Raw genomic sequence first — 54511 nt, forward strand, 5'->3', positions numbered from 1 at the left:
ACTAATCAACTAATCACGCTTTTGTATCCAAGAGAGTGTGGAGTTTTTGAAAGTATAATACTGTAGTACATATTAATTTTTATAAACCACAGATCTATTTCATATTGTTTATCTAGAAAATCTAGTTGATTTTATTAATCTAAAAAATATCCTATACTATTAAACGAGCAATTTTTGTTTAAATGTTAAGATGTTTATATGTTTATATATCTGTATGTGACCGGATCTCGAAAACGGCTCTAACGATTCTCACGAAATTTGGAACAAAGTAGGTTTATGATATGAAGATTCGATTGCACTAGGTCTCAACCCTGGGATAACTCGATGAAGGACATTAAAAGAATAAATACGTCATTGGAAAAACAGTTGGAAATTTTGTCGTCTATCAATACCGTGATGGAAGAGAGTGAACGAGTGAATGTGTGGGATCATCCAGCTGATCTCACGAGAAGAAAAATTCAGCAAGAATAACTTATTTTCGTTTATTTCTCTTTTTTTCAGAAAACATGTTTACTTCAGAAAGTCCAAAATAGTAACTAGATGCTGTTAGTGTAGAACAGTACATAGTATATTAACAAATATTGTAGCAAATATAGTATATCATTCTAAATAGAATTCATAGTATATCTATTTTTTGTAAATGATGATGTGTTTGTTTTTTGAAGTGTGAATAAATTGTTATTTTGATGAGTGATAGTAGCTTAACCTAGATTTTGATTTGGACTGTAGTATAAATTTGAAAAGGGACAGTTTTGGGCATAAGCCTGTTGTGCCTCTTCATATAACTGTAAAAATAATTGCACAACTGAGAAAATGAACTATAAATTCAATCTTTCGTTACAATTTTTCTATGCTTTTACACTCCAGAGAAAAGCTCGGTCCCCCGATATTAATAAAAAATAATCTGAAGAATATATATTTAATCGATATCAAATTATCAATCTTCATTGATATTATTAAAACTTGTTATGCAAATCTCTATTTCCAACAGCAAGAATTAAACATTATGATAATGGTAAAATATCAATCTAGAAGATCAGTTTTATATCTGCAAATTAATGATTCTCCGGTTGAAAATTCGTGACAATATTATGATTTATTGAAACTTATTTTTTTAAGAAAAATCGCTATGATGAACAAGTGGTATATGGCACTTGCCTTAAAAACCATAGAGTTATAAATAATTATTATTTTTACTGTAGGAGATATGAAATTAAAACTCCAATTCCTCATCTCTCACTCATTTATGATTTTTGTTCTGAAACAGGACGGCTGGTGGATGGCAATAAAGACAGAAACACAAACGAGAAAGTTTTGAAGAGGATTCACTTCTTGATCTTTGATGTTTTCAAGTGACAAAAGATGTGTTTAGTAGGAGAATCAATGAATCTGGATTCAGCCAATGAATCTCTATACAAAGATTAGAGTTGATCTTAATTGAGAATTGTGTCAGTGTGTGGACTATTATTTCAGAACTTATGTGGACTGCAAAGTAAATATATTATGAGTTGAAGAAGCCTTCTGGAAAAACTAGTGCCTCATGGGGAACATTGAATTTTGAAAATGTAATAGATGTGTACTTGAATGGAATATAATTATTTCGTTTGTAGAGCAATTCATTAATTCTGAAAAAATATCATAGATAGAATTCTTCCTACGAATTGTTGATCAATTCATTTTTAATAAATATTCCTATTGGGGGAATTATTATTAAAAAAAAGGTTTCACAAGCACTAAAGTTCTACTTCAATTTTGTAACAGTTCGAGATTCTGGGGTTCTTTCCACTAAAATATAATTTCAAGTTGGAGTTTTCCAAAGCATATAATTTAATTAAAAGAGATTTTAAAATGAAGTTTTTTGATAGAGATAATAAATCACTCAGTATACAAGAACATGTATGATTTTCAATTTAATAATTAAAAGTATTTGTGTTAATTTTCTTCAAGGAGCAATAACAATTCAGTCATGGACGACAGAATATTGGAAATAAATCGAAAACACAGGAGAAATGGAGTACAGGAGAATTCAGTACTGTACTTTAGAAAATCATCTTTATAAAAGAAGGCTAAAGAGTCAGTAGATTCTAAGGCCCGTATGCAAATACTCGGTTTAAACAGAGAAATGTTAGCTGTTCGTTTAAACCCCGTATGAAACTCATTGTGATCAAGACAACCATATCTACATGAAAACGTTGTTTAACATTAAACGTAGATGGTGCATATTGCCCTAAGGCCGGTTACAGAGCTCGACCGACCGTCAGTAGGTACGTCAGTCGCGCTTGTCTTTTCATAGATATTCCATGTATCCTTACAGAGCGACTGACGGTCAGGACTATGCGTTTTACACTGCGTACGAAGACCATCGTGCGCATCCGTTCCATCGGTTGACTATTAAAGTGCTATTGAAGCAAATAGAAGCTTTCAGAGCTGTACTGATCAGTAGCCCAATCGCAACATAACCAATGTGCTGACACCTCTGCCCGACGATGAGCTGATATTGAATTGAATAACATAATGGATGAAATCAATAATTAAATATATCATATTTGAAATCATAATTTTTCTACTCTTTTCTTCAATTATTTCTAACTTTCTTATTAGAAAAATCATATATAATTATTATTATTTACGGTACATTTATTTGGTCTGTAGCTTAAAGTGTCTGCAAGACTTTCCTATGGTGATACAGGAGCTCGAAATAGATTTTGACGTTTCAAGTTGTCTTGTAATTTAGCAGATAACTCATTAAAACTTCTGATGGATATTTTGAAGTAATTCCAAAATTCATCTTCCTCCCCAAGCAATGATGTATACATGGCACTGAATTCCCCTTGAAATGCTCTTTAGGCGACCATCAGGTGAACTTGATATCTATGTATTTTGTTCCTCCGTTTATGAAGATAATAAGCTGCATAATACTATCATAGCTTAAGATGTTTTATAAGAGTCAAGGTTGTATTGAAATTCGAAATCTGCAATTTAAAAATTTGTAAACGTGTCCATTTTGTGAGTCAGATCAGTTCGTTCGTCAGGAGAGCTCTGAATGTGGTCTATTTGAAAACGATTCTTGGGATAGTACCTAGCTAATTTTGCTTTGGTTGCCTGGCAACTAAGTAACAGAATCGCTCTTCTTAGTTGTTGTTGGTATTGGTTGCTAGGCAAAACCCAATTTGGCTTAGTTTCTTCATTACTAGCAGGTAACCTGTGCTCCGCAAGTGTCTATTTTAAAAATTGACATGATGAAATCTTGAAGAATTGAAAATAGGCCTATAACAATCCTCGATTAATTAAGAATTTATAAACAAAATTTCAAGTAAATCGGTCCAGTAGTTCAGACGTGATGAAGCGTTTGAAACATAAATTTCCTATGCCGTACGAGTACAAGCCAGTTCTTTCCTTTATTTATTATAGTATAGATAACCGTCCATGAGAACGGTCTTAAGTTAAGACAACAAAGTCAAACCATTATCGTTTAAATTGTGTTTTGATAGTCATTCGTTGATCGTATCAAATAAATCATGTTCAATCATGTATGATAATATGGTTGAAATTCTCAATCTAAATTAAGAGAAGGTAGCAGAATGAATGTAAACAATTTTAAAAACAATCAACATTATATTAATAAAAATACTAAAAATATAATATACCTTAGAGATTCTCTTGAAGTGATGAGCAATAATGTTTCAACAATAACAATAACAGCAGCTCCTGGAATGCTTAGTGTAGGTAGTAGGCTACTGAAAAACCAGTAGACCTATAGAGTGATGCCAAATTAGTACTCCAATCAGTTTTTCTTTTTATTCTTCTTTTGCTTCTTCGATGCAGTTTGCTGCTTATTTCCTGAAAACAAACAGTTAAATGTAATGAAATATCAAGGAAGTTGATTGATTGAGTACTTTATTTATGTACAATATATATACTGGCTTATAAACTTATATATAATAGCTTACAATACAGCAAAATTGTAGATGAGTTTACATAATATAGACTAAAACAAAAATAATTATTGAACTGTATATGATATGAAAAAAGCAATTTGGAATAACTTTAGATAATATTGTTATGCATCTACATAAATTGGCGGAGCTTTGGACATATCAATGTCCATTTTTCGGAAAGAATATTCAACATATCCTTCCCACTAACTCGTCAAAGAGATGAGACTGGTTTCATATCAAGCAATTTTCTTTTTCAACAATAAGGTTATTCCTCCAATGAAGATGAAGGCAGAAACCACTTACATAGACTAACGAAACCATTGTTCTCTTGATACTAGTTCTGAAATTCCTCAACTGGTATGACTTGTTGGTTACAGCCTTAGGAATAATATCCAAAGTTCAAAATGTCAACTTGAGGAATATTCAGAGTTATTTGTAAAACATATCCTAGGAAAACGTCTTGACCTTCGGGAATCATGAAACATAATTTTTAAATCCTGACGAATATTCGTAAGAACGAGACCGGCAAGTTGAAAGCTATACCAGTTGACGACTTCCAGGGCTGCTAGAAAAGGAACAGAGATTTCGCCAGTGTACAATAGCAAAACTAGGGAATTAGTTTGTTTTGATTTTTAAAACTTTGTTCAATATGGAATCAGCCTCATCACTCCATCACACATTCGGTTTAAAAACAACTCCATATTACTTGATATGTTCAATTCTCCCACCATAAAAGCATCTTCAATTAATTAATAAAATCTTTCCACATTATCGACCTCATCTGTATTTTATACTAGCAGTTACGTTTTACCTGATTTGCTTATTTATAAAACATAAAACATATTTATAATTCTATAAATAGAGCATGTTGAGTACGGTACCTGAAATGGAATACAACTTACCCCAAACTAAAGAGCAGGCGAACTTGTTCAGTAGGAATAGTCCAAGGCACACAACATATACAGTCAGGTACATCACTATTCTCAAATTCCAAGTCAAGTCCTTCAAAATTGGATAAAGCCAAAATCCGCTTTCGAAGTATGTTGCATTAAGGCTGAAATAGGATGAAAATATCTATCAAGTCTAACTAAAAAATAATAACATTGTTATTATTTACATTGCGTTACATTGTATTAATAACATTGTGTTACATTTATGTAGGTATCTATCGTATCATTTTCCCTTCAATAAAAGTGATGTTTTTTATAAAAAGATTATAATGTTTATTTTTTAAATCACATGCTCTGTATCTTGCTGTTTTTTCTTCTGTATTTTCTTTTTCTAAATTTATTTTAATTTCAAATAATTCAATTTTATTTCATTTAGTGCCGGTTGCACAAAAGCCGGTTTAGTTTTAATCGTAATTAATTCCACGAGATCCAATCAGAGAAGCAGTCTTTTCAAAAAGCCTTCTCTGATTGGTTCTCGAGAAATTAATCACGGTTAAAATTTAACCGGCTTTTGTGCAACCGGATCTTAAATTTTCACCTCTTGAAAAGAATCAGATATACTCAAAAAGGGTTTCGAGTTATGGTACCTACTTATACACAAAGAACTTTACAATACCTAATATACCTATATTTTCTTTACCTAAAATGATTTTGATTACATTAGCCTGGATTGACGCGAAAATAACTCAATAATAAACTATTCGATTCATAATCGTATTTGTATGAATAATTAATAATAATCCGTATAAAATCAAGATGCATGAATAAATTCTAAAGAATATTGAAAGAATCTCAAATAATCATCAAGATAGTTTTTATTCAACAGAGTGGTATCTGTCTTACAAAATAAAACTGAACTCTTCTGCAGCAAATGTTTCTTCTACAGTATTAATGGAGTTTCATTCACAATGTGCATTATGCCAATTGAGAAAGAACGCTCAATTTCCCAGTTCCATTAATAAATGAATCAATTTAATTTATTCAAATAGAGTACAAAGATAGAACTAGGATTCCGATCACAAGATGTTATTAAAAAAAAGCATACTAGTAATTACAGTAGTAACATACTAGTAATTACTATCACAATATTCATGTGATAGTAATGAATTAAATAATAAATTCGTTGTTAAAATACTACAGTACCATTAGTTTGTGAAGCTTAATGGAGATAATATTATGTTGGAACTTAGTTCAGCAGCTTACCAAATTCCGTATAATGTCAGGTAGATTGTTATGCCCTTCAATCCTTGTTTGAAACTTGGAAATTTATGCTGGCAAAGGAACATCTCAGCGATAGCAAAAAGAGTAGTGGTTGTATGCAGAGAATGGTTAGTCCAAACAGGTAGAACCGTGTCCATGTGTGAAGGATATATCAGCTCCCTATCAACTGCCCATAGTGACCAGAATACAAGCGAAACAATCTGCAATAAATAAGTAAAAATTAAGATAAAAAATTACTTTCAAAGTCCAACATTCCCAAAATTATGAGAATAGAACCATTCTTTTTCAACTTTTGTAGAATAAAAAAAATAGAGTGTATTTATTTATTTATTGTATGGCGCTACGACACATGTTATCTAACTCTAGTCACACATGTCAACAATGAATTCATCTTAGTCACAAGTTTTTTAAAAAAAGGTGGAACACAAATAAAAAGGAAATTTTAAAAATTTATAGGCATACATATAGTCTATTTAAATATGCCACTGCATTTGGCGTAGCTACCAGGAAGTCATCCAGCCTGCCCTCATAAACTGTTCTTGTGCACCCTTCTACAATGTGTCTTATGGTTTGAACAACGGTCACAAAAAGGCGTTGGAGTCTCTCCCCACTTGTGAAACGCATAGGCACATCTTCCATGTGCTAAATAGAAGATAGTTATCAATATCGAGGAATTGAAAGTGTTTTGCTATCTAGTTTAGCGAAATATGAATAGTCAGTCCTATCACCATCAGAATACTTTTTCTACAATAATAGGGATAGAACTATAATTGACAATTCAACACAGCAAACTAGAGATGTATGGCTATGGTTCCAATGATCGGGAAGTAATTTGATGCACATAATGAATAGCCTTGAACGACCATTAAGAACCTCCAAATATCCCTGAATGTGACATCTATTCTTGCTATCCATTTATTATGATTCATGATGAAAACTATGAATAATACAAATGAACCACAACTGAATACGGTAGTAAATGAAGAGCTAATACTTTTTAATATGAAACACAGTGTTTAATATCAAACTTTGAAATAGTATAAATAAAATATAAATTCAAGTACCCTTTTAAATGATTTTATAACAACATGTTTCGAAATGTAATAAATAATTTTATCACATTAATGTCTGAAAAATGTTGTGATAAAATAATTTAAAAGGGTACTGAAATTTATATTAAAAGTAGCCCTTTGAAATAGTAGGTTGGAATAGTGAAAGAAAATGTATTTAATTCTATGAAAAACTGTAACCTAATTTCTGAATCAGGAGATATAACTCACCATAGCAGAAGGAGCTGCTAACACAGTAAAAATATACGATTTGAAATTTGTAGTCCGCTCTCTCAGTCTTTCAGCTTTTATAAATAAACTGGTGAGATCAAATATTGCACTTGTGATGAAGAATACATTTTGTAGAACCTAAAAAATTAGAGAACAATTAAAAAAGTAGCTTATGAACATAAATGAATAAATCATTTGATTGATTGAGACAATAGTTAGAAACCCATTCTGCCTTAATCACACAATACAACAATACACTTTTTTAAAATTGAGACATTGATGAATATAATAGATCAAGTAATATGGATTCAGATCGATAGAAGTTGTAGATACCTACTGTAATAAAGTTTAAAGAACCAAAATTATTTAGGCATATCTAAACATATTTCCAAACTAAACACATACTTAAATGTTTAAAGTTACTATGTATTGGATAACCAAATATTGGATATTATTTTTCATCGATGAAAATGAAGTCTTTCTCTTTCACAATCGCATCTCGTATTTCATATTGATTCAAGTGTTCACTGAATGTTAAACTCGCCTGGTGACAGAACAATAACGCTGGAAACACACGAGGTCTGCTACTCTTCATAGTGAATGATTTAATAGAATCAACAGTTGCCAAAAGTTTGCAATTGAATAATAATGTTTTTCGAATTTCAAGCTTATTTTCAATTTTAGGTGGAAATGTTACAAGACATTGATTGTAGAGATTTTCATGCTCAATCTTTTCCACTTAAAATTTTTTGTTTAAATTGTAACTGAAGCCTGATAATTTGGAATCTAAAATCAAACTTGGACTTGTGACAGTTGATAGAGCTTATCAATGACTATTTGAAGTAAAATCGTTATCAAAATCGTTGGAGCCGTTTTTGTGAAAATCGCGAAAAACCCTGTTTTTGACAACATTTTTGCTATTTTAGCCGCCATCTTGAATTTCATTACAACAGAATTGTTCGTGTCGGATCTTTATACTGTAAGGACCTTAAGTTCCAAATTTCAAGTCATTCCGTTAATTGGGAAATGAGATAACGTGTACACAGACGCACATACACTCATACACACCCACACCCACACCCACGTGAGTGTAAAATGGATCCAGACCCAAGAAAAATAATGTTGCTCAAATTCTTGTAAATTCATCAATGAAATTTACATATGGCTCGTGCTTCTTAAAATTTTGGTGAATGTTTTTTTCAAATATTCAGTTGAATGTATCTTTTGAAAACAATAGATAAGGCTCAGCGGTTTAAGAAGTCATTCAACTGATTCTGTATTTGATTCATTGTAAGTAAAAATCATCAATTATTTTATGAGAAAATTAAAAATGATTAAATTAATACAAAAAATTAAAGAATTATCTGAAAATTTAAATCTAAAATTATCAAGTTACATATAACATCCTCATATGAATATTACTCAATATTTTCTTCATTTTTATGAGTTTTTTATTGTGGAAAAGATGCCAATTTTTTACAAGTTACAATTTGCCAAGTGTGAGCTACGGTACTTACAAAAGTCCAATTAGTCAAGTATCGCAATGTATATTGCTGCATAATTTTGACTTGCGGGTGCAAGTTAGGATGGTTGCCTCCTTTGACAACATTCTCAAACATCCAATGACTAACGAAAATGTAGAATGCAGCTACAGCTGTATGGAAAGCTCCTATCAGCATCTGAAATTGGACAAATAATATCATTGAAAAATAGTACGATAATAATGTGTGTGTGTGTGTGTGTGTGTGTGTGTGTGTGTGTGTGTGTGTGTGTGTGTGTGTGTGTGTGTGTGTGTGTGTGTGTATGAGTGTTTGTGCGGAGTGATCCGTGGTCTAGTGGATAGAGTGCTTGCGTAGCAGCATAGAGATCCCGGGTTCGAACCCCTCTCATTACCAAAAGTTTTTTAACCAGATCACTCCCGTGTTATCTGATGGGCACGTTAAACTGTCGGTCCCGGCTGAAGTATGACAGTCGTAAGGCCCATTGACGGCTTAAATTATATATTCAGGCGGTGGGACCTTCCCGAAAGGGACTCCCCACCAACAAAAGCTATACGAATTTACTTTACTAGTGTATGTGCGTCTGTGTACACGATATCTCATCTCCCAATCAACGGAATGACTTGAAATTTGGAACTTAATGTTCTAACCCCATAAGGATCCGACACGAACAATTTCGATCAAATGCAATTCAAGATGGCGGCTAAAATTTTGGAAAAAACAGGGTTTTTCGCGATTTTCTCGAAAACGGCTCCAACGATTTTAATCAAATTTACATCTAAAATAGTAATTGATAAGCTCTATCACCTGCTACGAGTCCCATATCTGTAAAAATCTCAGGAGCTCCGCCCCATCTATGCAAAGTTTGATTTTAGATTCCCAATTATCAGGCTTCAGATACAATTTACACAAAACAAATCAAGTGGAAAAGATTCAGCATGAAAATTTCTACAATTAATGTCTAGTAACATTTCCACCTAAAATTGAAAATAAGCTCGAAATTCGAGAAAATGTGATTATTCAATTGCAAACTGTTAATTCTATTAAATCACTAGCCGTCAGGCTCGCTTCGCTCGCCATATCCGTCTAGCCAGGGGGCTCCGCCCCTGGACCCCTGACTGGATAGTCCAAAAATGAGATCAGCAGGCTCGCTTCGCTCGCCTGCATTTTTCATTTGAGCATTTTTATCATATTTTAGGACAATCCAGTCGGGGGGCCAGACTAAACGTCTGGCTAAACGGATATGGCGAGCGAAGCGAGCCTGACGGCTAGTAATATAATATTCCCAGGATTGAAGTAGCAGTGCGCAGTCAATTTTTCCGCGATAAATGCATTTAAATCTTCAACTTGGTGCAAACCTAACAAAGTCAACTCAACTTAATGCCATTCTGACAAAATTATTAATTTAGTTGCCAGTTAACAACTGTTTCGAAGAGGTACTCTATCTAGATTATAGTTCTATAGTAACATATGATATGGAAATTCAATAATTATAATTAAGAGATTGGGAGAAGAAGAATATACATGCTAAAAGACGAACTTCAAACCCTTAAAAACAACCCTTAGAGTTAAAATATTGCCAAAAGATTTCTTAGTGCGCCTCTAAAGGGCCAACTGAACATACCTACCAAATTTGAACGTTTTTGGTCCGGTAGATTTTTAGTTATGCGAGTGAGTGAGTGAGTGAGTGAGTGAGTGAGTCAGTCAGTCAGTGAGTGAGTGCCATTTCGCTTTTATATATATAGATTTACTATGAAGAGATAGTGAGGTCCACGTTATAATGGCAGTGTGTGATTTGCAATGGTGTTGCTATCCTTGTCTATCATTGAACAAAGCAGATGGCGCTATCTCTTTCACGCTTTGCGATGTTGCCACATCGTTTATCAACAATGTAGAAATTCAACTAATTGACAAAATATTTAATCTTAATCATGAAAATTTATTATTACATCTTTAAAAAATATATTTTCTTGACAAATAATAATATATGATTAACTATTTTCAACAATAATGAACAGTTAAATTCATCAGATATACCAGTATCAGCTGTTTGGGTGGCAAGGCTGAGATGTGGCAACCCTTTTCTCCTATCTTACTACACTGCCATTATAACGTGGACCTCACTATAGCTCACATCGTATGTATCCAGCGTTATAATAGCGTTATATTGTCTTGTCACCAGCTGGCTCAGTTCTTTGAATAGTAGGCTCTTATGCGCGTGAACACTAGCGTCAGGTAATCAATTTTCATAACGGCAAGGAAAGTAGTGTGAGTGCGCCACACCAGATTATTTTAGTTAGCTACAGTCTACTAACGTTGAGCTACAGTAATAGATAGCTGAAAGTGGTGAAAATCTAGTATACAAGAGGTATAAGCGTAAGTCTAATCAGTGCTGACATCTGGTGTAAAATTTTCAAACAGCTGTTTGTTTGATTTACAGGACAACGGTTGCTCGTATCCATCAAATTAAATTTAACCTTGATTAAGCCATGTCACCAAGCAAAAGATACCTCAAGAACCAATTAGCGAATCAGATAATATTCCAATGAGGTCATTAATCATTGTTCAATTGCTGGTAAATTTGATAGATTTAGGTATGTGTAGCTAGACAATAGAATTTTGTTTGGTAAACAAGGAGTACAAGTGATACTTCTTATCACTATTTAGCTGATAATTGAGAAAGGAGAGCAATTTGAGACATGAAACTGTACGTTTATTTGGTAAAAGTATACTGAATGGTTATAGGAATAGGTGAATATCAATTCTATATTTATTTCATGAATGAAGAATTAATTAATGTAAGTAAACTTTAGGCTCAATTTTCTCAAAAATAACAATATGTCACTTGGACCCCTTGTATTAGAACCCCTTTAATTGAAATAGAGTATTACTAGGTAAGTATGTCTATTATCAAATAATCTGGTGATAGCATTTAATGTTGTTGTGAATTAATTTAATCCACTGCTGATTTCAAATTTTGCAATTAAAGTAAGGTTTCATAATTAGTGACAGGCCTACACTTATAGTTTTCATCAAATTCAGAGTAATTGTTTCAATTGCCGTACCGCCGGTATGCCGCCTATGGCTAATATAGAGAAAGCTACTAGATTACTTGCAGAACAGCTTCTACTCTCTTCTGATTGTATGAGTACCTATGACACAATGTTGTTACCGGTACTGAAAAGTCATTGCTAAACGCTCAGATTAGATAGATGTTGAGCTTTCGCTGCAAGTGCTACCGCTCGAGGCCAATCCTCAAAAGGGCAATATTAACAGCTTCAAAATAAATTATTGCCCGTAGTGAGGAGCTAACATAAAACGGTCCGTCAATCTATCAGGCATTTAACATCTTTACAACTTAGTAAGAGAGATTACCATGAGTTTGCATGTTTTTCAATTTGACATTTTTCTACATATTTTTCACACCTTCTGAAAATCCATTAGAGCGTCTAGGATGAATATTTCTTAAGTAATACGTTTCTCTACCGAATGAGCCCAATTTCCACGCAATTTCAGGCAACTATAATTAAAAACTGAAGAGACGAAAATTGCAGTAAAACAGTGAACTTTCCAAAAGTTATGAAAAATCTTTATGCTCAACAGAATAGGGTTCAAGTTCCTATAGTGAGGTCCACGTTATAATGACAGTAATTGATTAACTTTGATGTTGCTATCCTTGTCCATCATTCGACAAAGCAGGTAGTACTATCCTTTTCTAGCTCCGCAAAGATCTCAAATCTGTTTTTGACAATGTAGAAATATAATTAATTAAGGCAGAGAACAGGCAACGCTGTTCTTCTATCTTTATCCACTGCCATTATAAAGTAGACCTCACTATATCATCACTTTTTTTCTTGAATAGGTACCAAAAGACTTCTATCTCTTTGAAAGATATACCTTTGAAGGGTTTACCCCTTCAAAATATAATTATGCATTTGAAGAGTTTATCCCTTCAAAAGAATACCAAAACCTAAAAACCATGCTTTCAACTTTGATTCTATAGCAGGTTCTTCCACTACCGTTATAAATGAAAAACGTATAATACGGTAATTGTTTTAAAGAAGATGTACAGTAGTATTATAAAAACTATATAACTTAATTTTAAAATTTTAATTTACGGTATCGATATATAAAACATTAAAACCAGTCATCAAATATAAATACCTCATTGAATAGGAACTATTCTAAACTCATCTTCACACATACATATTATAAATAGTTTATTAAATTTTTATCACTTGGAACTCTGTGTGTAGGAAGCAGACCTACCCCAACCTCACAACAACCGGTATCACCAAAGATAAAAAAAATGAATCTTGAAGGTAGCAGCAGAGCAGCACAATATATCAATTTTGAATAATTTGCAATAACCATTTACAAACTTATGAACATAATTTTTATCAAAACAACAACAATGTAGGCTATATTATAAATTGGGCCAATGTAATACGATAATTGAATAAAACGATATAAGCTTTATATAAGCAATGAAGCTTTAGTCATCAAACTCTACTGGCGCATGATTTGAGCAAAATGGTACCGAACCGGTATCGCACAATCAGAAACATTCGATTCTTGAGAAAATAATAGTAGATAGGTTAGTTACAGTACTTCTGTATCATAGTTACCTTGTTTGTTCCGTCGACAAAAAACTTCTTTGAAAGGAAAAACAAATAGGCAACCTAAAACGGCTAAACGAAAAACAATGTAAGTATCAATTTGTTGGCTCAAACAGAAACATTAAACAATGAAACTTAGGTTAAACACATAGAAATTAGGTTCAGTGATAACCTAGATAAGCAGGAACAATACAAAAAATGTAATAAGAATGGGACGAATGAGTGAGTGAGCATGGCAATCGATTTCTCCTTCCAAACTAGTAAAGTGAGAAGACTTGTGAGAGTAGCAAGTCTCTGTCTACGGCTAGTGGTGGGGGATCATTAGTAGTGAATAGTGGAAAGGTCGGACTCATTTCCATTCGATTCTAGCATAGCGTGGCCGTGGCTGCATGTGATAGGCTAGTGTTGAGTAAGACCAGTGGGAGTTGAGAAGAAACTTTCATTCATAGACATCCAAGTTCATTACTGTCACTTTCGCTTATGTTCTTATTTTAGAATTAATTACTATTCTTACTTTTCCAACAAAATGTTTCACCTGAGGACTTCCTCAGAGAGCGCCTCTTTATTTGCACTCGAATAGCCCATGTTAATGTGTTGGAATTGACAGGATAATTTATACTGTTTCAATATTTTTGACAAAAAATAACAGGTTTACTTCTTAAAAAAGCGGTATTTCAAACAGTAAACGATGTATTCTAAAGACGTGAAGAATGCTAATTCGAATTCTTGAGCTATATTATAGAGGCTTCATGTGCCGGTGCAAATACCGGAGGAAGAAGCTCCAGTTACATATAAATTATAAAATCATTCAAAAATTTATTCATTATAGAATATGGTATTATTCAGCAATAGTAATGTGAAATTCCAAAGTTAAGTATTATACATAAAGTATGAGAGCACAAATAAGCCAAATAAATCATTATGCAAATCATTTTAAAGGAATATAAATAATTATACTGATTGAATTTATGATTTCTAGGCAAATACATCTAATTTTAAGTAAGTATGATTGAATACATTGAGAAATATATATATATATATATATATATATATATATATATATATATATATATATATATATATATATATATACAGGGTGTCCCAGATAAGGTGTAAATCCCGGCTACCATAGATTTTACATGCAATTTGCAACAAAAAATGTTTAGTAAAATTTTCTCCTATCGACCTTCGTTTTCGAGATATATCGATTTTTCGATATTTTTCAAGTAGGCGTACTTCCAGTCATTAAATCGTCAATATCTCAAGAATCATTGGTCTCAAGTGAATTTTAAGGACATCGTTGGAAAGAGGACAAAATTTCACATTGATTTGAGGTATAAAACATGCCAAAGTCAATTATTGAGTAGTATTTTTTAGCGGTCAAAGTTGAAAAAGAGTGATTTTTGAAGTTTTTTGAAAACTTCAGACACATTTTTCTCGATTTTTTTTCCAGGGTACGAAATAATTTTTATAGCGCAAAAACTTCCTTTTTTGATTATCTTTCGAATGAGACCAAATACAGGTGTCTAGCTCAAATCCTCGAATCAGAATTTCAGTTTGAATTCTATTTTTTAATTAAAAACGAGACTTATCTTGTTTGAGTGTGAATAATTGTCTACAATTTGATAGCTTTGTGTCGAGTGATTGAGGGCGTAAAAATACTTTTTCCATAGGAAATTTGGCTGAGAAATTCAATGAAACTGGTTAGAAGTTCGTATCTGCAATTGTTATTGAGATACAAGTTGAAAAAAGTTCAAAGTCGAGTTAAAATCTAAACTTTTCAAACAGTTTTTTCTTGATTTTTTTTTCACGGTAACAATATTTTTCCAATAATGAAAAAACTTTGTCATTTTATAAACTATCGAATGAGTATAAATTTTCCAGGAAAATTTCAAAACTAGAGTGTTAAAAAATGAAAATTTTCAAGTAGAGCACCCTAAAGCCATCTTTTCGTTGTTTTAAATTCATACCATTGAGATTCACTTGAGTGAGAAGAAAAAATCAATCTGTTCATTAATCAGCTGCTCTGATAGAATAAAAAGTTTTTCTAATGCTCACCCAACAAAAGAGACAATTCTCGCAGTCATTGTATGAAAAGTAACGTGCTTCCAGTCGGTCGATAATGATGTCTTTCCAGTCAATAGTCAAGTTTTCCCAGTTGGTTCGTAACATAATAATAAACATGAACACTTGATAACTTATTGAACTTGAGTAAAAAAAAGACTTATAATACTAATAAACTAAAAAAAAACTCAAACAAACTACACTCGAAAACAATACTCTAACTAAAATATAAACTTGGAAACAGAGAACAACAAAACTGAAATAGTGAATTGGAAAAATCAAACACTCATGAAAAAACTAGACTTAATAACTCAGGAACACGAACGAATACTTTTTCCTATAGAAAAAGTATTTTTACGCCCTCAATCACTCGACACAAAGATATCAAATTGTAGACAATTATTCACACTCAAACAAGATAAGTCTCGTTTTTAATTAAAAAATCGAATTTAAACTGAAATTCTGATTCGAGGATTTGAGCTAGACACCTGTATTTGGTCTCATTCGAAAGATAATCAAAAAAGGAAGTTTTTGCGCTATAAAAATTATCTCGTACCCTGGAAAAAAATCGAGAAAAATGTGTCTGAAGTTTTCAAAAAAACTTAAAAAATCACTCTTTTTCAACTTTGACCGCTAAAAAATACTACTCAATAATTGACTTTGGCATGTTTTATACCTCAAATCAATGTGAAATTTTGTCCTCTTTTCAACGATGTCCTTAAAATTCACTTAAGACCAATGGTTCTTGAGATATTGACGATTTAATGACTGGAAGTACGCCTACTTGAAAAATATCGAAAAATCGATATATCTCGAAAACGAAGGTCGATAGGAGAAAATTTTACTGAACATTTTTTGTTGCAAATTGCATGTAAAATCTATGGTAGCCGGGGTTTACACCTTATCTGGCTTATCTGGGACACCCTGTATATATATATATATATATATATGTCGGTATTAAGCCGTTTTTAATATTCATTTATTTAATCTATACAACTTATTTGACATACCGTAGCACAGCATAATTTTTTTAAACCCAGTATGAGCTGAATGATAATGATGATGATACTGGATATGTGTGAGTTTTTGTAGTACAATGATAATAATTTATAAAATATATTCAATATAATATGGATAATAGGAAGAGTTATGACTATTTTGTGAAGAATAATACAAAACAAACGAAGCTAAGTGCCCCCCTAAATTTTAAAGATTAATTTGTATAATTATGTCAATAGTCATTTTAAACACTGCTGACCTTTTCTGTGAGCCCCAGGATTTGATTGATTTTGAGCATTAATTTGTCAGTTTGATCCCCTCCCTCAAGAATTTCAAGCACGGACGCAGTCTGCGTCCAAACCCCCCCCCCCGTGCACCACTGGATCGCTATGCTAATAAAATTGCAAGTCAGCCTTGCCCTTGATCCAGAGGCAGAACTGATTTGAAATTTGGTAGTGTCATCAGCAAAGTGCTGGGTAGCTAGGTCATTGATGTATACAATGAAAAGAAAATGTCCCAAAATAGATCCTTGGGGCACACCTTTACCTTCTTCCAAGGGATCACAATCTGAATGCGGTGACTCAGGTGTGACTGTAGCAGTAATATTGATTGTTTATTCATAAAAACAATTCAAAAACCCTACTCATCAGAGTTCACATTATAATTTAACGATGAGCACAGATAACATAGCTCCATAAAAATATAAAAAAACACACGTGTTTTATTATCTAAACTACTACTTTATTAACTACCAAACATTGGCCTTGTAATGAATGATCGACTTTGATGCTTTTATTTCATCAACATTGGTCTGATTTTTTCTAATGGAATTTATAACTATCAATTTTGAGGGTTTCTGATCCAGCTTATTAACATTTTTCGTAAATTACAAATTTATATTAAAATATTTGAACAAGACTCCACTATATCAAAGAGAAAACTAATAAAATAATAATAATAATAATAATTGAATATTGTTTAATCTATTTTTCAGGTAGCTAGCAATAATTATTTAACGTGTAACAACCAATACGATATCATGTCGTTATTTTAATAAACAGGTAGGTACTAGTTGTGACAATCTAAATTCATTTAATTAAATAATATTCCACCTTATTAGCTACGGTACCTATGACAGTAATCGAGCATCAGAAGGCATGATTTGCACTGGATTTCTATTCCGCTGAGTAGAAACTTAGACACATAATGTGATAAACCTTTAATTTTTATCTGTTTTTGGGAGTGATTGCTTATGTTAAAGCTAATTCAAACTGCAGCTTCAAAGAAAAGCAGGTCTTAAACCATCAAAGTCTAAAGAATATCCGTTATTGATTCGAGAAAATTATTTGCATTTTATTGGTAACTCGATTAAATTATGGATTTTCATTTTAAATTGACAAGAAATTTATAAATTGCAATATATGATAATTCTATTATCAATCACAATAATATAGAAAAATGCTCAAGTAATTAGTAAGTTTTAAAACTTAAAAACCCGTTACCTGAAATCTGAAGCTTTCACATAATTCATCAATATCCTACAACTACTAGATTGCCTTGTTAAATAAGTACTTTAAATGTAGGTGTTGCATTTCAAATGATTCCCGTTAATTTCAAATATTTTAATATTTCAGTATTTCATGACATTTAACTGAGATCGTATCCTGGAATTAAGATTGGTATTTCTACAAATACGTGTGGAACTGGACTTTGAATATTTTTCTGAAATAAGTAGTAATTACATCTTACGTTGAAATCAGTGTTCGAGTCCTTCAAACTATTTTCTATATCAAACGGTCATTTAGCTTGAATTCTCATTTTTGTACAAAATACAATATTTTGTAGGCTATCTTAAGAAGGGCTTATATTACACCAGTGATAAAATTCCAAAAAAGTGCTTGGCAAATATTTCATCAGCTATGAATTTTATGATTTCAGAAATACTATAAAACAATCTACTCTAGTTGAATTCAAACTGAGGTCAATCACCTTACTTTTCACTTGATGTCAAGGTAGATGACTGGATGTGCCAGAAAGATCACGTCAGGTTTATGGTCTCAGGATAGCGAAAGCATAAAATCTACCCGCAGGTAAATGTGAGATATTTAAAACGCTCAAAAAAGCTTTTCCTGGGGGTTTCAACGTTTTTTGTTGTTCCGCCTTCATGTGGATGAGAAAAGAATATTGTTGAGCATTTATCCAGCTATCTGGAAGCTCTTCTGGTTTTGTCAATATGTTTCAAGGAGCTTCTAGGTTGTCTGCTGAACAGAAATGTTAGTGATGCGCCTCAACTCCCCTTTTCATGTGATCCTCCAACCTCTTGACGCCTAGGTAGCCTACTAGTGATCAAAAATACTTGATGAACAGTTGTTATTTGGAGCTTCACTTCTCATTTTTGATCCCTGCTCCTGCTCTATGACTGGTTCAAAATTTCAACCATATACATTATACTATAATCAAGAGAACCCGAGTTCGAATCTCGACCGGGGCAAAAGTTTTTGACCACAGCACAATCACATAGATACGGCCACCCTGTCTTTCGGAGGAGACGATAAGCTGTCGGTCCTGACTACCTACAAAGTAGGGTAGTCGTCATCTCTCATCATCATCCCTCTCACTCATAACTCACGCACAAGCCTAAGAGCTTATGTGGGCATCATCCTCAGTATTATAGTTACTATCTGGAGCTTCACTTTTGATCCCTGGACTTTACCTGGTTGAAATTTTCAACCATACACATTATTGTCATGTCATCGGCGGATAGTATTCAACCATTTCTAGATAACCAATTTTAGACATCAATGGAATAAACAAGTCTTAAATTATTTTATTTACACATTAAATAAGTCATCATCAGTCATTCAGTGGAAATAAATTTGCAATTGTACATTGAGAGCCGCTTCCCGACATTTTCCTAGTGTAAGCGAATGCCGAAATGTCTATCTCTATATAGAATAGTGAAAAATATGTTCAAAAACCTTTGTATTCAATCAATTTTAATATTTTTCACCATTTCAGCACAATATAAGCATTTGGTCAAATAGATATTGGTATAAATTTTCCACTGTATTTTCAATCTATCCGTTTTATTAAAAGGCTGGTTATGATGTATTCTTTAGAAGTTTTAATGGAAGAAGACACTTATGGAGATGGAGACTTGTACCACGCCACTCCGTCGACATTTGGGAACAAGTAGGTCCTTCTGTTATGAGTGATCATGAAAAAAGAGTTAGGTCGAAAGAAATGATTGAAATATATAAATACAAAACCCATGTATTGAATTACAATCTTCCAGACAATAGAAAGGTTCCATTTCACTTTGAGATTGGAACCTAGAATAATGAATTCTAGCAAATTCTATTACAGATATCACTAATACTCAACATTAGCTATTTAGAAAACTAAACAATAAAAAAAAATTGTTTACATAGACAGAGAACGTGATATTAGCAACCGATCTATGGTGAAAACACAACATTATTATGCATGTATACATTATATCACAGCCATCTCTAGAAATATGCCACGGCCTCTGAAAACGGTATCACTGCATATTAGGTCAATCCGAGTAAAAAGCAATGAGATTAGAATAGGAATAGAATAGAAAAACGTTTATTGAATCAAGTAAGCTACCTTGAGACAATTTTAATAAAAAGGCTGCTTGACAAGATGTTTCCGACAAACCAGAACACGAATAATGCAGTCCTTCATGATATGATTCAAGGAATGAGATGTATGGTGTACCATTTACTTCGAATAATTTAGCCAGAAGCACCTTAATATACATTGTACCAAAAACTTTAATGATTCACCCGATAATTGTGCTGAGTTTGTTAATATGCGCCTGTTGAAAAGAAATTTAGAAAATTTGGTTGACTAATATTACACTTTAGATGTAACATAATGTAATTCATTATTAATTTATTGTATAGTTGTAATTCATTCCGTTCTATTTTTTGTAAGTAAGTTCAGGTTGACTGTACATTATAACACTTCAGAGATTTTTGAGAGCTGAGCCAACAATTGATTAGTTAATATCATGATAATTCTAAATGTTAAGTAAATTCTTGTAAAAATGAAGTTTACTGATATATGTATATTTATATTTGAATTTACATGTTTTGTACCGTTCTTTGGAAAGAATACTTAGAATATCTTTCCCAGTAGCTCTCTACCAAAAGAGAGTGACCGAAGAGGCTGTAACTGGACTTAGTTTGCAACGGTGAAGACCGTTGCCAATGCTTAGGTCACAGCATGCTAGAGATGGCTGTGATTATATTAATTCAGAGTTGTTGAACGATGTATTCAAAGCTTTAATAGTTCTTGAAGATAGAAAATTGATGAAATCCAGTTTAATTTACAACTGAATTGAGACCATTTATACAAAAAATGGAATCCTACTTGACTATTTTTATTTTGGAAAAGTTCGTTTGACTGCATTTGCATGTTACAACGACTTTGATTGAAGATTACCCATCATTCGACTCAAAATTGGTTGATGACGAGACACTGGGGCCAATGGCTTGTGAACAGACGCAGCGGCATAATCACTCGTAAATGCTCTGTTTGCCGATTGAGTCAAGCGAGTTTGCGGAGGAATACCTGACGTAGGTCGATTATTAAAGGCTGGCTTGCCCTCCACTTGGTTCAGATGCTTCAAAGATATATAATGCTGAAACATAATTCCATGAATAATTTACACTTGGTTCTTGGAGAGCATCATTTTATAAAATATGGGCATTCTGGTCAGAATTTCAGATATCAACAATCAATATTATAGACTTTTGAATACTAATGATAACTTGTGAAATTGTTTAAATCAAATTTACAAGAGGTGTGGTCAAAAGATCAATGAGAATTCGATCATCTCATCAATCACCCAACCACTCATAGTCGCAAAGCTTGTGTGTGCTTCATCCGCAATTAGAAAAGAAAGATAAGCAGATTGAAATGTGAACGTTTCAGGGTTAAAAAAATTAAATTAGGTAAAAAATGAAAATAATATTTTGAGCCTTGTTACAGTTTGTAAAAAATAAATATGGGTTATTGATTGGATTTTCTATAATCAAATGACTCGATTGAATAGTAGTTACTTGATCATAAATATCGATATCCAAAAAAAAGTTACTCCAAAGCTCTCAAATTGGCCGATCATTCAATTTAGTATGGAGAAACAAGTTCATCCTGAAAGCATGGAGTAGATAAATGAAGAGCCAATTCCAAACGTTTGAAATTCAAATTTCAGTTGGGGAGAACATGTAAAATCATTAGTTGAAAGATTTTGTAGATACTGGATAAGCTCCATGAGTTCTCTACTATTCATCTGATTAAAATACATTCAATCAGAAAATAGAAGAACGGAGAAATCATAAGGTCGCATTACAAGTAATTTTCGAAAGCAAGCTGCACGTAAACTGATTAAAAAATTGGATATTATTGAGAGCAATTATTGAAGTATCTAACCATTTACAAACTAGATTGAAAGTGTGTTGATAAACTTCACATACCTGTTGAAGTTGAATCATGGAATTTGTATAGATGTTACAGGTGTCACATTTGAATGGTGTTACCCCACCCTTGTTGTGAGTGCCTAAAAATTGTTTACGAAGAGTTTAGTTAAAATTCAATTTATTTATTTATTCTTATGACTTTTAACAACAGAGAGATCCTTTCGGATGTTCTGCCTTGCCGTATTACCCAATGTCATTTCCTATCATCACTCAAGGTTAATAGGTTATGTATTCGGTTCTTCATGTTTTCTCACTAGAAATTTGCACTTAAACTTCATTAAAAAGCAATGAGTTACAATTATTTTTATTTTCACATTGGGATTAATCTTGTGTTTTTGGACATTATGAAATTAGATACAGTTGAAAACAATACAATATTAATAATTGAGATTTATAAATAAGATAGATAGTCAGAAAAAGTGATTACTGGTTATATCTAAAGTCAAAAAAATCTATTAGGTACACTTTAAAAACAATAATTAGTTATAAGTCTCATTTGAACATAGTAAATTCTACAACACATTAATTTTCTGGAAGATGGGAGAATCAGACATGATAAAAGTATAGCTCATAGAATTTACAAGAGAATGTCTTGATTTTAAGTAGATTAATTTCTTTCATGATTGCCTCGGTGATTTTATTACAGGTGAAAAATTCAAGAGATTAGATTTGTAAATTACACAACATTAATTTTGTGCTTGATTCTGAATGACAGAAATAACAAAATTGTTGAATTTATCTGCGATTAGCCTACTAAACGTTGAATATGCTAAATTCATTGAAGGAACACTATCCAAACAAGCTCTTACAGTATTACAATATCTAAGAACAAGCATTTTTAAATATTCTTGGAATTCATACTATGGCAATGGCAATGGCAATTGAGAGAGAAACTCGTATGTTTTATTTCAAATTTTATAATTGATTCTGCTAATTACAATAATTCGGATAGTTACCATTTGGTTTGTTTACTCGTTCAACAGGATAATTAGGACGCGCATAACTAGAAACCTGTTCAACGTGCTTTGGTGCTGCTTCATTCTGAAAAATATAAAAAGTATCAAATTTATGAATATGTAGAAAAGGGAATAGTCTCATAATTCAGAGGTTATGGAAGATAATTTAGAGATTAGGAACAAGTTTAATTAATATAGATTTTTGAGAATATATTCTACTGAAACGGCATTATACTGCATTAGCTTATTGTTGAGTCGTAGTTGGCTAGAACATGTCAATGACTATCGCTGCGACACTGCTTTGGACATGGATTTCATTCACATCCTGGTATCACTCTCCACCCCCTCCACCCCCACAAAAGCACACACCCACCAATAAACACTTATCATTCCACAATTCACGCAAGTTTTCAAACAATAGAAATTTACTTTGTTTGAAACAAAGTAAATGAAAAAACAAAACTTATACGAAAACCCAGGGGTATAAAAACTCAACTGTTCAAATTGACAAAAATACTACCTTGGGCACAGCGGCCGTTCATTTGAAAAAAGATTCAAAGAACACATCAACAACCCCGAATTAGCATTTGCTACCCACTTGATAGGAAACAATCACACCTACACAGACATAGCCACAAATTTAAAAATTCTACACATCAGAAACAAAGGGTCTGAACTAAACACCTTGGAACAATTTGAAATACAGTATATAAACATACTAAAAGAGACCCCCACAACATCCTTAATGAGCAAACCAACTTCAAATCACACAGCCTCTTCAACCTCCTACTCCAATAATCCACAAATTCAAACATTCCCCTCACCCCCGCCGCCAACAGTTCAAAAATTCCCGCCACTCCCACAACCCACGCTGCTTACTAACCATATGTATTCAACAACGGAAGTGACAGCCAGTGTTGATGAAGGAACTAGTATCCGAAAGCGCTACACTAATGTAAGTAGAAGCTAATAGCTTTTATTTATATAAATACCTGACTGCTATGTCGTAATTAATTGTTCAAAGTGATTATTTAACAAGCAGTTCGTAATGGAATCAAACATTGAAGAGAAATTTACTGTTGACAAACTTAAAAATATCTACTAAAAAATCTATTAATACTGATTAGCAAATATAGAATCGTATTATACTATCACCACTCATCAAAAAACACATTTCATTCCTTAATTCACGCAAGTTTTCAAACAATAGAAATTCACTGTTGACAAACTTTAAAATATTTACTAAGAAATCTATTAATACTGATTAACAAATATAGAATCGTATTATACTCTCCAATTGGTACCTATATAAAATATTTATCTAATGGAATATCAATTTCCCAAGACTAATATTCCAGTTAGTTGAATGAAATATTCAAAAGTTTGTGTACGTCACAAATAGAAAGCATAGAATTTTGTCCATAGAAAACTACCAGACTGAAGGGTGCAATCGTCTTGGCTATCCTGGCAAACATTATTAATTATTATGCTACAATGACAATTGATTCAATAAGAAATAAATGTTTTTCATCAAATTAAATACATCAATTGTAGTATGATATGATTTACCTGGTGGAGTTGGAAAGCAGAGTTGAACATTACTTTGGAGACTGAACAGGAGATATTGGCCACAGCCACACCAGCACTTGAACCTGAAACATAAACCATGACATCAATACAATTTCATTAATCACTTCATTTTTTTGGAGGCTTTGATAGATAGATTCGTATAATTATATTTATTATCAATATCAATCTTCAGTACCACATGGTTAATTGCAGGAAATATTCTAATATCATATTACTTATTTTACACGAAAATATATCTTTAGATTGAAAATAACTTTTGTAGATTAAATTAGTTATTATCATCGAACTAATAGAGCTCAACTAAAGCTGGATATTCCCACATATCATTGAAAGTGACCAGGACAGTGAAATAGTTATTTGTATATCTAGAGTGAAAAATACAGCTTTTTCTCCATGAGGGAGAAAAAGCATTTTTCACTCGGGATGTACACAACATTTTTCTTCCACCTACATTTATAGAAACTGCAAATATTATAATTTCAAAAACTCACGTGACTGGTGACAATGTTGTATTTTACAACATAACCTGAAAGGTAAAAAGTAAAGAACAATCCGGCTGGCTGGCTATCTATCAGCAAAAGTTGTAACAATGATCTGCTTGGAACAATGGCCGACTGCCCACTCCAGTTCGCGTTCCAGATTTGAATAGCTGATGAAAAATATTCGTTGGCTGGTATTTTGAATCACATAAAATATTTTAAAATATGTATTCATTTTTACTGTCAACTAATATTGAGTTTGTAATAGCAAGCAAAATATCTTTCATAAGTTAATTCAAATTCTGGTTCAGTTCTTGAATTTAGTTGGCGCAATGATAACTCCTTTATCAGAGCTCCGACCTTCCAACCTATTTCCAATAAAATTTTTTAAAATAGAGTTTGTTTATTTATTATTAATTTTACAAGAAAGCATTGGCCGTAACTGACCGTTGGTCGTAGTTGCTTCCCATGTTATTTAAATGGAGTTATTTTTAATCCCTAGAGTTTTTCAGTTGTTTTAGTACCGAGAGTGAAAAACGGCTTCTTTACTATTATGTTCCAGGGAGTAAAGCAAGTACTTTAGACAGTAGGTGGGGGAAAATATAATTCTCATGAGTTGCAATTGGTCTATTATCATTTAAGCGATGAATAGTCACTACAGCTCATGGGAATTAAATTCAATGTGCAAGTCACTTTCACACTGATATGTGGGTATCCAGTTCAATTAACTCAGCTTGATGGATTAGCTTAATGAAATTTCAAGTATTTTACAACTTGAGCAGAGTACTGTTGGTAGATTGCAACTAATTCTCTCAAGAAAATCATTTTACAGTACAATAATATTCAAGTCTTTACAAATAGCATAAGAATATATTCAAATATATCTAATAGATAGTTGTAGGAGAGTGGGTAGTTACCGGTTATATCGGTTGATGTTGTTCTACGGTGAAACAATTTTTCTTCTGAGGGTACAAATCTGTTATCTTGATTACTGTAAGATACATTATTGTTCATCTTTTCATCATAGTTTCTTGAAGCTTCTGGAATATTTTGCTGGTTATAGCTTGGTCTTGGGTAACATTCAAACCGGTCACTCTCACTTCTTGTTAGCATATTAGTAGACCTTACTTCCAAATGCTCCCTTGATGATTGATGCTGGAAAATAGCCATTCATGAATTGATAAGAAAAGAAAATAGATATTAATACACGATTTATTTCATGTGAATTTGTATGTAATAAAATGTACAAGTCGATATAATTCAACATTTTTCAAGTCACTACATTTCTTAAATATTAACCGAAGAACTAAATAGCAGAAAGAAATTTGAAGAATGAAACTGTCCAAAAATTACGACCAGACCGGGAATCGAACCCGGCACCTCTCCGATGCAAGTGGAGCGGCTCTATCACTTCGCCCACCAGGCACCCACTGAGCAACTTCATTCAATCATAATGTTAGCCATTCCGGCCAGGTATCAAATATGGACGATTTTATAGAATTGCAGTTTAACCAACTTCTGGAATATTATTACTTAATAAATCTTATTTCAAACATTCAATGAAAGCTATATACTTGGCCGGAATAACTAACATCATAATTGATTGGACAGAAATGAGTCTGTTCAGAGGTTGCCTGGTTGGTGAAATGGTAAAGCCGCTTCGCCGGCAACGGAGAGGCACCGGGTTCGATTCCCGGTCTGGGCGTAATTTTTGGACAGTTACATTCTTCAAATTTCCTTTTGCTATTTAGTTCTTCGGTCAATATTTGCAGTAGCAGAAGTCCTTAGTTTTCTATTTATATAGCTTTCATTGTATATTTGAAATAAGTTTTAAAAAGTAATAATATCCCAGCAGTTCGTTAAAACAGCAATTTCTATAAAATCTTCCATTTTCTAAATGTTGAAATTACAAAAAAAAAGATTATTAATAATATTTCTATCAGTTGAATCAAAATGTTTGATGAAGATAAAAACTAAGAAGAGATAAATAGAAAACATCGAGTTTAAAATTAATTTCATAGAAAAATGATTCATTTACCTGTTTAAGTTGGTGCGGTGAGTTGAAGTTACGATTGTAAGGAGATACTTTATTCATATTTCCAACATATTTTCTTGGTGCTTTTGGATTATATGGCTGATTAATGCTTCTTCTTGTGTGAAATTGGGATTTTTTATTCTCAATATTTGATGGCTTATTAGAAGAAATTCTTTGCAAATGCTCTTTTGATGATGATTGATGCTATAAAAAGGCAAGAAAACAGCAAATTATACAACAGACAACAACAGAAAGGCAACAGCAATAAATCAAGATTCATTATGTTCATTTTTACCGTAACAGAATTTTCAAATTAATATTCCTTTATAGTGATTTATCTTTAATTGATAAAAATTTACATGAAAACAAAAAATACCATCAAATAGTATTTCGAATGAACAACTGAATCATTAAGAGACACAGTTTTCATCAAAATGCGAGATCATTAATTTTCGATATCTTAAATTGACAAAAAACAAGGTTGAATGATAAGAGTATCTTGCTGTATTTTGATTTGTGATTGTGTGATGTGGTCTGATCGTCTGATCCCACGAGTTAAAACTAAAAGCTATGAAGAGTAAGAGTATTGTCATTGGTTATTCTGGACTCATCGATAGCTTGGATCTGGATGTGTCAAAAAGTATCAAGGGAAATATTATAATCCTGTCCCTTATTTGACGTTTCCTTGAATACTCTCTTGGATTCATCTTTGAGAAGACCACCGATGTTTGCAACAGAGTATAAGGCAAGGCGCACACCAGTTAGTCAAGACAAGACAAGACATGATCAGACAAGTTTAGTCTTCAGACAAGTAAGCATAGTTGCTTATGGAGTCACGTCTAATTGCAATGACTAATCAGTGTGTGTAGCGTCATAAGCAGCAATGTGAAGTATTATGATTGAACGTGACTATTCTCTTATCTTGACTAATCGGTGTGTGACCAGCCTTACATAGTACAACTCCGCATGTACTTACACTGCACAACCAATGAAACCCACCTGTCTGTAACAGAGTAAGCTAAGGCTGGATGTACACCGGTTAGTCAAGACAAGACTAGTCACGTTTAGTCACAATACTTCAAATTGTTGCTTATGACGCAACTCAAACTGATTAGTCATTGCAATTAGACATGTCTTCATAAGCAACTATATGAAGTATTTTGACTAAACGTGACTAGTCTTGTCTTGACTAATCGGTGTGTGACCAGCCTTAGCTTACTCTGTTACAGACAGGTGGGTTTCATTGGTTGTGCAGTGTAAGTACATGCGGAGTTGTACTATGTAAGGCTGGTCACACACCGATTAGTCAAGATAAGAGACTAGTAACGTTCAATCACAATACTTCACATTGCTGCTTATGACGCAACACACACTGATTAGTCATTGCAATTAGACGTGACTCCATAAGCAACTATGTGAAGTATTGTGAATAAACGTGACTAGTCTTGTCTTGACTAATCGGTGTGTGACCAGCCTTAGTATACATTCCACTTTGAGTACATGCATAGGGAAGCGGAGAAGCTGGAGGTGGAGCTGAAGTTGATGAATGATGAGGCGGTGGTAGAAAACGAGACTTAGCTCGAAGAGAATATTATTGTACAGAATTGAAGTACGTTTTGTCGAAGTTGCTAAGGATTAGTTATTGTAACTTGATTGGGAAATAGAGCACAATGTCCTTTGTTCTCACCTTAAATAATGTTGGAGGTAAGGTCAGGTTAGGTTGATGAAAGTTCTTAAAGTAACATTTTATAGTCCTGAACTAACTTACACAATATGGGTTCAATTCAAGAAGAGAGAAAGACATCCTCACTCCAAGGATAATCCCATCCTCGGATATCCCACAGAATACATTCCCCTTAGGATACCTACAGAAGACTGGGGTGGGTTCAAGAAGGGAAAGATTGGGATAAAAGGCGAGCTAGGTTTAAGACTGAAGTGTCCAACCTATTAGTAAATGAGGGCCAAATATAATTTACAATGTATAGTGGCGGACCGCTAGGTACCTACCTACCTACCTTACCTGTAATGTAATTTTTGTCACCACCTAAATAGGTAATCAATAGAATCAAAACTAGACTAATCTCAAATTATTTAAACCTAGAAGAGTTTTAGGATGTTAGATCTAAAATAAATTAATACATTCATAAGATTGGAGTATATTTATGTAATTATTGTATAGAAAACGCACAATGAAAATAAAAATATAAAGACTGAAACGAAAAGTTGTTCCTACAAGAGAAACAAAAAAAAAGAAATTATATTTATTTAATAAGAGTGAAATGGTCAACTTGACGAAGTAATCTTTTGCTTGTAGTTTCATTATGACTTTTGAAAGTAGCATTGCATACAGGGGTGCCGGTTATGCACACTTGGTTCAAATGAGAGGTCAAGGTTGCGCTCGTTGAATTTGCTTAATTAACTATGAGTATGTTTGAAGGGACGGATTGAAGGACCCAAAGGTTCAAAGAACCCCACACGTCAACCGCAGCTTATTGTTTGTAAAAGGTTAGGTTGAGTAACTACGAGTAAGGAAAATGTTTCACATCGCTAACCATTTTCAGCTGAAATTAAAAGTCTGTACATCAATTTTGCATACCTGTTGAAGTTGAAGCATGGAATTCGTATAAATGTTACAGACGTCACATTTAAATCTTTTCATCCCACCCTTTGCCTCTGGAAAATGTGTAGATGAAGAACTACGTTTAAAAGCAATAAGTTAATATATAACTAGGATTCTAAAACATACAGAATATACCTAAAAGAATGACCTGATTTTGAATAGATTGATTCATCATCTAGAAGAGCTAACACCAACAAATCGCACTCAACAAAATTACTTGAAAAGAGATCAAATTTAACGAAAATGCAATAATGAAATAAGTATTCAGTAGTTTTCTCCTGTATGCGAGGACATATTTTTAGTTCATTGTGTTGAATCACAGCACTTGGATGAAAATTACAGATGCAGTATTTGAGATTAGAGGATCACTAGGAAAACCCAGACTATACTCCAGCAAACTCATATTTGAAGAATTAAATGTCTACACAGTACGACAAAACTACACAAGAAATATCATTTTATTTATCAATGGAAAATTATCTATCATTAGCTAGAGGAATACTATTACACTGTTGTAATATTTGAATAAATAAAAATAAATTGTAAATCTATTCACAATGCATATTTGACGTCGTTGCCAAGCAAATTAAAATAAACATGTTTATGTGTTAGTTAATCAGTTAGTTGAAATAAAGCTTTGCTCGAATCAACAACTCGTATTCTCATTTTATAATGATTATTCAACTGCGATTAATTAACATGTACTAAAAAGTGCTCTCAATCGGATCCCTGTGGGAAAAGAGCGATACACTCAGGAGCAAAAGAGATGGGGCCTACAGCAGTCAGAATTGTGTGACTGTGGCCAAACACAAACCATGAGCCACATAACTGCTGAATGTCCAATCCATTCTTTTTAAGGAGACCTAAGAGAGCTGCATGAAGCCACAAACAGAGCTGTAGACTGGTTAAAGCAGTAAGAGTAAGATTAGAATTGTGAGTGACTATGGAAGAAGAACTGAATATTTTTATTTTCAGGCTAGGCCTGAAACTGATATTTTATGTTTTGGAGACGAGAGTCTAAGACCTGATTATTATTTTATTTGAAAAGACAAAAATCAAGGCTGATGTTGGCGTCAGGACCATACGATTGAATTTAATTTTATAATTATTGTAATCATAAGTAGATGATAATGTATAATACGGTATATTAGCGTCAGGAAACGTTAAATTGTTGACCCCGACATGTAACACCATAAAACTCAATCAGCAAAATATATATACAATATAGAGAGGATTCATTTATCAGTCATAGAATTTTTTGATTCATTACCGTCATCGAATGTTTTACTACAGCAATTTCCTTATTAATGAACTATTCAACTTATCTGCGATTAATTAACATGGACTATAAACTTAAGACGAACGTACACAGCAGCAGACATACGGAGAAAAAGTCAATCGTCAGCATGCAGACGTGAGCAGACATAATATATAGAGATAGACAGACGTCTGTGTGCGTTGCAACATTCGAACACCTGAGGAGGTGTTCTGCGTCTGTTTGCTGATGCCTTAAATCCATTAAAGGAACACTCTCCGAAAACTCAAAAACAATTTTCAATTAACTGGAAATTCGTATTATACCAATGGTTACTGACTGGAAACTCATACATGGTTTTAATTTATGTTATTGAAAAATCGCGATAACAATTAAAAATTTGGAAACATTTACCTTTTGAATTTTCAATTTGCGCATCCGGATAATTAGGTCGCGCAATTCTAGCAACCACTTCAGCGTGCTTTGGTGATGCTAAATGCTGGAAAATAAAAAAGTATTGAAATAAACTTATTGAATGTGTTAATAGATAATAGTAACATACTGCAGAAATTGGGGAACGGATACTTAAAATGAGATTTATTGGTAACGATTATTTTGAGAAACTATTCTAAAGAAACTACATTCTATTCCATTGGCTTATCGTTGAGCTTTCGTTGGGTGGAATTCGTTAACCACTAAAGCTGATACACTGATTTGGTCATGGGCTCGACTCCCTGCCATTTCACCTGGCATCTCACTTCAACTAATCACTTACCACCAAACAATGATCAATTTACATTTGACGGAAGTTTCGAAAGAACAAAAATTCAGTGTCGAGGAATTTTTCAAATCATGATATTTTTATATCCACAAAATCGTCTATCAATACAATACTACCTTTACTAAGTATAGGCAGTATTACCTATATACCTATAATATTATTAGATACATATAAGTATAACCAATTCGCAAATATATAATCGTAAAAGTTCACTTAAAAATTCTGAATTTTACCGGTCATTCAATTGAGTATTGAAAAACGAGTTTATCACGAAAGCCTGGAAGTACATAAATGATGGAGCCAATGCTTTCAATGCCAAACGTTTGAAATTAAAATTTCTGTTGGAGGTAAAGGTTTTTGCTAATAATTGATTTGTTCTTTATAATATATTATTTATAAGTTGTCATAAACTTAATATATTCACATCAATAATTTTGTTTTATTCAAATTGAGAAATTATGTAAATACTTGAGAAATTTCATGAGTGCATGAAAATAGACCAGAAAATTCAATCAGAAAATAAAAGATTGGAAAAATCATGATATTTAAAAAAAATTTTTTTACTATTATTATTTTCAAGAGGATTTTCGCATTTAAAGATTGACTATGATGAAGGACAATACTAAGGTTCTGATTAACTTTAAATACTAAGTCTGTTGATGAACTTTACATACACCTTGAAGTTGAATCATGGAATTAGTAAAGATGTTACAGATGTCGCATTTTAAACTTTCGAACCCATCCTTGCTTTGAGTATCTGAAAAATTTTTATGAACAGTTTCGTTAGAAAACTTTAAGTAATACAATCGCAGTATGAATTGTATTGTTTTGAATATAAAATTTATATTTCTGTTTACTTTGATTTTAGAAAATTACTTCAGCAAAAATATTTAGTTATGAAAGTTAATCGATATGATTTAAGGAATGAAAGGTATGTTTTACCATTTACTTCGAATAATTTAGCCAGAAACACCTTAATCTACATTGTACCAAAAACTTTCAATGATTTACCCGACAACTGTCCTGAGTTTGTTAATATGCACTTTAGATGTAGCATAATGTAATTCATTATTAATGTATTGTATTGTTGCAATTCATTCTGTTCTATTTTTTGTATGTAAGTTCAGATTGACTATATATTATAACACTTTTGAGATTTTTGAGAACTGAGCCAACAATTAATATCATGATAATTTCAACTGTTAAGTAAGTTCTGTAAGTAATTTTAACAGTGTAATAAACTGATAAGTAAATTCAACTGTTAAGTAGGAAAAAAGTTCACTGATATTTTATATTTGAATTTACATGTTTTGTATTTTGTACCTTGTCAAGCAGCCTCTTTGAGGTTCGCTTAAGGTAGCTTATTTATTAAATAATCGTTTTTCCTATTCTATTCTATTTTTCAATTTTTATATTGGGAACTTTTATCATGGGTTGCATCTTGTGTTTTTAGAGATTATAAAACTGAATACAGTTGAAAACGATACAATATCAATAATTTTGATCTGCTCTGATCTGATTCAAAGGTTAGAAAAATCTATAACACTTTCGAATGATATTAAAACAATTATTCGAATTCATTATTCAAGTTTCATTTGAGCACAGTAAATTGGATTTTATTAATAACAAAAAATATAATATAAAAATACTAATAGACAGTTAAATGAGTACCTAATACAATATTATTGAGTTATTTTAGGCAGTAAGAACATAAGATCCTTTGTGTATTGGTATTGGAGTTACATTTGACTTTAAAAAGTCAAATAAAAAATAGCATGCAATTAAAATTCAATAATGCTAAAGAAAATTATTATATCTATTATACAACTCACTATATAGGGTGTTTACGCACTCCCTACCAAAACTCTAGGGTATTGTTCCTGGGTAAAAAGCACATTTAAATTGTCCAGAAATCTTCAGTTACTCACACAGCGGCCATTTTGCTTTTTTCACTAATTTTTTTCTAAATAATGGTTGAACATAAGAAATTGACAATTTGCACAATCATTTATAACAATTAGGCAAAGCTACAAAAAAAATATGATGATGTTTCAAATTCATAAAACAAAATGGCGGCCATTTAAAATTGTATTTCTTAAATAACTCGGAAACCGATGGTTTGACAAAAACTTTACAAGAATAACTTTTTTTAGTAAATTAAATTTTTTGGCCTATCGATTGGTACCAGATTTTGCAAAATTGGACCAATATTAACTGAGATATGGCAGCTTTAGTGGTTGGTGACCCAACTTTAGAGGGTTATGTAACGTTATTTTATTGTTTGAAATGACCTTAAATAGCTTTCTATTAACATGCAATGCAAATTGATATTGTTTCATCATTGAGGCGACTTATTAGCATGTCATGGTTTTCACTGCAACAACTTTCAGTGGTCACCTATCACTAAGGCGGCCATATCTCAGTTAGTATTAGTCCAATAATCTGGTACCAATCGATAGGTAATAAAATTTACTAAAGAAGTTATTCTTGTAATTTTCTTGTAAAACCTACGGTTTTTGAGTTATTTAAGAAACAAAAATTTAAATGGCCGCCATTTTGTTTAATGAATTAGAAAAATGATCATAGTTTTTTTGTAGCTTTGTCTAGTTGTTATAAATTATTGTGCAAAGTTTCAATTTCATATGTTCAACCATTATTTAGAAAAAAATAGTGAAAAAGCAAAATGGCCGCTGTGTGAGTAACTGAAGACTTGCGGACAATTTAAATATGATATTTAGATGTGTTTGTTACCCAGGAACAATGCCCTAGAGTGTTGGTAGGGAGTTTGTAAACACTCTGTACATAAAAGGAAACTTGAGAGAACTATATACTATATTACAATGACAGTGATAATATATAAATTGCTGTGATGTTTACTAAAACTCATTAAATTTCAAAATGATGGAAGAATCTTAAGTCATGATGAAAGGATAGCTTGTAGAATTTTCAGTAGAATGGCCCGATTATGAGTAGATTAACCTATTAGGGCTAACACGAATGAATATTTTTTCTTAAAAAACTGAATTGAACAAAAATGCATAAATAATAGAAAATATTGTTTAGTTCCTGAATGAAGGGACGTTTTTAGCTAATATGTTATTTGTCAGTTCTGTGATTCTGACAGATAAAACTATAAAATATTTAAACATAAGTCATCCAGTACCTTCTTTATATTACTAATGCATACAAGTTTCGAACTCATTAGAGCAATTTTCAAATGCAAACATTTTAAAATGAAGTAAACAACATTTAATTAATATAAAAAGGGTACTAGATGGTTAGGACATGTCACCAGGATGGAGGAATGTTGAGAGGTAAAGCAAGTGGTGGAGGCCAGGAGAGAAGAAAAGCGGAGGGAAGGTAAACCATAATAAATTTGGAAGGATGCCTTGAAGCACTACCTCTGTAAACAAAGCCGTAGTGCATTCGTGTGACGTAAGCACAGGTAGGGCTCCTACACCAATGAAAATTCTTTGATTTCAGCTGATCTATATCAGCTAGTGTTTTTATTGGTGTAGGAGCCCTACCTGTGCTGACATCACACGAATGCACTACGGTTTTGTTTACTCAGGTAGTGCTTGAAGGCCTAGGTACAGAGAGAGAGAGATAGAGAGAGAGAGAGAGAGAGAGAGAGAGAGAGAGAGAGAGAGAGAGAGAGAGAGAGAGAGAAAGCTCTATGAGGGAAATGAGAAGAATGGCTGAGGGCCAGGAAGCGTGGAAGAGATGGGTCGATGTTCGGATTCCTAGAAGGGGAGAAGAAGAAAAAGAAGAAGAAGAACAACAACAAGCATTCACTGCATCTAATTGATTAATCTAGAAATTCGAATAATGGTAATAGAAAGGGGAATTCACACATGATCTATTGAAGAAGAAACATTGACAAAATAAATAACAATTATTCGAATATTTACCATTTGAATTGTTTATTCGCTTTACCGGAACACTTGGAGATGCATGCTCATAACTAGCAACCTTTTCGGCGTGATTTTTTGATGCTTCATGCTGGAAAAAATAGTTTAAAAATTATAAGAGCTTTTCAGAATTATGTTGAAGAAATACCATTTTTATTAGGTACCTGGAAATTATTAATAGAAGACAGCACCATAATATTGTAGGCCCCTATATTATTATTTTTTTAATTAATAAATATAATAATAATCAATTTTAATTTTTTGGTATTTTGTAGATTTTCTAGAGCAGCAGAACAGCTTTGAAATTGCCTTAGTATGCTGCACACGTCAGTATGGTTGTTGAGTTGAAGTTCAATCGAAGGGCACTCAGCGTCCTCGTGAAATCAAATTGTGGTAAGTCTATAGCTGGAGAAAAAATGTTGCCAATTCCGGTACACCTCTCGACAAGAGAGACGCCACTTTTGATTCGTGGCTTGAAGGGTCGATGCCACCTAAACGCATGAGACGGTGCAAACTCCCACAGAGTCTATTAATTAATCATTATGCAGAAGTGCAGTACCTACATAGAAATTTTACAATTTAAAAAATAAAAACACACATCAAAATATATTTTAAACTGGATATATTTCGGCGACTGAGTCAACTTTCTCGATCACATTGGACTGAGTCATCGAGTCATGGCCGACTTTAGTATTCTAGAGTGCTATCTACACTATACTATGGCCATGACTGAGTCTATGACTGACTATAGTGTTCTATAGTATTCTATAGTCATGACTAGGGTTGCCACCCGTACTATATAATAAAGTATTGTACTTTATTTTGAGGTCTTGTACTTTATACTTTGTAAGCAAGATAAAGTACGCAAAAATACTTAATTTTGCTCAATAAAGTACTATATAATAAAGTACGAGGAAATCAAAACATTTTAGGTTATTAGAGTAGCGGAGACTGTCAGATTTCAATTAAATATAATTTTTTACTGATAGAAATTAACAGGTAGCAGGTGACAAATGGAACGGAACTGCTGATGAGTTCAAGAATTTGTATAAAGTGGTTTCATATTTACTCTCTATTCCTGCCACTTCAACATTTGTGGGAAGGGATTTTTCGGTGATGAGTGGAGAGATGAGAGGAGCGAAGCATCTTTGAATCTCATATGAAATGAACTACCTAATGATTATTTCAATTTGAATGTTGATTGCAAAGATGCTTTGCAACTCTTCACCAGTAACAACGATTTATTGATGACGGCCAAAAGCAATAAGAAATATGTTTTCAAGAATAATTAATTGATTTTTTATTGAATTTAAAATTCATTATTGATTTCATTAATTCATTACATTATTAAACTCATTTGTATTTCATTATATTCATAAATTGTATTTTGAATATTCATTCAAAATTACTTTATTTGCATGGGCTACTTATAAAAGTTATTAAAAAAACACATTTTAGAAACATAAAGTACCCTTTTATTCATTTTGTCCAGGAGCACATTCAAGCTACAAAATCAAAATAATACTACGGTACTCAATAATCAGGCTTGTGGAGCACATGATAGAAGAAAACCATAAATATTGAAATGAATGCTAATATGAAGATTTTAAACGTGGGAAGCAAAAGCAGTAAATTAAATGTAAAACAAGATTTTAATATCTAAACTACAGCAAATAAATTAAATAGTAATAAACTAATAAATATCATTTAATTCGATTTAGACAATCCCATTTTTGATAAAATTATACAACCAAGAAATAGAGCATATATGGAGGATTAATATGTACATAAATTAGTCAATACTTTTGTTACATTTTAATTATTCATTATAACTTGAAAATGGCTAAAATAAGCTGAAACCGGTCGTTCTTTTAAAATATTCTAAATATATTTTATATAAATAAAGGGTGCTTTATGTTGTTATGTGTTTTTAATGAATTATTCAAAATTGTATTTTGAGAAGTATAATTATCAGGCTTTGGGCAAAGGGGTGCAATTTTTTTGCATTAATTTTCATAATCTCGTGTACCTCGAATTATTTTGCAATAGCCTAGAGTTTATTAAATTTTTGAAGAGTAACAATATTATGCATTTTTTTCAAGGCGTATAACTTACATTTTGAATTTAGAAGACCAACTCTAAAACTTTTTTGGATTAAATAAAATAAATTATATGTTTTTTTTCTATAATAGTAGCCTATACTATACAATTCTTCTTTATGAGCGTGTGCTTTGTAGCAAATAAAATCTTTTTATCTATTTAATCATTTATTATTATTTTCGTCATACCAGTATGTAATCAATAAATTTCTAAGCTATCATGTTCTTATTTGGATAAATCGAATAATAATATATAATTACATACAATAATAATTATAATAGATTTTAATAGTAGTCATTGATATTCAAGTCAATAATGTGTATTCTTGTGAGTATATAAGAATGCCACATTGAATTATGCGGCCTTTTTGAATATACAGGTAAAAATAACATGTACTTAATTTAAACCTAATGTACTTTATTTTTTAGGCCTGTGATTACCAATGTACTTTATTCTTCACAACCTAGTAATGACGGTTGTATAGTCCATGACTATAGTTCTATAGTCTGTAGGTAAAGGAAGTCATGACTTCTTTATAGACTATAGTTTTCTAGTATGAACACTATAGTATGATCATGACTGAGTCCAAGCAAAGAGTTGTTTTAGTAGACAGTTTCGACTGTTAGGCCCACAGATTTATAACAGAGTATGAACGGAGGAAAGAGGAGCACAGATTGAGGGGAAGCCATTATGTGGAGATTTGGAACTTCTATTTTCTGAAGTTTTTTCTCTTTCAATTCATTCAGATGTTCATTATGGATTTCGATTCAATAAATCACTTCTAGAATAAACATGGCTTTTCATCAATTCAATCTTCCTATATTTCTTCTCTTCAAATCAATTACGGATTGAATTGAAGAAAACCCATGTTTACTCTAGAGCTAACTTATCGAATCGGAATCCATAATAAACATCTGAATGAATTAGAAAAAACAGAATAAGAATAATTTTATACCTTCAATGCATAACAATGCTATCGGAAACGTCAATTTGATAATAATACCGTACTTCAGAGATACAAATTGAATTGAAATTGGAGTGGATTTTTGATTGGATATAAAGCTGATAAAAATGTAATAGAAATGCATTTCAGGGAAGGTTAGAGATTTGCGAGGAATCTTCAATATTAAGGGATGGAGGGTTACTATTGCTGTCTGTTGAGGTCAGTGGTGGATGTAACTCCAAGCACCCAAATGAAAGCCAGTTCTTTCAATTTCACGTCTATTGAAGGGGTGTGGGAGGGAGGGTAGCAAGGTCTTTGACTTTGAAGCATTTGTCAAAGTGCTTGTTGTGCTTAGAGACTTGATGTGCTCAAGACAGTATTATTTTTTAAAGACGATCGGTGATTATTAATAATTCGGCATTTTAAGGCAGTGATTGTTTCATCTATGTAGAAGGCAGGAAAGTAGTTACCGGAAAGGAAGTAGATGTAATTGATGGGGGTAGTTGGAGATTGGGCTGGTAAAGGAAGTAGAAGGATAAGTGATAGGGCAGGTGTTACAACGTCAGCGGAGGCGTTTGCAGGGGGGGGGGTAGGGTACCAGATGGAGTTGGGGTTTCATCAGACGATCGGATTTTGTTTAAGATTTTCTTCAAAAATCAATAAATCTTCAGGTCTTGTGAGTGAGGCTGCTGGAAAAGGAGTTTAGTGGAGGGATTGGATTGGGAGAGACAACATGGAACAGACCGTTGAGGTTTTCAATTCAAGAAAAATTCCTAAAGTGAAATGTAACTACACTGAATGCTTATTACAGAAACAAATATCCTCGAAACACCAACTCCATCACACACAATTCCAAAATCATTCAAGCTTCAAAACTCTGTTCTACCTCTTTCCCCAGTGGTACTGGTGTGCTGGTCATGTGACATAATATTAATTTATTATTTGTAGAACATAACAGAAAACTTCACAGTTTTATAATATTAATTAGAACAGGAAATACACGACATAGATAGATTAAAAACACTTGGAAACTCACATTATTTTTCGGAAATTATTTTTTCGATAGCTGCGCCATCTTTGTCAACCATGTAGAGAGTGGTGTTGATTTGAGGTCGGGTGACCGTTGGTGTTCAAATCAACACCACAGATGTGCCATAGATGTCACGGCTATCAAAAATTTCCGAAAAATAATGTAAGTTTTCAAGTGTTTTTAATTCAAATTATGGCGTGTGTTTCCTGTTTTAATTAATACTATTTATTATGTTATATAAAGAAATCACGATAATTACATAATAGTTAATAATTATATACAAAAATCACACAATTTATAAAATAAAACAACACTTAAGAAACTTATTTGCGCTTCGTTAATTTTTCATTCTTTAAATTTCATTTTATTCTTTGACAAGTATTATTCCATAAATTGTGTGATTTCTGTAAATAATTTTTATAACTCAAAAGTGTTTTCCATTATGTATCATATTATATTAAGATATTATGAAATATAATATGATATTTTTAATCTATTTCTACAGGGCTAGTTTATGGTTTTTATTATATAGAATCACTAGTACCCTTTCACTTTCTTTGATGGGTATTAATACCATTGAAACCAACGATTCATCCCGAATTGGCATTCGCAGCCGCAACGCAACACAAACACGAGAATCTTGTGATCAATACTATTTTCAATCGCATCACTTAGTGATGATTTCACAAATTAGTTTGATCAACATGTATATCGAATAATACTCGATCAAGTAAATTATTGTTGAGATTCAATACAGTTCAAGTTTATCTAATACCGTGACGAATAAAAATCCATGGAAACTTGATAATAGGATGAATAGTGGAAATTGGTTGTATCATCAAATGAAATAAGAGAGTACACTTGTCATTCTATATAATAAAAATATATCATATTAATATCTTAATATCAATAATGGATTATTATCATTGGAAATTAGAGAAGTTACAGGAATAATAATGAAAATTATCAAGGTTTTTCATAAAGTTTATACATTGTATTATGATTTGATTTACCTGCTTCAGTTGGACAGCAGAGTTGACCTTTACTTTGCAGACTGAACAGGAGAAATTGGCATCTGCATCACCTGAACCATGTCATCAATACTATTTTTAATCACATCCCCAGATGCTGATTCAATAAATCAGTTTCATCAACATGTACATCAAACAATGCTTAATTAAGACAGTTATTTAGAGGCGATCAACTTCATCTAATAGTGAATAAATCCAAGGAAATGAAGAATTTATTCAAACAAACATTACAGCAAAAAATGTAATGTAATTTTCATGGTATGAAGAAAAAAATCAATTGAAATAAGATTTTCTATTCCTACCTTATCACAGTATATTATGTACTAAATAATTATAGTTTCTTTAATAATAATAAATATTATTATTAAATATAATAATGACTATAAACCGATTATGATAATGATTATTATTGATTTTATATGCTTATTAATGATTTTCTCAGCATTGTAACGTGTAAGAAATTGCCTTATATAACATCATTTTTCATACTTCTCTATAATAATAATCAATAAAAATAATAATATCAGAATATTACTGAAATGCCATTAGAATAAAATATAATTAATCTGATTATTGAATAAAAATTATATTTTATTATAGAATTTCTTACTTTACAATAGTTAGGAAAATCATTAATGAGCAGAATTGAATTCTTTCTTTGAATTCAATGATAATCGTTATTCATAACATAATGATTTCTTAAGAGAAATGCTGCAAAAAAGATAGTGACAATAATATTATAGAATATACAGTATGATATATGTTGTGTCATTGAACACGATAAAATTTGCGACATACTGTAAGAGCAGATTCGCGATTGATGAATGAGGATCCTTAAAAAGCTTCTTTGAATGAAGATCTAGACCATGTTTAGAGGTTTTGATTGACAGTATCTTATGAAAAATATATTGACAAATGATCAATAATTATCATTATTGTTTCATGCAGGAAACATTTCATATGAATTATTCAATTTTCATATGAAAAAAAATCCAACATGATTTTGATTATGAATCAATTGATTACATTTTTTTGCTTTGCATGATGCCGATATATGCTCCAGGTTCAGTTTATCATTGAACTAATTAAGCATAAGCAGTTTGATACATTAAATTGATGAAATTATACGTTCGTTTTTGAAAATTTTATATTCAAGAAATTGATGAGTAATCCGAACTAATGAACGACAGCTTGAGCTGAGCAATGTTGGTCGATGAGCAGTTAAGAAAATCAACAACATTATATTCACGAATTGTGAAAAAATATTTACAAAAAAAACTAATAGGCAGTCATAGTGATTGAAAGTTAATATTTACCAAAAGTTGAATCAGTTTCTGTGATTTTTTGTTGAAACAATTTCTCTCTAGAGAAGGGTTTAAATCTGTTATATTGATTACTAGAGACATTTTTGTTCATCTTCCCAACAAATTTTCTTGAAGCTGGATTATTTTTCAGGCCATAGCTTGCTTTCGGATAAGATTGTGACTGGTTTCTTTCACTACTTGTTATATTGGCAGAATTTATTTCCAAATGCTCTTTTGATGATTGCCGCTGAAAAATAGTAATTACACAGTTGAATGAATAAGAAAAGAATCATAATACAGAACATAGTACCCTTTTTAACTGTGTTTTTAGAAACACTAATATAAACACTACAAGTTTCAGATTTCAAGCCATTTTCAAGTGATCTTTTTAGTTTTTATTGTGTTGCATATCCATACTTTTTCACTATTGATATGAAACTTGAATAAAAAAAAAACACTTATGAAGTGAAACATGTACAGTGCACTTACTATTAGTAGTAAAAATCGTTTCAAAGTTACCGCCCAACTAGCGCATTCACCAACCCCCACCCCATCATCATCAGTCACTATTTTCATCGAAATGTTGCCAAAAAACAATATTCCTATCTTAGGCTGGGCTGCACATTGAATTATAAACATGATTAAATTCCACAAGAACCAATCAGAGAGTTTTCTTTTCAAAAAAGGATTCCCTGATTGGTTCTCGTGGCATTCAATCATGATTTAAATTTAACAGACTTTTGTGCAACCGTGCCATAATATTGCAAAAAACAAAGATTGAATAAAAAATTATTCATTTACCTGTTGAGGTTGGTGCGCTGAGTTGACATAACTCATTGGACTTGAATGTTCGGCCACAGCACTACCTGCTTAGAATACATGAAACGATATAGTTATTAATTCAGACAGACATGAGATTAATATATATTGTGAGAAAGTAGTAGGTAAAGAACGTTCAATGTAATGGAGTACCTATTGTTATAATAATAATTTAATTTCATTTGTAAGGTAAAAAGGCTTACTCCATCGAATTATTGTGCAGATCCATGGCTTAGCCTCGTATTAAATTGGATCACCAGGCTGAGTCGCCAGCGGGACACCAGAGGTGGTTGTGCAAAGGTATCAGGGCTGGCGACCCGAGTTGGACACCAGCCGGCCGCCAGATTATGGTGCCCAAGTGAAATGAGCGCAATAAGAACTAAGGCCTTGTAACTCGCTTGGACACTAGGTGGTCTAACATTAACTGTTGGTCCAATGAAATTCCGACCTTATGCAAATGGTTGTGTATTAATCAAGTTCCCAGATCGAATCGCAGTATTGGAATATAACTCATCCATCTATTAATCCAATTACAAATGACAAAGCTATTACTGGGAGGGAGCAATTAACTCCCAGCTCTTCTCACAAATTTTATAAGCAGTAACATTTCCAAAAGATAGGTAACATTCCACTATCATGAATTCAACTCTAAAAATGACACTAGATACTTTGATTTTATGAAGATGAAACACTCAATTGAAATTCAATATTAAAATCATACTTGATGAGTGAGGTCTAGATCAGGAGTAAAGGATCTGTTCAGACTAGTAGATCAACGTTCTGTAGATTATCTACGGATTCTAATCTTTATAGTGTTCTTCTTGAAGAATTGAAATTATCAAGTATATTGCCAACGGTTCCTTAGACGCTGTCTGGTAGCGTCTCACATATGATCACAGTTTGTAATTTTTGCTCTAGTATACCATTCTTCAGCAATGGTGTCTGAATCATACAACAAGGCCAATAAAAAGTTATAATCTTAAAAAGTCATAGACTTATTTTCAATAATATGTAAATAATTAAAATTCACTAAAATACCTTCATGTAAGAGTCACTGCACCCTACTGAAATACAACAAGAATGATTATTTATACAATTAAGATATAACTCACCAGGAAGTGCTGGGAGACAGCCCAAGGGTTCTTGCTTCAGTCGATTACCATTTTTTTTAGAAAGATTTTCAAAATTATTTTTGTGCTTTATGCCTGCAAAAATAGATATAATAATGAATAGATAGATCACCTTGGGCTACAGCTAATTTAACTGTTCATTCATTGTTTATTTTAAAAAGCATATAGCAAAAACAAAAGTTTTGAAGAATAAATGATGTTCACTTTAGAGCACAAAAGTGTGCTTCTATTAAAATACAATAGGTACAATTATTATTAATATGAATATAATTGTTTCTCCACGGTAAATAAAGTGAATAATTCAATACTTAATATCATATTTTAGCATACAAATTTGAAGTAGAGAGATTATAATAATTACAAGTACTTTGATATCGATATGTGTCGAAAACTAATAAAAATTTCAGTTCCAACTAAATCGTGAATACTCCAAGAATTTTCCATCAAAGACCAGGATTGAATTTAGACTAGGATTCTAATTAATAATTTCATGATATAGAAGTAAACAATACCTTGGGTATGTAATTGTAACTGTTGTATGGAGTTGGCAGACACATTACATACTTCACACTTGAAGCAGAGCAGAGGATTGGTAGGAGCTGGTTCGCTATCTGTTTGCTCTTGAATTTTGGCTAATGATTCAAGTAATTTCATCTGGAAGACAACATGTAAAATTTAGAATGTGGAATAAGGTTATCTTCTATCTATCATCAATCTATAATAATATGCCTATCTCCCTCTATATATAATAAAACGAAAAAAGGTAGCTGGTTGTGTTGGACGCCTGAGCTATTCAACTGATTAACTTGAACTTTTTGTGTAAAATAAGTTGAGACTTGGCCCTCCATCCCAAGAAATTACAGGGTTGCCAAATCGTGTAAAATTTCTACTTTCTCAAATTTCCAATTCAACGTCAGAATTCGATGTAGAATATCATCCCCGATATCATAGTAGTGCTGGAAAAGTTTCAGGGTTGAAGGATTAAAAGGAAATTAAAATTTTATGATAAAATTGGAAACATCGCGAAAATTTGTTTTTCTTTTGAATATCACTTCTCTCAGAATCATGGGGCGTCGTAATGCGTAATAATTTTATATCAAATTAACGGAGAGAATGTCTCCTTTCTATTGATGTCTGGATAATTTTTATCCGACCTATAGTTATTTTTAATTATTAATAAACTTTTTTTGTTCCAAAACATAAGTAGGTGGTGAAAGCGAGAAAGTTTCTCAGAAATAATTGAAATTATTTTTCCAATTGTCAAACGTACTCGGAACAACGTATTTTGGCCTCTCAGGAGTTTCAAAGTCAAGGATAGCGGCTGAATGATGTGCCACCATAGGCTATCAATAGCTGGGATCAACAAAAACAAAATTCAGCAACTGCAAGCCACATGATTATAAAATAGTGAAAATGACAACCTTGCCGCGAATAATCCAAGCAGTGTTTCAGTACAGCCTTTCTAGAGGCAATCAGCTGCTTACGTTTGAAATAATTCAGTTATCTCGTAAATTTAGCACACAATTTGGTACATAATGCATACCATGCAGCCGCTCTACTAACTTAAAAAATTCCTTGGAGACCAAAATACGATCTTCCGACTACTTTTGACAGTTAGAAAAATAATTTCAATTATTTCTGAGAAACTTTCTCGCTTTTAACACCTACTTATCTTTTGAAACAAAAAAGTTTCAAGCATGTCGAAAATTTCATGTTTTCTGCTTGAAATGTCTCGACATTGACGGACATAAACATTAATAATTAAAAATAACTATAGGTCGGATAAAAATTATCCAGACATCAATAGAAAGGAGACATTCTCTCCGTTAATTTGATATAAAATTATTACGCATTACGACGCCCCATGATTCTGAGAGAAGTGATATTCAAAAGAAAAACAAATTTTCGCGATGTTTCCAATTTTATCATAAAATTTGAATTTCCTTTTAATCCTTCAAACCTGGATCTTTTCTATCACTACTAGGATATCGGGGATGATATTCTACATTGAATTCTGACGTTGATTTGGAAATTTGAGAAAGTTGCAATTTTACACGAATTGGCAACCTTGTAATTTCTTGGGATGGAGGGCCAAGTCTCAACTTATTTTACACAAGCTATAGTACTATTATACTAAAACTTAAGTGTCTTACTCTCATGGATTGACTTCCAAAGGATAAAAAATCTGGTGTGGCGTAGTCACACAACTTTCCTTGCCGTTATGAAAATTGATCACCTGACGCTAGTGTTCACGCGCATCTCAAGTCTACTATTCAAAGATCTGAGCCAGCTGGTGCCAGGACAATTACGCTGGAGACACACGAGGTCTGCTATCTCTTCATAGTGAATGATTTAACAGTCAACAGTCAATGATTTAATGATCAACAGTTTGTAATTGAATAATCACATTTTCTCGAATTTCGAGCTTATTTTAAATTTTAGGTGAAAATGTTACTGAACATTGATTGTAGAGATTTTAATGCTCAATCTTTTTCAATTAAAATTTTTCGTTTAAATTGTATCTGAAGCCTGATAATTGGGAATCTAATATCAAACTTTGCATAGATGAGGCGGAGCTCCTGAAATTTTTACAGATATGTGACTTGTGGCAGTTGATAAAGCTTATCAATAACTATATTAGGTATACATTTGATCAAAATCGTTGGAGCCGTTTACGAGAAAATCGCGAAAACCCCTGTTTTTGACAACATTTTTGCCATTTTAGCCGCCATCTTGAATTGCATTTGATCGAAATTGTTCGTGTCGAATCCTTACATTGTAAGGACCTTAAGTTCCAAATTTCAAGTCATTCCGTTAATTGGGAGATTAGATAACGTGTACACATACAGACCAGTACCCATATACCACTTTTTTGGACTCAGGGGACCTTGAAACGTATAGAAATTGGGGTACCTTATTTTTTTCAGAAAGCAATACTTTCCTTACCTTGGTAATAGAGCAAGGAAAGTAAAAAAATCTAGCTGAAAATATTATTGAGTTTCAGTATTGTAAATAGTATTGAGTAGCTTATGATGGAGAAATTCATGAAACATTGGTGCTTCTGAGTGATTAGTACTAAACCATGAGAAAACACGATTTTCGCCTTTGGGATAGTTTTCATTTCAATAAAAAAACCATACCCACATACAGATATTTTAAGCAAGAACTTCATTAGTAAATTTTGAATTCAACAACAAACGTCAGAACTATTTGCAGGACAAATTATATGCAGAATGACTACCTGCAGACTTTCACAACAAACTTCATATGAAGCAAGACTCATTTAATCATTCCTATACGAATCCAATTACTACATAAACGTTTCTGCAGTAATGGAAAATGAAAACCTTTATTCAGTTGTAATCGAGAAATTTTAACGAATTTCAAAAATCCTTACACACATGTACCTAGCTATATTGCTATAAGGAGTCTTTTCATCCTGCGTTTTGGAAATTTCATTCACTCGTTGAATCGTGAATGCGTTATTTATATTATGACAAATGGCCGACTTAAAACATGGAAATACAGTAGAATCTATTTTTTCTCGATTGAAAAAACGTTGTAATAACTTCAGAAATTAATTTTTCAATTCAAATTCTAGTGACTAGGATGATGAAATATGAAATAAATCATTATTTTGTCAAGTTATAATAAAAAAATAGAGATGATAGTTGGGAAACAATTCGCAACTGCCCAAAATAAAAGGAATGAGGCCAAAATAAGAGTGTAAAATAGTTTATAGTAAGTTATGCATGAAATGAAAACGTTGTTTGAATGAATAAATTAAGTGCGAATCGATAGAGAGCTTAACAAATATGTAAATAGGCATAACATGACTGACAAACTGATATACCAGATCAAACTGAAATTTCAACAGATTCATGCTTCTTATGATATCCACTGTACCTACAGTACAAGGTGAATCTTGGGTACTGCATTTTATTCAATAGTTAAGTATAAGAGTATTGAATTATAAGAAATTCGATTAAAGTATTTATAGGTTATTCTAAAAAATAATTGATAAGAAGTGACAAACCTTTTTAAAATGTTTTACACCAGCTAGATGCAAGTCAAGATTTTTTCCAATAACTTCAATGTTACAAATATCACATCTCGATTTTTCCTGGAAAAAAGATCAAATTGAAGGTGTATAAGATTTATTCAAATATTCTATTGTACACTTGCATCGAACACATTGTAAGATGAGTTCTTCAACTAAATTAATAGTAAAAGTAATAAAATCTGGTGTGGCGCACTCACCCAACTTTCCTTGCCGTTATGAAAATTGATCACCTAGACGCGCATCTCAAGTCTACTTATAAACAAAGATCTGAGCCAGCTGGTGACAGGACAATAACGCTGGAGACATACGAGGTCTGCTATCTCTTCATAGTGAATCATTTAATATAATCAACAGTTGCCAACAGTTTGCAATTGGATAATAACATTTTCTCGAATTTCGTGCTTATTTTCAATTTAAGGTGAAAATGTTACTGAACATTAATTGTAGAGATTTTCATGCTCAATCTTTTCCACTCAAAATTTATCGTTTAAATTGTATCTGAAGCCTGATAATTGAGAATCTGAAATCAAACTTTGCATAGATGGGGCGGAGCTCCTTAAATTTTTACAGATATGTGACTTGTGGCAGTTGATAGAGCTTATTAATGACTATTCTAGGTATGAATTTAATCAAAGTTCCAAATTTCACACACACATACAGACCAATACCCAAAAACCACTTTTTTGGACTCAGGGGACCTTGAAACGCATAGAAATTTGGAGATTGGGGTACCTTATTTTTTCCGGAAAGCAATACTTTCCTTACCTAGGGCAACCTAGGTTACCTTACCTTAGGTAATAGGGCAAGGAAAGTAAAAAAAAACAAATTGTTGAATTCTTAGGGTATGGTCACACTGGATGCACATGCACGTATGTGCAAATACACGCAAGACCATGCATGACCAAGCGTGCGGATGAGAAAAAAATCTGTGAACACTCACAGCGTGCCCTTGCATGAGAGCCATGGGAACACTCACACTGAACGCGTGCACTTGCTGATGGCGTTTAGTGTGAGCAGCTATAGGCAAGTTGAAACGTGTTTCTATGGTTCTTTCCAGATTTTGTTTCTCATCTGCATGCTGCACGCTTAATCATGCATGTCTAGCGTGCACTTTCACATACGTGCATCCAATGTGATCATACCATTAGAGAGAGACTCATAGGATGATTGAAGATCATCAGTTTGGTTTTAAAAATAATAGAAGTAATAACGATGAAATAATCCAGTTCACAATGATGAGGTAGATGGCAGATCATTAAAATGAAGAAAATAAAACACTCACTGGTCAAAGTGACTCTTATATATAATTATATAAAGCGGCTCTATATAAATATAATATGAATAAGACTTTCATGAAGCGGCTATTATATAAATGGGAGAGATCTGGTGAGAAATCAGAGAAACGTCGTTGAAATTGTTTGACAGTTTGTTAGCTTTAACGTAGTTTGTACAGCTATTACTACTCTGGAATTACCGTATTAAATTTACTCGTCCTCCATAAAGGTGAAGAAATTAAGACAATAAAGCTTTGGCCCAATTTTCTCAAATCAACTAGTTGATAAAACTCCTACTTGAATCACTTAGGCTACTTACAACTGGTTTTTTTGTGGGCAACCTGCCGGCAATATTATCTACAAGAGCTTTAGTGACGGGATCATCGGTTTCAATTTGAATTGTTTCTTCCAATTTGGCAGCAGGAGGATCTTGAACAGTGACAGGCGTTTCTACTTCTTCACTAGTTATCGGGCAGGCAAGTGTAGCCACCAAGGGGCCACTGTCCGAATCAGGGCTGAAATATCAAAATCACAATGTCATAGAAATGTCAAAATATCATATTGATAAGTCACAATGATATTAAGATGTGTTCAATCGTGAAAAGTGATTCTTTGCGGCCTGCAATCAGTGCAGAAATGGTCACTTTTCAAGGTATCTGTAGGAAAATATAATTTTCTATAAGTTCTAAAGGTATAATAATTCATACTCACTCAGCCAGGCTGAATGGGAATAGTCTAAATAATTATTTTTAATCATGGAATTATATTTTCACTGTAACAGTTGTATGCAAATCCAGCTTTAAACGGAGAGCTCAATAATATGCATGATCAAGTTGAGACGTTAATAAGTACATAATGTAAAACATAATATAATCATAATTGGGTATAATCTTAGATTAGCATTGAAGGTACGGCCCTCAAGTTATTTTAAATATATTAACTAATAATACGCATCCAATGTGACCATACCGTACCTTAGACTCTTGGTCAAGACAATAGAGCATGGGAAAATCAAGTATGGTTTAAAACGAGTGCAATGCACCGTTATGATTTCTATGACGATACAGTAGCTTTTATTCACAATTTCAGTTCTTACTATAAATCAATATAAAAAGCATGTCCGACTTGACCAAGTTCAAATGTTTGAGCTAGGTGAAAAAGAGCAAAGTCTTGCAGGTTGCATCAAGGACTTGAAATGAATAAGTAGCTTTTATCAAAGTAACTCAATGAAAACAATCTTGAAGATTGCATATATTAATTGTTGGTAATTATATTGATTGTTCCTATATTGACTATAATTTAAAATATGCTATAATTTTCAAAATTAAAATAAATGAAATATTACTTTTAATTTAAAAGCTGATGAATATAATTTAATTTTCAATGAATGCTGTTAAATTATCAGAAAATGAAATTCCAAACTAACCTAACCTGAACTGAATAGCCTAACCCAACCTTATCCACAAATGAGACAGTTACCTAGTTCTTCAAAACCTTTTTGTATTTTTTAAAATACCGTATCTTAATAACTATGGCCCGGTTGCACAAAAGCCGGTTAAATTTAAACCGTGATTAATTTCACGTGAACCAATAAGAGAAAGCACTTTTGATAAGACGACTTCTCTGATTGGTTCTCGTGAATTATTCACGATTAAAATTCAACTAGCTTTTGTGCAACCGGCACTATAAAATTACCATATCTATTGACTATAGTGTTTAGGAATTCCTTATTCCACATAGCTCAATTAGTAGTTTTTAATACCTGTTAATCACCAAATAAACCAATTAACCTCTTTTAGATGAGCAAAACGTTTTTCCATTGTTTTAAATATCTCAATAACTATTAAAATTACAATCATGTAAACGGTTACATTGGATTTCTCGTTAAATTGCACAAACGAATCGACTATTCAGATTCAGGCCCATACTAAAAATTATAACAAAAGTAAAAACATAATCTCAATTTCAATTTTCCGCTATGTAGGCTATGCTTCCATGTTTGTATGTATGCTATGTATGTCCTTTAAGACTCAAGAGTGCATTTTTTGTTATAGTGAGGTCCATGTTATGACAGTATTTGGTTAACTTTGATGTTGCTATCCTTGTCTAACATTCGACAAAGCAGATAGCTCTATCCTTTTTTAGCTTCGCAACGATACCAAATCTGTTTTTGACAATGTAGAAAATTAATTAATTAAGGCAGAGAACAGGCAACGATGTTGTTCTATCTTTATCCACTGCTATTATAACGTGGACCTTACTATAGGTATCTACTTTTCAATATATTATAACCTAACATTGATTACTTCCTTGTACTTACTCCAAGTTGGAAAATAGCTATACAAGAAAATATCAAATATCTTACGTGAATCCAATTACAGTTGCTACAGTTGGAAATGCAGACGGATCCATAATTAATTGAAGAGGTAGTCTTGAAATTAAAATATCTTAACAACACTCCTCGTAAAGCAAAGATCCAAGAACTAATTATTAATCCTTCTCTTTTATGTTATGAATACAGAATACTAGTTTATTTTTTTGAGTTCAAAATCTAGTATTCAATACTGTAATTAACAAAAAACTAGACACAGTAATCATTTAAATGAATTAAAAGCAATACCAATGTAATTATCGACATTTCTGTCCGGCACAAACTATAAACAAACTGATGTGATGTGTGAAATGTGAACTTGTGAAGCCTAATCCACACTTTCACCAAGTCACTTGCCAAGCTGGAGAGACTTCTTACTCCTTGACTCTACTACAGTTACTATAAACAGTAATCTTTGATAATATAAATATAAATAGTAACTGGATAGAAGTCTTGATAAAAATTGAAGTAAAGGCAAATAATGAAGGCGAGCGCAGGCAAAACACACTCTCTTGTTTGTTGTATCACTTTGTAAGCACTTGGCGAGAGCGTGGATGCGGCTTGAAGTGTGAACAGTCGATCTGTAATTGATGTCAATGTTTTTGATTTGATTACGATATCGAGATTTTGTATCGATTAGATTCTATCGAGATTTTTTAGCGATCGATGATCTCGATATTGTATTATCGTATCATTAGCAGTCTCAGGTGGGATTTACATTATTACCTATTTTTCTCAAATTCATAAAACTTGAAAAAGAAACAGGAACTTGAATCCACTATACTTAGTCCAGGCAATGAATGCTCAAAAAATGGTACCTACAGAGGGAAAAGTTTGGAAGACAATTTTTGACCCCGCAGTTCTGATAAGGGTAGTGAGGAGGTAAACATATCAAAAGTCCCCAATCCTACCCCCTGTGCTAAGGGGTGGGGGTGGTTCAAAAGTACCATTTTTTGGTTATTCGCATATAACTCAAAAATTATGCATTTTACAGACATGACTATAAAAATTAAAGCTTACATAATTTCCTACAATATTGATCTAACAACTTTTTCTGTATCTCTTTCACTTTTCGAGATATCCGCTCTAAAAGATGTGACATTTTTGGAAAAAAACACGTTTTCCTTCGATTTTTTGCTATTTTTGCTCTTATAACTTTTTTAATATCGATGGAAAAAATCCATGCTCATCATGAGCTTATAGAGCATCAAATTCTCTTCAATTTTATGTATAATTTTACAAGTTTACTAATAATTTAAAGTATAATTTTAAAAGTTTAATTTTTCAATGTTTTGCTTACACGCTCAATCTTGAGCAAAATGCGTTCAACCAATAATAAAAATATAGAAGGAAAACATTAAGTAGTGAAATAATACATCAAATTGAAGAGAAAACAAAGCTCTACAAATCTACGGTAAGCATTCATTTTTACGATGCATTGCTGGAGAGTTGTAGGCCCTGAAACATCAAAAAATAGGAGTAAAAGCTGTTATTTTAACAATTTTACACATTTAAGAGCGTATATGTCAAAACTGTTGAAGATATCACAGATCACCGCAGAACAAATATTGTAGAGAATTTATTAAGCTTTATTTTTGAATAGTTAGTCATGTCGGTTGAACGCATTTTTCTCAAGATATGAGCGTGTAAGCAAAACATTGAAAAATGCAACTTTTAAACCACCCTCATCCCTTTAGCACAAGGGGTGGGGATGGGGACTTTTGATAAGTTCACCCCCTAACTGGTCCCAACAAAGCTGGGAAGTCAAAATTTTTTTTCAAAACATTCCCTCCAAATTCCTTTGTCAATTGGACTATTTTTGCATAACTGAAGATCTTACACTGAACACTGAAGCTGCTGCAACAGTCGTGGGGATGTGCGTAAACTTGTAAAATTATACATCAAATTGAAGAGAATTTGATGCTCTATAAGCTCTTGATGAGCATGGATTTTTCCCATCGATATTGAAAAAGTTATGAGCAAAAATAGCAAAAAACCGAAGGAAAATAAGTTTTTTCAAAAATGTCACATCTTTTAGAGCGGATATCACGAAAAGTGAAAGAGATATAGAAAAAGTTGTTAGATCAATATTGTAGGAAATTATGTAAGCTTCAATTTCTTATAGAATAGTCATGTCTGTAAAATGCATAATTTTCGAGTTATATGCTAGAAACCAAAAAATGGTACCTTTGAACCACCCCCACCCACTTAGCACAGGGGGTAGGAGTGGGGACTTTTGATATGTTTACCTCCTCACTACCCTAATCAGAACTGCGGGGTCAAAACTTGTCTTCCAAACTTTTCCCTCTATAACACTTCGTTGACTGGGCCACGTTGGGTTTAGGCCCGCCGCAAAGTAGACCCACGCTAATCCACGAAAAGCAACCCACGCCGTGGACTATTCATAATCAATCAGCTGACAAGTGGATTATTCATTGCATGTATTACACAGATGTCTGATTGTCTGGAGAAGCCTAGCACAAAACATTAAGCGGAGCTCACTTTACATGTAGCATCTAAAGTTCAGGATTTGAGTCCTGTTAATGAATTGTATCATTTCTCAATGATATTATGGACATACCTCAACTAGTAGTATTATCTTTTTTCAATTTTTATAGGAACAGATAGCTCCCACACATCCTGAATTCCTCTGAAATGCAATTAAGCTGCATAAATGCACTTAAAATCCTGCATAATACGGTTCTTTCCCTAGAAGTGTCAGTCTGAGAATTGGCAACT

The 54511-nt window shown here is 32.5% G+C and overlaps 2 protein-coding genes across 6 annotated transcripts; both read right to left on the reverse strand.

Moving 5' to 3' along the window:
• Positions 1–3595: 3595 nt before the first annotated feature.
• Positions 3596–13791, reverse strand: LOC111047605 (androgen-dependent TFPI-regulating protein). Of its 2 annotated transcripts, none has more exons than XM_039421464.1 (6): positions 13517–13791; positions 8907–9068; positions 7390–7527; positions 6092–6309; positions 4841–4992; positions 3596–3840 (listed from the first exon to the last, which is right to left on the reverse strand). In XM_039421464.1, exons 2-6 carry the CDS (start codon positions 9066–9068, stop codon positions 3785–3787), a joined length of 726 nt encoding a protein of 241 aa, XP_039277398.1. In that variant the 5' UTR covers positions 13517–13791; the 3' UTR covers positions 3596–3784. The 2 variants fall into 2 exon arrangements, with proteins under 2 accessions (XP_039277398.1, XP_039277401.1); XM_039421467.1 differs by lacking the exon at positions 13517–13791 and adding an exon at positions 13053–13170.
• Positions 13792–19825: 6034 nt separating this feature from the next.
• LOC111063632 (zinc finger protein 385B) lies at positions 19826–52102 on the reverse strand. 4 transcript variants are annotated; one of them, XM_039421488.1, is made up of 18 exons: positions 51767–52102; positions 49721–49916; positions 48101–48187; positions 44577–44718; positions 44047–44139; positions 42917–42981; positions 42128–42362; positions 40794–40864; positions 35708–35798; positions 32471–32553; positions 31430–31514; positions 29737–29813; positions 27144–27344; positions 26023–26260; positions 24606–24688; positions 23037–23121; positions 22078–22160; positions 19826–21242 (listed from the first exon to the last, which is right to left on the reverse strand). In XM_039421488.1, the coding sequence occupies exons 1-18, from the start codon at positions 51811–51813 to the stop codon at positions 21018–21020; spliced, it is 2187 nt and encodes a 728-aa protein (XP_039277422.1). In that variant the 5' UTR covers positions 51814–52102; the 3' UTR covers positions 19826–21017. The 4 variants fall into 4 exon arrangements, with proteins under 4 accessions (XP_039277422.1, XP_039277434.1, XP_039277427.1 ...); XM_039421500.1 differs by having other exon boundaries at positions 42128–42359; positions 51767–52086; XM_039421493.1 differs by having other exon boundaries at positions 42128–42359; positions 42917–42984; positions 51767–52086.
• Positions 52103–54511: the final 2409 nt, after the last annotated feature.

Source organism: Nilaparvata lugens, chromosome 1 (assembly GCF_014356525.2).
Source record: "Nilaparvata lugens isolate BPH chromosome 1, ASM1435652v1, whole genome shotgun sequence".
Taxonomy (NCBI): Eukaryota; Metazoa; Arthropoda; class Insecta; order Hemiptera; family Delphacidae; genus Nilaparvata; species Nilaparvata lugens.

Coding starts and splice junctions, on each gene's coding strand:
- LOC111047605 (XM_039421464.1), bottom strand. CDS start 9,068: ATGCTGATAGGAGCTTTCCATACAGCTGTAGCTGCATTCTACATTTTC. Junction 7,528..8,906: donor ACTTGACTAATTGGACTTTT/GTAAGTACCGTA, acceptor CTAATTTTTTAG/GTTCTACAAAATGTATTCTT. Junction 3,841..4,840: donor CGCCTGCTCTTTAGTTTGGG/GTAAGTTGTATT, acceptor GTTTGTTTTCAG/GAAATAAGCAGCAAACTGCA.
- LOC111063632 (XM_039421478.1), bottom strand. CDS start 51,813: ATGGATCCGTCTGCATTTCCAACTGTAGCAACTGTAATTGGATTCAC. Junction 31,515..32,470: donor CCATGATTCAACTTCAAGGT/GTATGTAAAGTT, acceptor TTTATTTTCCAG/CATTTAGCATCACCAAAGCA. Junction 26,261..27,143: donor CACCGCACCAACTTAAACAG/GTAAATGAATCA, acceptor GCTATTTTCCAG/CATCAATCATCAAGGGAGCA.